This window comes from Chiloscyllium plagiosum, unplaced genomic scaffold, assembly GCF_037043375.1.
Source record: "Chiloscyllium plagiosum isolate Xiang-an unplaced genomic scaffold, Cpla_swu_hap1 HiC_scaffold_42, whole genome shotgun sequence".
Classification (NCBI taxonomy): Eukaryota; Metazoa; Chordata; class Chondrichthyes; order Orectolobiformes; family Hemiscylliidae; genus Chiloscyllium; species Chiloscyllium plagiosum.
The window spans coordinates 40,500,268-40,572,356 of record NW_028270180.1 but is presented as its reverse complement, the minus strand read 5'-3'; the positions used below and the strand labels follow the sequence as shown (position 1 = coordinate 40,572,356).

The window sequence follows — 72,089 nt, the reverse complement described above, 5'->3', positions numbered from 1 at the left end:
ATACAACTTTCAAAACTATCAGATCAAAACTTCTAACATATACGTCTACAACACATCAACATCTAATACAAATGAAAGGATACTGTGACCCCTTGCTCACATAGGGCGCTCATACTACCCAGTAACCCCTTCATGGCTCCTTCCTACTGAAGCTGTGCCCCAAACCCAGACAGCATCATATAACAAGTAAATTAAAAGTGGGCGCTCAACCCATCCTATCCATGCTTTAACCCTCGGTACTCCTGTTAAAGAAAACAAAAAAAGAGAACACACCTCACTTCCCCAAACCATATCCCCATCCCATATCAAGGGAGAGAAATGGAAAGGAAATGATAAAAATAAAAGCAAAGGACACTGGGAGGAGAGAGAGAAGGGAGAAGAGAGAGAAAAAAGATAAAAAGTAGGGCACCCACAAATATATATAAAAAAGATTAACAGTTAAACCGCAGAGAAAAAATAAAGTAAACATTATTATCCATATTATTTGAGCCAGCCAGTCTATTATAAGGTGCCCAGGAAGTCCTTTGCCTTTTATGTTGAGTCAAAATTAAACATGGACCCGCCATGGCTGAAATGTAATACCTTACAGAGTACTGGATATTCAAGTCCCTCAGCCGCCTTTTTAACTCATCAAAGGCCTTCCTTTTGCGAATCACGATTGCAGAAAAGTCTTGGAAAAGTATAATTCGCGATCCGTTGTGTATCAAAGCCTGTGGCTCCTTCCCCAGTGCTCGGGAAGCTTCCAGCACCGTTTCCATATCTCTGCATGTGCTGGTGTCACACTACGACCGGGTGAGGGCGTTGGCGCGTTTAGAGCCTGTGCACTGCGACGGTGGGCCCACTCACCCGAACCCGGCCCGACCCGACTCCCAGCTTCAATAACTGTGGAGCCATTGCTCCACGAAGCTGACCAACTGGCATCCATCTTCCTGTTCCTGCAGCCCAACCAGGCAGATGTTCTTCTGACAGCCTTTTCTCTTCCAATGCCTGTACCTGCTGTTCCAGGGCCTGGACCTGACATGACAAGGATTCCACAGCGATTTCAGAGGCGGCCGTCCGTTGCTCCACCTCCATGATGTGCTGCCTGAGATGCTGGATCTCCTGATCATGCTTCTGCAGCATGACTGAGATCAGTTCAAGCCTGGCCCCGGTCTCCTCCACCGCTGAATCGATCTTCTCTCAGAATTTCACACACTCCAAGGGCAGGCTCTGCTCCACAGCTGAGTCCCTGGGAGTGCTCGCTGAGGTCGATGATGCGGTCGCAGACGTGTCCCTTGCTGCCGGGGAGTGCCCTGCTTGTTGCACACCTCGCAGTCCCCTTTCGTCATTTTTCTAACAACTTTAAACTCACACACAGCAACTCTGGGCGTCAAAATCTAATGATTTCGACCGCAATGGGTAATGAAGGGAGAGAGGGTGTCCCATTTTATCTGGGTTCTGGTGCAGAGCTCAGCAGGAGAGGCCTACGAAATCGCCACCATCTTGAAACCTCCCCCCCTCCCGCACCGTATGCCTTCTTAACAACCCTATCAACTGGGTACCAGCTTTCAGGAATCTATGCATATAGACACAGTGATCTCTCTGCTCATCCTCACGACCATGAATCTTCCCATTAGCCCAGTACTCTTTATTCCTGTTGTTCCTTCTAAAAAGCATCACCTCACACGTTTACACATTAAACTCCATTTGCAACCTCTCAGCCCAGCTGTGCAGCTTATCTATGTCTCTGTGTAACCTGCAACATCTTTCGGCACTATCCACAAATCCAACAAGCTTAGTGTTATTTGCAAATTCACTAAGCCATCCTCCTATGCCATCATCTAGGAAATTTATAAAATTAAAACAACAGTGGCCCCAAATCAGATCCTTGCGGTTCACACCAGTAACTGAACACCAGGATGAAGATTTCCCATGAACCTCCACCCTCTGTCTTCTTTTAATAGCCAATTTCTGATCCAAACCGCTAAATCGCCCACAATCCCATGCCTCTGCATTTTGTGCAAGAGCCTTCCGTGGAGAAACTTACTGAAATTCATATACATCACATCAGCCACTTTACCCTCATCCACCTGTTTGCTGATCTTCTCAAAGGACTCAATAAGGTTTGTGAGGCACAACCTACAGTTCACAACACTGTGCTGACTATCCCTAATCAACTTATTCCTCTCGAGATTTTTATAAGTACTATCTCTTGTAACCTTGCCCAATACTCTACCCACAAACGAAGTAAGGCTCAGTGGTCTATAATTTCCAGGGTTGTATCTACTCCTCTTCTTGAGCAAGGGGACATTTGCTCTCCTCAAGTCTTCTGACACTACCGCCGTTCCTTCGCAGTCATTGGGTCAAAATCCTTAAATCCCCTCCTTACTGGCATAATGGGTCAGCCCACAGCAAGTGGACTGCAGTGATTGAAGAAGGCAGCTCACCACCAACTTCCCAAAGGTAAATCGGGATGGGTGACCAATTCTGGGCAGATAGCGATGTCAAGTCCCACAAATATATTTTAACAAGCTCTTGGACAGATATTGTATGCAGTCAGATGAAGGAAACAGAGTAGAAGGCAGTGACGCCCATGCTCCCAATATTTAAACAGCAAGGTAATGGTTCACCGCTGAAACTCAGTTGGTTAACATGGAGACACATTAGATTAGATTACTTACAGTGTGGAAACAGGCCCTTCGGCACAACAAGTACACACCGACCCACATACCACCCAGACCCATACTCCTACATTTACCCCTGCACCTAACACTACGGACAATTTAGCATGGTCAATTCACCTAACCTGCACATTTTTGGATTGTGGGAGGAAACCGGAACACCCGGAGGAATCCCACGCAGACACGGGGAGAATGTGCAAACTCCACACAGAGAGTCGCCTGAGGCGGGAATTGAACCCGGGTCTCTGGCACTGTGAGGCAGCAGTGCTAACCACTGTGCCACTGTGCCACCGTGCCGTCCATATGAGCAACACTGCCAGAAGCAAGGAGGGAGACAGTAATTGAACAAGTTCACTGGTGCAGTTTGTAATATTCTGCAGAGTGAATATTTGAATTCAGAGTCTCAACAGGAACAATAATGGTAGCAAGAAGTGAAGACTATATGAAAGAACAGTAATGCAGTCATAACTGGTTTATAGAAAAAAAAAATCTGGAGAGTGAGACTTACCAGGAAGACCAACTATAGACAGGAGAGAATAATAAAAGTATTGAATAATATTAAGAGCATAATAGATCCGCAATGATAATGATAACCAATCATAATGTGTAGAAAGAATAGAAAAATCATCGGATAAACTACGATCCATTGTTGGAACATTCCAGTCTAATGTTCTCAGATACTGACTTCTCCTCCCCTTCTCTCTGGAGGTGCTGATCTCTGTTAGTTCTGTCGGTGATGTTCTCAACCATACAATGGAATAACACATTAAACGGAGCTCATTTGCCATTAAAAGATGGAAACTCTCCACTAGGATATTTAGAATCCATGGAGATTGACATTAATCACAGTCACTGAACAAACAGGCTCAATTAACCTTTTCGTTACATCCCTTTGCATATCAAAATAAAAGTGAGCATTTACTCAGTTTCGATGGAATGGACGAGCATTACAGACGGATGGACCATAAATCTTTCAATTTTTAAAATTGTTTCCCTTGTACGTGGGCGTATTGCTGGAACACTGTAGGGTTGTATATGTCCCACCCTGTTTATAAAAGGAGACAGTGATAAAATAACAAAACAGCTACAAAAAATGACTGGTGGGGAAATTTCTCGAGACTTTAACCAAAGGTACGCTACTTATTGCCAAATGACGTTGTGTGAGGCTACTCGTCGGTAAAAGTGCCCATTTCTCAAACCCGTTGATATCTTTGAGACAAAGCATTTGGACGGCTACTCAGGAACGGGGAAAGCAATTCTCTCGCAATGTGCCTGTAACAGAGGGCTAGGCAGAGGCCATTAAGCCCACACTAGCCTATTCCCACATGATGAGGTGGAAAGATGGAATGTTGGTAAGTTTTGTAAAGGGAACTATTCAAAACAGAGAGAATGTTACTGCAGCTGTATGAGGCGTTACTGAGAGTGCACCTGGAGTACACTGAGTTGTTTGTGTTTCTGTAACTGAGAAGGGAGGGGCCTTCATTCGATACAGTTTACCAGCCATTCATAATCCACGGGTTGCTGTGTCATTTAATGTCTCGGATCTATTGAGATAGGAGGAGGCCATTCAGCATCTTGATCCTGTTACAGAGGCACAGGTGATGATCTGACATCTGAATACATGCTGAGGTGACCAGTTGTAGTCAGGGGCAACCATTTAACAGATGCTCTTCATAACATAGGTGGCAATAAGTTGGCATCTTGTGCAAATAATATGACAAAAGGGCTTCTAGGCTGCAAACTGACAATTCTGCTAGAGCCGCAGAAATGGCTTTTATGTTACTGACTGCTAATGGACCAAGGAACTGTCGCATAAAGCAATATCGAGTATTGATTGGTAATTGTCTGAATGTACAATTCGATCATGGCCTGTACCCTTCTATAATTAAAATTATAAAAAAAGTCTTTGTTTTCAGCTTTGTGCACCGTTATACCAAGGAACACGGAAGTGTATAACCTTTGGGTTTTTGCACGCTCTGTACTCGGCCGTATGAAAAATAAAGAGTGCAGTCTTAACAGCCAGACCAATTGCGAGTGTTTATTGATCGATCGCGCAACCGAGAGACATTGTCGGGTTCCAGATCATCATGATGTGACATGATTCTGATTCGGTTTGGACGGATTGCATGCAGTGGTAAAAGAGCCCTCAGTCCTCCACTATTTCGTGTACAGAAATTGGCCGGCCAGACGTCAGTATTTTCTCCATGTGGTTTTCCTCAAATTCAAATGTGTTTGACTCGACCCCTCCCTCTCTATCGTCCAAGTGCAGCCTGAAAAGTTCATGATAAAAATACATCGTGAAATGAAAAAAAAAAGGAGTCGGGGTCCCCAGGAAATTTGTCCAAAAAATTGACACGCCAGACCAGTGTGAACTGGTTCAAGGTGAAAGAGCTATGAAGATATTGCACTGCCTGATTATGCCCTGGTCCCAACTCCAGCTCATATTCTGGCCTCGATACAACCAGACTTTCGATTTTTCGCTGTTGTCGACCTGCAACTTGTTTTTTTCTCTCTCTGTCTATTCATGAAGACACTCAGCACCTATTTGTCTTTACTTTTAATGGATAACAGTTGATGTGGAGTCGACTACCTTGTGGCTTCATACATTCTCCGACCCTTTTCTCTCAGGTCTTACAGAAACAATTGCGTTCTCTCACCCTCACAGGTGGGTCTACATTGATCCAATATGGAGCCGAACTCCTTGTTGCCAGTCTAGATTAAGAATCTGATCACTCCGATGTTGTCCTCCTCCTCAACTATCTGAAACACATCAGTTACTGCTCCACTGCACCCGATGTGGCCTCCTCTATATTGGGGAGACAGGCCGCCTACTTGCGGAACATTTCAGAGAACACCTCTGGGACACCCGACCAACCAACCCAACCACCCCGTGACTCAACACTTCAACTCCCCCTCCCACTCCACCAAGAACATGAAGGTCCTTGGACTCCTCCATCGCCAGACCATAGGAACACGACGGATGTTGGAATAGCGCCTCATCTTCCGCCTGGCAACCCTCCAACCACAAGGGATGAACTCAGATTTCTCCAGTTTCCTCATTTCCCCTCCATCCACCTTGTCTCAGTCCCAACCCTTGAACTCAGCACCACCTTCCTAATCTAGAATCTTCTCCCTGACCTCTCCACCCCCAACCCCACTCCGGCCTATCACCCTCACCTTAACCTCCTTTCACCCTTCGCATTTCCAACGCCCCTCCCCAAGTCCTTCCTCCCTACCTTTTATCTTAGCCTACTTGGCACACTTTCCTCATTCGTGAAGAAGGGCTCATGCCCGAAACGTCGATTCTCCTGCTCCTTGGATGCTGCCTGACCTGCTGCGCTTTTCCAGCAACACATTTTCAAGCTGAACTTTTTGACCTGATGCGTTCCTGCCTCTTCAGGACGAGCCTCCGTTTTCTTTTAGATTACCTCCCTTCTGTGTGGAAAGAGACCTTTTGGCCCAACAATCCACACTGAAACTCCGGAGAGTAACCCACCCAGATCTATTTCCCTTTGACTAATGATCCTAACACTATGGGCAATTTAGAATGGCCAATTCACCTGACCTGCACAACTTTGGACTGTGGGAGGAAACAGTCCCACAGGCAACCCACGCAAACACGGGGAGAATGTGCAAAATCCACATTGACAGCTGACCAAGGCTGAGATCGAACCTAGAGCCCTAGTTCTGTGAGGCAGCAGTGCAACCACTGAGACTTGTGAACGTTTATACTGACTCCCGATAAACCTTCAATGTTGTGAATGTGTTTGGTCAATTCTGGACAAATACAGGATTGTTGACCTCTTCAGGTTCTCGCATACCACTGGCCAATCCCCTGTCGTCATTGGTAACCATGGTGTTGATGAGGCCGCAACAGCAGCTTCTCACGGCCATCTTATGATGATGCCTAACATGATGAGACAAACTGAATGTCCTTACAACAGTGAGTCGACCTCTGACAAACTAGTGCCAACTGTTAAAGATGTGTAAAGATTTCATTGAGTTGCAAAGGTGTCAGCACGATAAATATTTGGTCATTGCTGAAGCTTACCCACTTCCAACGCTACTGTTAAAACGGTTGTAAATATTTTACACAAGGAGATTATTACCCGTTTTGTTTTTTTGCGTTTGTCTACCTTCTGACAATGGTCCTCATTTTATTGGAGATATTAATGAGGAATGATGCTCTCAGTTTGGGATCCACCACCAACGTCATTTTGCTTATTCCCCTCAGGCTGCAGTTTTCGTGGAGCATCTTGACCAGAGTCAGAAAACTAAACTTACCAAATGGACTCCTGAGACAGGTTTTTCCTGGGTTAGGTTAGTGCTTCTGGTATTGTTCCATCTATGATGCACTCCTGTTGGGAAAGCTCGCTTGTCCCCAGGCGAAATCATCCAAGGTCGAACTGTCTGCTCACTATGGATTGATGCATCCTCCTCTATTCCTTTCAAACACATGACTTGAGGATATGCTCTCATGTGTTCTTTCTTTGACCAAAATTTTGTGAGGTCTTCATTCCAAGGACTGTGCTGCTCATGACAAAATGCACTCCCTCGAAAATGTTCCAACTGTTGACCCAGGCTCTTTCATTCTCATCAAGAATTGGACAAGTCACAGCCTCTAACCTCAATGGTAAGGGCCCTTCCAGATTCTCCTCACCAGCCTGACTGCATTCCGCCTGGGTTCACCTCCATTCTTCCAAGGTCATTAGATGAGCCCCTTCTGGGGGTGGGGGTGGGGTGTGATGATGGGGAACTGGGAGAGGAACCGGAATCAGTTGGTAACAAACCAGACTACTATGATATAGCTGCATGTTTCGAATCGTAATTCTTCTTCTGTTTTACATATCCTAATCCTTGATCTAGAACGACCATTATGAAGATCGAACTTACCCTGTTATGTGGACTCGTTGTCGCCAGCATTAGTGCTGAAGAAGGGGCTGCTTACCTGTGTGATCCTGAGCAACCAGAAACTGTGTACCGTTATGCCAAAAAGATGTCCTAATGTGCCCCGAGAGACTGATTCCTTCGATGAATGGAATGTTACCAAGAATGACTACCACAATGGTTAACTGCACCAAGAAGATCGGACAGTTCAGTTACGGAACAAGTCTCAATGGTCTTTACCCTGTCAAGGTCTTTTGTGCCAGTGTGTTTCCAGTTGTCCTTTCGGTGTTCCTGGTAAGCCTTGCCTCTACTCAAAGAGGCCCAAATCAGCACGTCGCAAAAGAGAAAGGGGGAGATGTCGTCCTTCACTAACAATTTGTTTTTTCAAAGTCATCATAAAATATTCAGCCAGCATTAAGTGGTCTGTTACGCCCTCACATCAGCAAAGGACTCTTTGACCCCTTTCCCCATCCTGAATCCCAACTACGGTTTATGGAATACCTGTATGGCGTTTACAGGATATAATGTTTCCTTTGATTATTACTTATCCCCACCTGCCAACCTGTGGAATTCCTCTAATACAACTGTACAGGATGGGGATGCACTTACGTGAATGTGACTATGTTTATTCAATGTGCCTTGGTCCAATGCACTAACCGCTACTACTTCCCTGTGGCGCATCGCATCTAATGCATATGCCTTCTGGAGGTGTGTGTCTCTGTTATTGCGATTATTCAGGGTCTTTGTGCTATTGGTAATGTTAGCCACCTTCACTATGAGACGCTGATTGGCACCTCCATCTTCTCAATTGTGGGATGGAAGGAATTAGTCATGGACAATAATCACATCTCTTACTGAAAAACCCACCACTTTTTATTGAATAGCTTTCTGCCCGTGGTGTCTTTCAAATCCCCTATGAAAGTTTTAAAGAAAAGACCTACTGTTTTCCATTGTCCCACGACCTCTGGAAGTTGATCTACTTAAGAAATACAGTTGATCAAAGAGTATAATACTGAATCCCTGAGCATCCAGCAATTTTATATCAGCCATCAGCCAATTGTGCATACATGACCTAGCTTAAATCGTCTTCTTTCATGACTAATTTCAGCTGCGTGTACTGTGAAGAACGGGAAATCTAATTTGTTCAGGGACAGTTGCAGAAAATAAGTTTGCTCCAGTTTGTGTACAAATGATCCTTGATTAAGATTTCAAAGACGTGAAAAGATATTGCTGGAGAGCTGTTGTTTACATTGTTCCGTGGCTTCCTTTCACAAGCATATGACAGCAGTGCAACAAACGCCTTTGTAGACCAGACCACAGCAATCGCACTGAATTTGCATCTCTAATGCTTGCTTTGTTCCTACAGATTGAAGCTCTTATTTAACTAGAACAACAGAAAGCATCCAAATAAAACCCGAAAGAACTGCGAATGCTATAAATCAGAAAGAAAAACAGAGTTGCTGGAAAAGCCATTGCTTTAAAACATCCAGATCTCTTCAGTAAAATGTTTCCCCTTCATCAGTCCGGTCCTGTACGTTTTACCTCCCATTGACCTCTCTGGTCTATACTGCAAGAAAAAATTCCATCTCTCTGACATTCTCTGCCTCTCCCCTTACCTGTGCTCTGACCTCTTGCAAACCAGTTATGTAGGTTTGCCAAAAAAATCACCAACTCATGCAGTCATCCTTCTGCAGTGTGAGCAGTTTTTAAAAAGCAGCTGAATAAGCGCTCCAATACTGAATTCAGATCCATCAGCCATTCCAGCAGCTGGCACACAATTGTATATGCAGACAAATGCTGATTTCAGTGACTAAACGTGCCTGTTCAATTGCAAGCCTGGTAAACCTGACAGCCTAAATGGCGATGGAAATGGAAAACCGTGCCTTCCAAGTCTAAGGCGGTCTCGAAAAAGTATGGTTGATACGGTATGTGACCATGATTTTGCTTCAATCAGAGTACAGGAAAGTGAAAGTAAGTTGCAGGTGGGCAGGCAGTTCCGGTAAGGTAACATACAGACCACTCATGAAAACACAGCAGTGTAGAGATTATATCGATCACACACTGCCTCTCCAATATCTACATTATTCTTCGGGTCAGATGTTTTTTTTTTTCAAAACAGTTTTAGGAGAGGATATCTCGGAATCTTGAATTCAAAATTGCTTGCAAATTTGGTTTACTTATCCCTGATCATTTTAGTCTCTTAAAATGAATTTATTCAAGAATTACGTATCCCATCACACTCCCACCCTTATCATCAGCTATAGTGTCCATCAAAACTGTGAAAGGGGTTGAAGAATAAAATCAGTATTGATTGCAGTATCCGTCTGGGTTGTAAGAAGTTTAAAACAAAAACCAGGTGAACTCAAGAGTCTTCTTGAGAGAATCCAAGGCTACAGAATCCAGAGTCTTCAGCCATTCAAGCAGCTGGCACTCAATAGTAGCTGGAGGCAAATGCTACCGTAAGGACTTAATTTATCTTGCCTGAACAGTTATAGGCATGGCAAGGTTGATAATACAAACTGCATAGGATATGGAAAATGCAGTTCTCCAGGATTGTTTGCAATAACTAGAAAATATGTTTGATCTTTTGTGTAATTCGTACTTCATTTGATATTATATTCTCCAAGGCAATTACTGGAGAACAGGCATTTCCTGTGAAGTTATATAGATATTTCGTTCTGCATGCAGGAACCATGTAGCAGGCCCTAGTTACCATTGTAAGCTTAACCCACAAAATATGTATTACATCCAGAAGTTGGAAGATGGTGTTCTGTCTTACACAAGACTTTTGCCGTCATAATTTTATGAATTCTGGTTGAAGCCTTGCTGGTTGAACTGAGAGCTGGATTATAACGCGATGGTTGGCAGTGACAAGGGTGGCATGGTACTGATAGTAGCTAATACAGAAGTTGCTGCCTGGTCACAAATCATCATGATCCCAGGAGCTAACAGCAATAACATAGTGAAGGCAGAGCAGTGACCTTTCCTTTGCTGCCATTAGTGGTGGGTATTGCTGACCCTGTACTAAAGAGATTTGCAGACCAAAGCCCACTGTGGGAGTTGAGGAGCTCTATTGTTCACAACATAGACAGACATGAGCGGCTCTGAATTGGTGCCTTCATTTACCTACCACTGACAAGATAATATAATGGTGCAGAAGGGAGTTGGGCTTTGCTCCTGAACTCCCCTCCACTTGGCCTGACTCATGAGAATCTTGGCAAGAGCTAGCTGACATGGACAATTCAGCCCTGTATGTCGAGACAGTACCAAAGGTCTTCATTGGAGACATTGGAAAATTGGTTGCCTTGTCTCCATTTGGGCCTGGAGCTCTTTAGTTGAGATATTTTGAGACGTTGCAACAAGTATAAAGTATTGAAGAAATGAATTTGTTGCATCGTGTCTCCCTTTCTTTGCTACCACACTCCAGCCTCATTATCTTGTCTTGCAAACAGCCAATGAGGGTTTTGGGGTAATAAATCGCCATCTACTGTAATTGTGTCTTGAACTACTTTTACAAAACTAGCTGTCAATGGCTTGAAATACTTACTCAACTTTTCAGGTTTATAATGATGATTTTATTGTGGATGTAGATGTACGCTTAAAATGACTGAATAGCACTTTTCCGACTATTTGCAGATCACCTGACACTCCAAAGTACAAAGTCGATGAAAAACTGTGCAGTCCAAAATCTATCATGAAAAAAGTAAGTTGAAAACAATATGTGATTAATGTTTTGCTTCATTCAGAGTACACAAAATAGAAAGGAAATTACTTTCCAGGGCCTTTTCAGGAAAAATCACACAGCAGCGCAGGGAACACCACTCCAGGCAAGATCATTTGCATTACTGTCTCTCTGTTATCTGCATTAGAATTAGGGCTTCAGAATTTTGATTCAAAAATATTGTATTAGGAGAGGACATCAAAGACACTTCATTGTAAGTTTGCTTGCAATTTGTTATTGAAGTTTCTAAACTCTGAATATGAATACATTCAAGAACTTGATATCCAATTTCTGTCTCTAATCGTTATCACCAGCAATAAAGGTTTTGAAGAACAAATTCACCATCTATTGGAGTATGAACAGTTTCACTCAAACGGCTGAATGCAGGCTGCAGTCCTGAATACAGAATCTTCAGTCTTTCAAATAGCTGGCACACAATTGTGTGATGGAGGCAAATGCTCATTTAAGTAACTTCGTTTATCTTTTTATGACCAATTGCAGGCATAGTAAGTTTGACAATCTAAACTGCGATGGACAGTTAATTGCCCTTCTATAATTGCCCTAAGCTCTTTATTTGAGCCTTTTCTAGACTATGCTACACGTGTTGAAGAAATGGGTTTGTCACATCCTTCAATTCCATGTTCTAGCCTGACTGTCAGTGGCTTGAAATCCTGACACTCCTATTCAAGTTTCTAAAAATGTTTTTATTCTGAGCATAAATGTTTGCTAAAATTGACTTAATGGCACTTGACCACTTGCAGCTCTGAAAACATCAACCAGCTGAAAGCGCAAGGGAGCTGGTGATTCTGGTTCTCCAGAAACTAAGAAGGTCATTGAAAAATAAGCTGAATACAATGTGTGACTGTCTACTAACAGCTGGCAGATCTGGCTTCATCTGTGGAGTGAAAGAAGAGTTACCGTTTCTAGTTGAATGACTCATGTTCGGAACTTCAGATCTCTCTGAAGAAGGGTCACTTGAATCAAGGTGGACTCTGCTTTCTCTCCACAGATGCTGCAAAATATGTTGAGTTTCTCCAGCAACTTCTGTGTTTCTTTCAGATTGTCAGCTTCCACAGTTTGTTCTTTTACATTAAAGAAATTATTGACTGGCATATAATCTTTGCTCTATTGTTAGCCTTGTAAAAAAACATTTTAGGTGGAAGCTTGCAGTGAATGCTGCAAACCTAATGCTGGGACTGAAACCTGGAGGTTTAGGTGTATGCTAAGGATGGTATATTGCCAGCAGTGACCAATGAAGAGATTCTTCATTAATGAAGGGCCTTTGCCTGAAACGGCGATTATCCTGCTCCTCAGATGCTGTCTGACCTGCTGTGCTTTTCCAGCTCCATTCTAATCTAAAATGAAGAGATTCTTGCCAGGGTTACTCATCAGTTGACAGCGCAGCTTAGTTTCAAGAGTTGCTACTTCAGTAAGAAGGAGGACAGATCAACACATTTCTGAGCCCTACTGTTCATACTGATCATTGCTGAGACTGCAAAGGTGGCCACAATCAGGGAAGTGAGGGAGGCAGGCGTGAGAGATCATGGAGAGTCAAGATGTCAAAGAGAGCTGGTCTATGTCAGCATGGCTTAGCAATGAAAAGGTGCCAGAGTCCCTACCTGCCATTTTCTAAACCTAGCACCTCCCAATTAAAAGCCAGTGAATAATTAAGCATGCATTCACACAAAGTCGTTCAATAATCATTTCCAGCCGTTCAATTTTCAGGCCTTCAGTTGTTCACTTCAAAGCACTGGAATGTGCAATGAGGCTAAACGTATTGAAAACATATTGACTACCTAACTCTCTGCTTCCCTATATTATTACATCGGCGACCTCCCCTCACCCCATGTCTTCAAAAAGAATAGACCATGGTGTCCTGCAAAACTCTGTGAAAGTTGAAAAAAAGTCAACATATATTGCAGTCATAGCTTTTGAAAGTGGCCTTTTTTTAAAAGAATCTAATGTGAAAAGGAATTTCCGGAGAGCAGGGTTTTCTGTAAGATTTTTGCAGGAACTTCCTCTTGAAAAAATCTCCCAGTGCTATAGCAAACACCAGCATTCCAGACCACAGCCCCTCCCAATATTTGCATTATTCCTGGTGAGTCGAGTGATTCCTCTTTTTTAAAAAAAAAATGTTGAATCAGCTTAATAGAGCCTTTTGATCTTCAGGGTTATTTCCAAATGTTTGCAAGCTGTTTATAGGTGTAAGTGTTTTGCTTAATTTGTGCTTCACGATGACTTATGACTGGGGACGTTTTGACAGACCAGATTGTCACTAGGATGGGAATCAAAGTTTGCCAGACTTGAGGAAGCAAGTTTGATTTGATCTGATTTTCATGTGGTTTAATTATGCTTCATTTGGAATTCAATAATGTGAAAAGGGAATGTTGAAGAACCATTGATTCCTTCAAAATGTTTTGTGCAACGCGACGAATGCCAGTTCAGACAACAGCAGCTACATTCCAGAGACTGCTAGACTGCCTCCCAAGGAATTTAATATTAGTGACAGAGTTGTCTTAAACAGTAGTAGCACCACCCTAAATGCTGAGACGGGAAATTACTTGCTGATCATTATTGAGATTCTGTTTCTGTCCATTGGAGCTATAGGGAAAATACTCAAGAATTGGGTTCCTCTTCTTCACCCCACCTCATCGCTTCTCTTTGTTTTTCTTTCCTGCTCATCCTCACTTCCCCACCCACCATTCCACACTCCCTCCAAAATCACTGCCATGGTCTCCAGACTTTGGTGACATTTGATGAAATTTGGCTATGGATTGGGACCAGCTCCTGGTCTCCTCGTCTTGTCTATCTCACATACAGTGTCGCCATTGAATGCTTCGCAATTTTTATCATTTAAGTTGACCAGAGGCCATGTGTATCCACGGAGTCAGGCACTTTCCCTAGTAATAGTCATTTGTTTGAATCAAGCTTATAAAGTGCTTTCATAGAGAATTCAACACAGACACCATCACATCCACGCCGTTTCACTGATGTCATCAATTAATAGAATCCTAAATACTGAAGTCATTACACTGCTCTGGATCAGAGATCTGTAATTATTTCTGGGTTTATTATGGTCAGATCTTGCAGTAATCTCCGAATGGATGAAGGAGCAGGAAAGGAAAAGGAATAAAATATTCTTTTCAACAATACAGCCAATACTGACTAATATCACAAGAACCTTCAATGAATTTGAAAAATGAGAAATTACTATATTCGGATTCTGAATCAAACATTGAGTTACAAATGGTGCTTGTAAGGGTTAAATTAGCAATAGTATGTGAAGAGCTTGAGTTTCTTTTTCTAAGATCAGGAAATTAAACTTAAATCCTTGCATTTGGGATGTTTTCCCTCTGTCCAGTGCAGAAAGTCTTTATTTGACCTATTTACTCCCCAATCACCAGCTCCTGCCCTCACAGCCAAAACTCTTGATGTTGACAAGAAGTGTCAAATATTAACTTGGTGATCATGCACATATTTAAAATGATCTAACTGGTACTTTATGATGAGTTGCAGCTGTGAAAATGTTGACACCTCACACTGTGAATTAGGTGGAAACCTAAGTTTGTCAGAAACTAAAGGAAACAAATTGGCAAGTAAGTTTGGTATAATGTCAGATTAAATCTGCTATATTAGGGATCCAATAATGTGAAAGGGAAGGGCTGGCAGTTGTTGTAAGATTATGTCAGGATTGCCTCACGAAGGCATCCCATGTCAGTGTGGTGAACACCAACACAGATGAGGATAATCACAGAAAACAACTGCTTGACTGGTTCAGAAATGGTTGGCTTATTTTGAGAGACCAATCTTGAATCAGCATAAAACATCCAAAGTTTTTCAATGGTCGGTTGAATTTTGCTTTTCTTTCAGTATGAAGGTCTTGCATAGCGCAGAAATGGCTATAAACAAGGGTGACAAATTAAAGAAATGGTTTTCTCTTCTTTTCACTCTGTACTGTCTCTTCCACACCCCAACCCCAGCATTCCCTCAGTGTGGTGTACTATAGACATCCTGTGGAAGTCAAAAGAACCACATACCAACACGACCAAGATGATTCATGATGCATCTTGAAAACAAATAAAGTCTCAGCAACATTTTCCACATCATAGGACAGCATTGCCAATACGCTCCGGGGGATGGGTGGTTAAGGCAGCAATAACTAGTTACATTTGCAAGATTGCAAGACTAGGATACAAGGTACACTGCTTTGTCATTACCCCCTCATTAACTTAACCGTTACAAGGCTAAAATAGGGTGCATTGGAATCTTCACTGCTCACCTGGTGATTGGTTTATTTGCAACAATAGTCTAGAAGCTCAATATGATCAAAGAGAGAGCAGTTTGATTCACTGGTAAAAGAACTAACGTACCTAATTTCCACTCCCTTCACCATCACGAAGCTACGATGTGGGGCTACCTAGCACTTACACTCTACGGAATGGACTACAGAAACTCATTAGACTTACACTGAAAGGACCTTTCCTGTCTATAATCTCTATTTCTGAAGAGATCAACGATCAGCTAAAGGCCTGTTACACCTGATTCTGACTTTGCATGGATATCTCTGTTCTTTTATTTTCACTAGACAAAATAATGCGATTTATTGAAATTGCACAGTCATTGACTAACTTAAGAAAACTACTCGATCAGGCTTGGAATATTGATTCTCAAGTCTGCGATTTTTTTGTTAAATTGCTTTGGATTTAATTTGGAATAAGTTTGCTGATGTTAAATTATTTAATTTTCATCTTTGATGAATTGCAGTTCTGGAAACATTGTCAGTGCAAACAGAGAGGAAAATGTGAATGCAGGTTCTCCTGGATCAAGTGAAGTAATTTGAAAGTAAGTTTAGTTGCATGCATGACTAAGTCGTTATTTCAGAATATGACAAACCATGCGTAAATAACTGGTGAGCTGGTAGTTTGTGCAATGTTATACAACGATCAAAGGTAACAACTCGGAGGCAATGACTTGATCAGCTCTCAAAGAGGAACTTGCCTATGTTCACTCCCAAATCCTTTTACTATGTGATACTGCAAAACATCCACATGCGCGGCACGGTGGCACAGTGGTACAGTGGTTAGCACTGCTGCCTCACAGCACTAGAGACCCGGGTTCAATTCCCGCCTCAGGCGACTGTCTGTGTGGAGTTTGCACGTTCTCCCCGTGTCTGCGTGGGTTTCCTCCGGGTGCTCCGGTTTCCTCCCACAGTCCAAAGATGTGCAGGGTTAGGTGAATTGGCCACGCTAAATTGCCCATAGTGTTAGGTTAAAGGGGTAAATGTAGGGGTATGGGTGGGTTGCGCTTCGGCGGGTCAGTGTGGACTTGTTGGGCCGAAGGGCCTGTTTCCACACTGTAAGTAATCTAATCTAATCTAATCTCCTTTTGAAACTTGTAGATTCCTTTTGAAGACCTCAGTTGAAGCTGCTTCCTCCACTATACCATTAGGCAGAACATTCCAGTTTCAGAACGATGCTGTTTTTTAAAAAAGTATTCATTTCACCATTGATTTATTTTGCTGATCATCTTAAATCAGTGTCCTTTTCTTCTCGTGCCTTTTTAAAATATAATCCGCACAGTATGGAAACAGGCCACTTGGCCCAATAAGTCCACACCAACCCTCCAAAGAGTAACCAATCCAGATGCATTCTCTTACCTTTTTATTCTACTCTATCCAAATCCCACATGATTTTGAACACTTGTAAAATGTCTTATTTATCTTCAGTTCTCCAAAAAGAGCAGCCCAAATTTCTTCAAACTATCCACATAGTTGTCCAGTTACTCAAGTCTGGTACCAATTTTGTGTACCTTTTGTGCACCATCTGAAATCCCTTCCTGAAGCGTGCTGCAAAAATACTAGACATGAGGGAAAAGCAGGACTGTTTATAACCATTTCTTATAATTTCCTTATGTTGCACGCGACGGTCCTATTTATAATGTTCAGAATCCTAATGATATCTTCAATCTGCACTGTCAACTTCATAATTTGTGTGCATACTCACAATATGTATAAAATGCATTAAATATTAGACTGGGTTCATTTAAGGAAGCATTGATCATTGTGTCGAAAGATTTTAGCTTGTGTATAAAATGAACAAGGAACAATCCAGAGACATTTTGAGTTGGAGAAGGGCTGAGTTGAATGGGCCAAGAGGGCATTTTAGCAAAGACAGTTGAGCACAAATATGGGCAATGTTCAGCTTCAGCTGTATAGTACAGCTTAACACTTCCACAAGCAGGAAATGGTGGCAAAAATAATACTCTAATTCCCTGCATGATTTTGCAAAGAATATGGATTATCGTTAACCCCAGTGAGAACCATGCTAAATATAAACAGTTCAGAGGGGAAATGAAGAGTAAGGGAGTCTGGCAGCTAACTTTAAAACGGAATCTAAAAGTCATCATTAGTCATAAACAGTGAAAGAATAAGTGGGGCCAATTATCATAAATCCCCTGTTTAAAATTCACAGGTGCAGGGGCCCAGCTGTGGTATTATGAAGAGGAAGTTCATGTCCAGTTCATGGTGAAAAATAAGTAGTTAAGACTTGGATGAGATGAAGTTTGACAGAATTTTAGAAAGGCTAAAATAAAACAAAATTGCAGATGCTGGAAATCTGAAACAAAAATGAAACTGCTGGAAAATCTCAGCCAGTTTGGCAGCATCTGTGGCGGGAAAGCAGAGTTAATGTTTTTGAGTCCTCTAAACTATTGAGCATCTCCAGCTATTTCTGCTTCATTTAGAAAGGCTGATTGTCATTGAGTGTTGGTAACTGATAACAACTGAATTGGAGACAACTGAGGATACAGGGAAAAGTAACATTTAAGCTGCAGTGGTAATATCCACCACAGCCTTATCCAGTTCAAATAGAGGTATGGAATCAGAGACTGGAGAATCACAACATTTAAAATATTTTTGTGCAAAATTGTCTGGATAAATCCAGCAAACAGATTCATCTTAGTGGTGGTAAAGTTTCTAATGAACTGTAATCTCAGCCTGAAGCAACAATACTGGGAGATCATATGGAGTAACTTTATATGCTGACTAAAAAATCTAATGTGAAACCTGTCTACCTAAATCATCTGATGACGGCTTATAGTTCTGAATCTTCAGATTTCTTGGGTATTTAAGCCGGTTTCGAAACAGAGAAAATCGGAGCAGGAGGAGGCCATGCAATCTTTCGAGCTTGCTCTGCCATTCATCGCGATCATGGCTGATTGTCCAACTCAATAGCCTAATCATGCTTTCTCCCCATAACATTCGATCCCATTTGCCTCAAGTACTATATCAAGCTGCCTCTTTAATTGTAGTTGAAAGCGCTTACTTGAAGTGTCTTAATTTGTCCTTGCGTTCAATTGAAGCTGAGAAACAAACATGGAGTCCAAACTCTGTCCAAATTCTGAGGAAGTTGACAATTTAAGTTCACGAGAAAAGAAAGTGAGAGTCAAAAAGTAAGTTTGATCCAATGTACGACCATGTTAAGCTTCAGCATGTGTTCAGTTTCTTTCTTAACCTGTGCCAACCTTCAAAGGTTAGCTCTATAGGATGTTGCTTGATTGGAACAGCATTTCCTCAATCAATATTATGTTTAGTGAGATTAGTAATTCCCAGGTTATTCCCACATATCTCTCCATGTGATTATACCAACTCTTTCAGGTCATTTCGATTTTCATCTGGAAGGTAACTCAGCAGTTTATCCCAGTTTTCCAGAACTTCCTCATTGTTCAATTTAATTTTGGGAATATCTAATTCACAATCATCTTGATTAGTTTTGAACAAAATACATCTCTTCAAGCCACAGAATGGTCACAGACATAGGTGGAGCAGTAAGCCATTCAGCACCTTAAGCATGCGCTGCTGTTCAAAAAGATGATGGTTGATTATCCAACTCAGTATCCTGTTCCATCATTCTTTGATCTCTTTAGTCCGAAAAAAACACTATTATGTTTTGGACTCAATCAATGTCTATGACAGTGAGTTCCAAAGAGTCACCACTGTCAGGGTGAAGAAAACTTTCCTCATCTCAGTCCAAAATGCCCGAGCCAGTATCCTTAAACCGTGAGCCCTGGTTCTGGACTCCCCAGCCGTGGAGAAGATCCTTCCTGGTTATCTAATTCTGGACGTAATGACTGACATGTGCTGCATCTTGAGATGTTCGCCTGGGTCATGTATGGGGAGGGTTGTTCTCTGTATTGCCACACTTTTACAGTGCAAGTTACCCTCTTGCTGATAACAGGCTGGAAGTAAGGTTTTGTTGCTAAAAAAGAGATAGGACTGAGTGCTCACTGCCCATATTCAAAAGGGAAGAATGACCTACTGAGGAGAGATATTAGAGAACTTTTTGTAGCTTTAACGGTGGACTCTGATAGAAATTACTGACTCCCATAGAACACACTGGGAATCAGCAAAAGTGACCCAAAGTGCTGATTCCTAATTACATATATTGCACTTTCCAAATGACAACAGCCCATTGGTTGAGAGGTTTCCTTTTTTTTAAAATGTTCAGCGATGTATGATACACCTCTGGAGTATGTGGCACAGGAATCCAAGTCTACTAAATCTAATTTAGGAACTTAAGCCTACTGACCAAGGGTTGGGAGACTATCATTCTATCATCAGAGGTCTGTTTTGCATCTCATACAGAATTGATGCAATTGCCGTTAATTGCTTCATTAATCCCTGGGGATGTAAATAATAAGCCACTTGTCAGAGCATTGTGTGTTGCTCAGGTGCCACTGAGTATAATGCTGATCTTTGAGTTGGAGGGTTCACGATCTACCTTCGGGGTTAGAATACACTAATTGATACTGCCACAGCAGTGCATTCCTGAGATAATCCTGCACATCAGACGTGTATGAGGCATTAAACCAAAGCCACTCTGCCCTCTAAAGGGACCCTTATTACTTTGAATTAAAGTGAGATTAAATCTGGTGTCCCGGCCAATATTTATTGCTCAATCCCGATAAGTAGATGATCTGGTCATCATTTTTTCCTGCTTTTCTCATGGTACACAAATTGGATATCACATTTCTGACATGTCACTACATGATCAAAAGTACTTCGGTTGTTGTATAGAACATCTCTGATTGAAAATTGACTTTGTCAGAACCTGCATGTTTTTCACTCTCTTGACTCTCTTTTGTAAGAAAGCACTCCTTTCTAACTTCCACCAAAGGAGAATGAGACAAAACTCAGTGCTGTAACATTTCACTTTATACTAACATCTGGATCAAACTGAAATACCATTCAATGCAAACATAAAACGAACTGAACCAGTTTTAAAGGATTAAACAAATTATATTTTTCACCAAAGGAGTGGATTGAAATATTTCAATAGTGTCAGTACAAGCAAACAGTGGAGTCTGTTGCAATCTATTTTATCTGGTCTAAAGAATAGGCTGAGGAAAAGCATTGCAGGCTCTTCAAATTCGAGAATGAGGAAAGGAGTACCGTGTGGAACAGTGACTAACAGCAGGAAAATTATTCTTCAGATTAGAACAGATGTGTAGTGGAATATACTAAAATGATAGAATGAGAGAAGCTAAAGTGGGATATTGTCAGCTGAATGTTTTATAAGCTTGTTAATATCGGGTCAGTCAGGATCTTATTGAATGGTGGAACAGGCTCGAAGGGCCAAGTGACTTATTCACCTTTACTGTTCATACCTCGAAAAAATTTTGTTAGTTTCTCGAGCGGAGGTATTAAACACATTTTAAACTATTACATGGGCACATGCTGATATTTCCGTCTATGATTCCCTGGGTTTGATAGTATGTAAATGACAGTGGCCCGAAGTGTTCTGCACTTGTTTCAGAGATCTGGAAAGAGATGTTTAGGATACTCTGAGGTGGCATTAAGATGTTATACAAATGCGCAACTTTTCTACTCTGCGAGGGTAGAGAGGATATTGCTCTCGATCAAACCTGTGCATCATTTGACTTCAATCTGCTTTTCTTTGTTGCATTATTGTATGGGGTTTCTTCTCTTCAGTCAATAGCCTGGGCTTTGCCCAAAGTTTAAGGGGCTCTTACTGACATTGGTGAGTTTCTGCATCCCATGAGATAGATTCATTGCAGTCAGTAATGGAAAATATAGCAGATCAAATATAATGTTGTTAATTGTTATTACAGCTTTTAACATGGATAACTATGTGCTGTTCTATGAACCTCAGGATTTAAAAGCCTTTTTAGTGGAGCCACTGCTGATTTAACCAATGCGCCACACTGGCGGACTCACTGATACTGAAACCTCTGTAATCTGGGACAATGATGAAATAGAAACTGACTGGAACTGCAACTCATCAAGAAAACTAGGGATCAGCGAGAGGTTGGGGCCGAAGCTCAGAATACAGAGGCACTGCAAACCCAAACACCCACTGACACAGTCTCTCAAGATGAATTATGATGTGGTTCTGCATTATTCGGTTCTGATCTCTGTGGTTTGTTGGAAAAAAAATGATGTCTGCTAGAAGGCAACTACAAAGCTCTCTTGCGGTAATGTGACACAGAATCAAGTGAAATTTGGAGTTCTCCTTATGGGGCTTCTTTCATCCTTTCCAGTGGCAGCTGAATTTGGTGATCAGGTATCAGTTACTATCAAATTGGATGAAATCTTGATAGTGATTCCTTTATTTACATTTCCCTATCTCTGAGGTTTGCCCCATTTCTTTATTAAAGAGTCAATGGGTGTGAAATCTCTTTAGTGCTGTCCATAGGATAGCCGTGCTCCTGCCACTGTGCAACTTCATATTGATATCTGCCTTTAAAAACAATCTCAATCTATGGTCACATACTGGTGTCGGAACTAACCGGGATTCATAATAGAATGACTAATTCTTCAACTGCTGCAAAACAATATGGGCTAGATTTTCAAACTGTCATTATCACAAAGGTGCTTATGGTGCCACATTCAGTATTCAGAATGACAATTAGGTTTTCTGTTAGTGCAGAATTTATCTCTATTACTTTAAATAATAGTGTGCTGTGTGGATGTGCATGTGGTTTGTTTCTATTTATTTCTGTTCCTCAATGGCTTTTGAAATTGTTGTTGTATAGGATCAAAGGCATAGTAATGTCTCCACAAGGACATCGTTGCTGGTTTTCCTCTGAGGCCAGTGCAGAACTATACCAGTTCATTGTAGGCCTGATACATTATAGTTAAGTTTCACCTCTGCCAGCTGATACAACATGGAAATTTGAGTATTGATGACAATGAAGTTTTTTTTAATTTAAGTCTTTAATATTGTACTTAGCAGGACACTCTCAAGAATTCCAATGGAATGGGAGAAAGCATTTAATCTGTCTGGGTAATGAGTGCTGATTGATAAAGGCATGGAGAGTGGACCAGGTGATGGTTGGCAGTTAACTGCCAATGCTTGTTGTGATTCGACTAAATTGATGATGGCCATTCTCTGCCTCATTTGGCATGACAATACCTTGACCACTTAGGCAACCTGCCAGTTGAAAACATAACAAAGTTCAGTTGTCAACTGTCCATCACCATCTGACCAGTCCATTTTTCCATTGGGAACATCTCAATCAATCATTGTGCACTTTCCAAAGCATCAGAACTGTTTTCTTGTTTGAATATGGGATACTTTTGTTAATGGAGTATCCAATATATAGCTGATATGATTAAAATTGAATCTAGTTTTCGAATTTGAAATGATTTAACCTCCTGACAAGCCCACTTTGTTCATGAAGATCCTCTTTGAATATTGTATCAGTCTGGCTGTTGAAAGACAGCTTTGGAAAGTTGTTTACTTCGGTCAATTTATATTTAATGAATTGCTGAAACGGTGGAAAATGCATTCTATTGCATTTACAAAAATAAGATATCTTGTGAAATCAGGAGATGTGCACAGTGCAAATAAAAATCCCATTTACTGCTAGCCTGGACAAGACTGGTAAACTTAAACTTGTGCTTATAGAGAAAGGACTAGATCTTAACTGGCTCATTATCATCTAATGTATTGAGTTGAAACTTATGTCTATCTCTAAATTCTTCAAGGCCTTGATCCACGTTGTCTCTTCTACCCTTTATATACACACTGTGTTCTTTGGTTCTCTGATTGCTTTATATCTTTTTGTCCATGAGGATGGCCAAGCTCCCTTAAATAGTTGTACTTTACTGATAAACTTCCTCAAATGCCCCCTGGTACTGATTCCCTCTTTGAAAGCCTGCTTAAAAGCCGGTTTTATGTTTTTGGTCATTGGTCCTAACTCTTCTGTTACATGCCAATAAACGTCTCATGTTTGGTATTTGGTGCATCCTTTTCCAGTTTGGAATGTCCGACTCGAATGAATATAGGGTTAAAGACAAGATTCTTGGCAGTGGGGAGGAACAGAGGGAACTGGGTGTGGAATACATAGATCCCTCAAAGTTGCCACCCAACTGGATAGGGTTGTTAAGAAAGCATTTGGTGTTTTGGCTTTCATGAACAGGGGGATCGAGTGTGAGAGCCGCAAGGTTTTGCTGCAGCTCTGCAAGTCCCTGTTGAGACCACAATTGGAATATTCTGGTCGCCCTACTATAAGAAAGCTGTAGAGGCTTTGGAGAGCATGCAAAGAAGATTTATCCAGGATGCTGCCAGGACTGGAGGGCTTGCCTTATGAAGAAAGGTTGAATAAGCTCAGACATTTCTCTCTGGAGAGAAGGAGGAAGAGAGGAGGCCTGATTGAGGTATACAAGATAATGAGAGGAATAGATAAAGTCAATAGTTAGACACTTTTCCCCAAGGCAGGATTGACTGGTACAAGGGGTCATATTTTTAAGGTATTAGGAGAAAGGTATAGAGGAGACGTCAGAGGCAGGTTCTTTACGGAGAGAGTTGTGAATGCATGGAATGCATTGCCAGTGGTGGTGGTGGAATCAGAGTCATTAAGGACTTTTAAGCGACTGCTGGGCATGCACATGTTTAGCAGTGAGTTGAGGGTGTTTAGGTTGTTGTTATATTTTACATTAGGATTAAACCTCAGCACACTGTCGTGGGCGAAAGGGTCTGTTCTGTGCTGTACTTTTCTATGTTCTATGTTAAAGCATCTCATAAATGTGAGTATTTAATGTCCACTTTGGCAGATTTAATTGATTCTAATTGGAATGTATCTGCCAAAGCTTTAGCAAAACTGAATCAGCAAACAGCTTCAAACTGTGCACACATCCATCATATAACATTGCTGCTCCACATTAACTTTTCAAATGCACTGCTCCATTCCAAATAGCGGACCACCGGTTCCCATTCATAGAAATTTGTTTCTGATGGATGGAAGTGGTTGTTTCGGTACTTCTGCCATTTTTATCGAACTCATCTCAAGTTACACTTTAGAATTTGACAGTCAGGTCAAGACTGCTTGTGTTAAGCTTTATCAATTTTGACCAGTTTGCCAGCTCTTCGTGTTCTTGAATATTGGAATGGAATTGGGATCTATCAGCCCTCTAGGGACAGGCTGCAAGGTCATTAGGTGGATAATAATAAGAAAAGGAAGGAGTTTCAGTGGCTGTCATATTTCCACCTCCGTAGTATTTTATTGATCCCAAATTAGGGAAAGGATGGCCACTCAGGTGGTCAATGTAGAGTCTGTTCTCGCCAATGCTGGCAGTTTATTAGCAGTCGGTGGGTCCTCCACTGTGTGGGAGACCTCTTCCTGCATCCTAGAGACACACCTGGAGTATGTCCCTCCTAATGAAGTCCTTATGGCTCATAACAGAGTATCCCATCTGCATACTGGAACAGTCTCCTGTTCATGGTGGTGATCATTACGGGAACTGGAAATCAGAGTAAGTGAGTGAAAGAAGCCGTGAGGGCTAGAGTGTTCACAACATTCCCAGGACCAGGTTGGCAGGTCCTACTGAGACCATTAATAAGTCATTAAGATCCCCCAATTGGTGCATGGACACTGGGTTACTCCCACTCCTAGTAAGAGTACTGTGATTACTGCTGTTTCAGTGCTAGCAAGCAAATAGTGAAGTGTCGCCATGTGATAAAATCGTTTACATTCAGTGCTGAACACTTGAGACTTTTTTGTGAGAAACTTTATAATTCTTCTCGATGTTCTTAATATACTTTTTGTTTCATACAGTGGTGATTTTCTACACAGAATTACAGAGGAAATACAGACCATTTGGCACAATCAGTTCATGCCAGTGCTTATGTTCCACGCAAGGTGTTTCATATCATTCCTCATCTAAATCGCCCATTGTAATTCTCTATTCTCATCCCTTCCAAATGGTCGCCTAGTTTCCTTGAAATACATCTAAATTATTGATTTCAACTATTCCGACTGGTCACATATTCCCCATTCTCATCATTCTTTCAGTGAAGAGGATTCTTCTCAATTCCCTTTTGGATTTCTTGAGGTACCGTGTTATATTGACAGCCTCTAGTTATGTTCTATCCCATAGTGAAATGTTTTCTCTGTACCTTCTCTTTTCAAAACCTTTCATAATTTTAGAACTGTCATCCTTCTTTTCAAGAGAGAAGTGAACAGCGCAACCTTTCTTCCTTGATATGCACAGCCAGAAACTTGGGTATCATTCTTACAAGTCTTCTCTTCACTCTCTCTTATACATTCTATAATATGTCAACTCGAACTGCAGGCAATACTCTTAATTATAGTCAACCAAATTTTTATAGTGACCCTACTTTCAAATCTCTCCCTTTAGAGATAAATCTGAGACCTTTGTTTGCATTTTCTATGGCCTTTGGAACCTGTGGTGAAATTATTAGTGACTGATGTAATTGTCTGAAATCACTTTGTTTGGTTCCCTCACTTGGACGTGCATCTTTGAATAAGTGACCTGCACATTATTCCTACCAAGATATAACACCTTACGTTTATCTGTGTGGATCTTCATTTGCTAATTATTTGAACATACCGTAAATTAATTAATGATCTCTTGCAACTTCATGTAGTCCTCAGAATTGGCTATATATCAACATTCCTTTCCAATTTGGAGTCATTGAATTGCTTTTTTTGTCTTAATTAGATACAATATTAATTTGCAGTTTTACTTTATTTTGTTTTGAATTTTTAGAGAGGTGCACTAATCCACACGTTAACTATTACAACTAAATGTAGAATGACAGATAGATGAAAATTATTACAAACACAGGACTAATTAATAGACTCTATTAACTGCAAGGTCAAAAGAGGGAACTATTTTTTACACGAATGATATGGTGAGATTATCCATAGTGCAATCAGTTTTTGTCCATTTCTTTTTTGTTGCAGTTTATTTCCCCAGGTCTTTCTGTGCTACTTGTATGAAATTGAAATGGCACCCAGCCTCCATTTTTAACCTAAATGATAACAAAAAAACAGCGTTTATATAAAATGTAACATGATTTATGAAGCCATCCCTCTAGGCTTATACATATTCACAGCCATGTAGAGTTATATAGGGAGAGACTGAATAGCAGGGGCTGATTTCTCTGGAGGGTTGGAAGCTGAGGGGTGACTTTATAAAGGTTTATAAAATCATCAGAGGCATGGCTACAGTGAATAGACAAGGTCTTTTCCCTGTGGTGGGTGGAGTCTCATCTAAACCTATACTCGTGAGTATAGGTTTAGAGTAAAAGGGGAACAAGTTGAAAGCACCTAAGTAGTATCTTGTTCATACAGAGGATGGTGTGTATGGAATGAACTGCCACAGGAAGCAATGGAGGCTGGTGCAATTTCAACATTTATAAGGCATCTGAGTATGTATACGAATAGGAAGGGTTTAGAGGGAAATGGGCCAAGTACTGGCAAATGCGACTAGATTATTTTAGGATATCTGGTCAGCATGGGCAAGTGAGACTGAAAGATCTGTTTCCAAGTTGTACATCTCTATGACTCTATGATCTACCCCTTTGCTCTTAATGTACTAGTCGAATCTCTTTGGATTATCTTTAATATTATCTCCCAAGGTTATCTCATTTTCCTTTCTTGCCCTCCTCATTTTCCTCTTTAGAATGTCCCTGCACCTCTTGTACTCTTCGAGATTCACTTGATCTCATTTATCTATATCTAATATATGATTCATTCTGAATCTGAACCAGAGCCTCAATATCTTTATTCCTCTAGTGTTCCCTCCTCTTACCAGCCTTATCTTCACACTAAGAGGAACATCTCGCCTCCGAACTCTCGTTATCTCACTTCTGAAAGATTCACTCTTGCCTGCCGTCCCTTGAGCTGCAAACAGTCTACTCCAACCAACGCTTGAAAGTTTTTGTCTCATACTATCAAAATTTGCCCTAGTCCAATTAAGAACTTTAACTTATATATAATGCCAATCCTTTCCATAGATATTTTACAACTAATCGAATTATGACCCCAGCCCCAGAAAGCTCCCCTACTAACCATTTAGTCACTTGCCCTGCCTTATATCACAAGAGTAGGTCAGGTTTGCTCCTTCTGTGGTAGTTACATCTGCATATTAATGAAGAAAATTGACTTTAGCATTTACCAAATTCCTCACCATCCAAGCTCTTAAGATCATGGCTGTCCCACTTTATGTTTGGAAGGTTAAAATTTGCTATTATTACAATCCTATTATTCTAACATATAAATAAGATCTCTCGACATATTTGTTACTCAATTTCACTCTGACTACTGGGGGGACTATTACAATCGCATCAAAGTAATCATGCTCTTCTTATTTATGAGTTCTTTCCACATAGCTTCACTAGACCATCCCCCAGAAATACCTTGTGTTAGAACAGCAGTAATGTTTCACCACAAGAAAAAATGACTCCAATCTCCTGCTAGCTCTTCCTACTTCTGCCGTCCCTTTGATGATGGGAGGGGCTTTGAACATAAATTATTCGATTTACTAGTGATGGTTAGTAGCTGAAAATAAAGATACTATGGGTGATTTGGTGATGGGAAATAAAAGGTTACATTGTGTGGAAAGAAAATTCTGAATATAAACAAGAATTCTAAAAAACTAACTCCATTCTGTCTGCCCAGGTTTGCCTACACCGCTGTACCTCCAGAGTACTTTCCTTTTATTTTGATGAGTTCAAGTTAATCTCAGCCGCTGTTTTGTACTTGTCAAACATTTGTTAACGGGTGTTTGCCGTTTCAGAATGTAGATTGCCTTATTTTGTACGTTCTCAGAGTTCAGTGTTTGGAGTCCTTGTTGATTCAACCTCTGCTTTGGTCTATAATGCAAAACTACAGAAAAATATTAATAGTAATTTAAAATAAAATGTTAGGATATTGGAAGAACAGCTAAGAGCTTCAAGGCTTGACAGAGGGGTTGTAGGAAAGGACATGGAAAGCAGCAGGGTTTCCAGAACTTCTAATCTCTGCCTTCCCTGATTGAAATCAACCTGTGATTTATACGTTTTGAGGATTGTTATTCATTAATATCGGTGTGTCAGATAGATCTCAGTCTCAGGGAGATGAGACGTGCTTCTTTGTTTTGTGATGAACTCAGGGGAAGATACAATAGTAAGGGTGTAAACCCAAAGGTGTGAAGGATTCTCCTTGTATATGTGCACAAATCAGGGAATGTACCAGGACACGTGGACAGAAGAGCAAATAAATCCTACTTCATCAAGAACGCTGTAGAGAACAAACACAAAGCAATTATGTTAAACTAAAATAAAGCAGTCTCTTGTCTCACCTGGAATATTGCATCTATTTTCAGGTGCCACGTTTTTGAAAAAATGCGAAGTTGGTGCGTGACTGATTCAAAATACTATTCCCGGGATGATACACCTCACTGACTCTGAGAAATTGGGACTGTTTTCCTCTGCTGATAGTTTCCAGATTCTGTGAACAGTTGCTGTGCTTGGTTCTCAATTCCGTCTTGCGTCCTAATTTGTAAGATTACATGACCCTTGTGCATAAGAGGAAATGTTCTCTAATCATTCTGCCTCTGGAGTGTTCCATCAGGCATATCGTGTGAAAGATGTATTTACATTAGTGGGCTGCATGGTAGCGCAGCATTAAACTAAATGACTGGATGAAACACAACCAAACAAAACAAGTGAAAGTATTTGGCTGGGAAAATAATTGGATGGAGGAAAATGTATTATTACTGACTGGCCTTGAAGAAAGCATTAAGCAAACTCAAGGTTCGTGAATATTCATTCGAGATTTATTAACCATTTCAGAAAGCATTTTTATCTAAAAAGTTGATGTAAAAGCTAACAGAAGTGAATATAATGGCTGGATGCCACATTGAGATGAGAACACATGCGATGTGAAGTGGGAATTTTCTGTACATCAGTAACAGTCACAAGAAAGGGAATACAAAGGCTCAGCAGAAAGTGTAGGCAACCATTCTGAGTAAGGAACAAATAAAAACAAAACAAATGTGCTTCAAACAACTGGGAAGCTACAACTTTTTTCAACTACAACCATCTCAAAGATATCAATGTAAAAACGAAAATCCATCAATAATTGTCTCAGTTACACGCTGATAAACTGATGTAATCTCACTGTTAGAGTCAGCAACAGGACAGATTGTAGATTGGGAATTCAGAGACCTTGATAAGCAGATCAGGAAAATCAAAGGGCTCCACAACTCATTTACTTAACTTGGAAAAGAGAGATAAAGCAATGACGCAGATATCTATGATCAGGGACTTTCAGATTTAATGTTTATTCAAAGGCACACTTAGAGATTTCACAAAACATATTGGGCTGCTTGGCGTGAGAAAGATGTGATTATTCTCACCTTCACCAGAGTGACGGCAGCGCTGTAGAAAATACTCAGCAAGAACAAGGTGATGAACGTGGAAGCAGTTGTCCAGATGTTGCTGTTATCATCCTCATAGTCTTCAAGCCAAGTGCGATCTATTGAATATAAAGCCGAGAGAACGCATTGAAATTGTTTATTGATCCAGATCGATCTATATGCCTCCAAGTCATGTAACTAGAGACCATTACATCTTCATAAAGCAGTCAGGTGTTTCTCAAGTGTGACTCTTATCTGTATCTCTTAGTACATTATTGACTCTCAGCAAGAAATTACAAATACTAACTGCACATGTTCTTTCTTCATTGTCCATGTCAGAACGATTTAAATTATTTTTCATTTCATCTATTATTTTAGGATAATATTACTTGAGGAATGCTTACTACGAATGATTATTTTAATTATATCATTATATTTTAAATATAGGCTGTGACAGCACTTTAGTTGAAAATTGTTGGACATCACTGAATAAAAGTTCTAATGTGATTCTCATCTTTATGTATTGGTGACCAATTGCTTGGTAAATCATGAATATAAGTGACATCGCAGTCAGGACATTGCTTCATATTTTTGTTTGTAGGATCTGTATATTTAGGAATGAGTTTTTGTACACGTGTCCCTTAATTTATTTGATTTACTGCTTGGTGTGTTTGGTTTTCCTTTAATGTTTGTGTATGTGGTTATGAGAGTCTCTTACTTCACTATTGCCCATGTTGGAGTCTGTGCCTGAATAAACATATTCCTGTTCCTTTACTGCTGGTGTGCTCATTTGTTTGTGCCCCTTAATTTTGGTCTTTTCCCAGTGTGTAAGCATCATCATGCTAATATGCCACTTCGTTGCTGCCTATGCTTATCTTGTAAAGTCTTTGTGAGTGTTCACTTTTCATTAGTGCTATCTAAAATGTGTGCTTATGTGTCTGTTTCAGGTCCTACCTAAACTAGGTTATTTTCATGTTTATGCTTAATAAATGTTAGCATGCAATGTTATGTTTTGATGGATGTTTATATTTATATGATGTTTTATGCTTGTGTGGCAATCTTTCTCAAACCATCTCCTGATATTGTTTGTGTTATTGTTTATGGATGCTTGCTGACGCTTGTGCCCATTATCTTTATTTAATAAACGCCCCTCTATTTGTTCATCTATGCACTTGTGTGTCTGCATGTGAGACTCTGAATTTGTGTGTGCGTGTGATATGGTATACATGCTGATCAATGTGTTTTAAAAATAACTAATTAAGCTGCCTCTTGTCATCGTATGTTTGTGATTCTGAAAATGGGAAAATAATGATATTAATATTTATCTCCGTGCACTTACATGCCTGCGTGAGTTGAAATGTGGGAGGACATTTTTCAAAATTTGTATCTCTGTGTTCATGCATGTATGTCTGTATGCATTGTGCTGTATGAATGTATATGTATTCATGCCCATTTGTGTCTTACCGTGTGTCTATGTTTCTCATAGTTATGTGTGAGTACCCCTGTTCATTTGTGCAAATGAATTTCATTCGGTGTATGTGAGTTTTTGTATGAGCATAGGTGAGTGTTCAAGTACCACTTGTATGTGTGGCTCTGTGCGAGCATGCATGTGTGACATCTTATCTATTTGCACATTTGAGTGTGCACATAAATATGTGTCTTTAGGTGAGAGCCCGTATATGTGTCATTGCGTGTGTATTTGCGATCATCTCTCTGTATCTGTTCTTATACCAGACTGCAATTTTTATTATTCTGATTTATTGTTCTAATTTTACTGGATTGCCCATAATTAGATTTGACATTGGTGTTGTAGGAAACATTTCCCATCGTCGTGGAGAGATAAGCATTTTATGAGCAACTCTTCTTTTGCAGTGATAGAATTTCTGTCTCTGAGAGAAAAGGCGTGCGTTCAAATCCCCACTGCCCCAGAGATAACATTTCTGAATATGTTTATTAGAAAATGTCTACTTGTGTTCTGTATGTGAAACAAAATGATATCAGGTATTCGAATAGCAGAATTGATCCCATGTGCTCCAGAAAACTGAGACAAAACTATGGAATTCAAACCGAGACGATGCAAACACCAGTTTTGGATTATGGGAATCAATGTTAATCATTTGTTTACAGAGCCAAGCGTGTCCAACATGTTTCAAACGTATTATTTTGCATGGAAGTGTTTAATCTTTGGACAGTAAGCAAGAAGCTGACTGTTCCTGTTAGTAACTGGGTTACATTACAGAGGACATCTGCCATGAAAACTCTGCGCAGGGAGCAAGAGGACAGGCCATTCATTATTCCCCTCCCCTCTGCTCCACGACAACTTATCTGTCAATTCTCTTTGGTGTACAAGTGAAGATACATTCTGTCAACTCATGCGCTGGTGCAAGATCCCTGGAATTTCCCCAGAAATAAACGTTACATTCAAACTGTTCTGCACTCTTTACGATTGGTATGTTCCAATCAAATTTAATTTTAAAGTGTCTTAAATTTACATTTCCAATTGGTGCAATGTGGCAGTTTAAAACTGACATGAATTTTGTAAGAATGTCCAATCGGGGGAATCAAGAACACCAAGTTCAAAACTTGTGCTCGACCCTTGACATAAAAAGGACATTGTCCGATTTTGTCACAGAGGCATTTAGGATGGATAAGGTACTTGGCGGAATCCTGCAATGAGTGAGCTTTACTCTGTCTCTGACCCAGGGTGTATCTGAGCAGAGAACATTAACTGCACAAGACACTCGTCCTAGAACTGTTAATAATCCACTTTAACTATACAGATGCAATGTAAGTCAGAGTGAGAAACAACTAATTCAGTATTTCACTCACAACTGGAGGAAAAAAAACTTTCTTACTTTTGTTGAATTATTAAATGCAACTTTGAGATTGTTATTGACATGAATTAACAGTGTCCATCAGTGCAAGTGAAATTTTATGAAAATTGGTTTACCGCTGGATTTGTCGACTGTTCTGTTGATGATCTTCAATGGAATCGCTTCATGTCCCACCACACAGGAGTAAGAAGCAGCGCTGGCCCACTCTTCCGCTGTAATGGATAACAGGCTGTACATGAAGAAGGAGGTGTTGTCACTCTCCGCCATCACCTCGGTGCTCTTGTAGATACTGGGATTCACTGGCTTGTCATTGTTTGTCCACTTGACGAAGATCTCTCGGGGGGAGATACCTCTCACTAAACAGGTGAGTGAGAGAAACCTCTGAGCGAAGATTTCTTCTGTTGGGGGCAGGAGGACCGACTCTGATGGCTCCAGCGGATTAATCACTGCAGAATATTTGAGACAAATATAAATCAACCAAAAAATCCTGAACCAATATCACAATTTCACTAAATATTAAAATACGTCATGTTTAATTTGGGATTTATTCACTTTCGTTTTCTAAAGGAGCAGTATGGTACACATTCTGTTCAGTAAAAAAAAAGTTTAATGTGAAAGTCGCCTCCATGTTTCCAGCCCACAACAACAGCATTCTGTCCAACTGTCATTGCTGATGGTGACGTCACAACCCAGGCTTCTTCCCACCTTATCTGACTTAATCAGAATACAATATCCTTTGGTCCATCTTTTTCTTAAGCAGCTACCTAGCTATCCTGCCTTCAGATGCATCATTAATGCTCCTAACGGTATTTGTTCATTACCATTCAAAGCCTGTCATTGATGTAACTGGATCTGGATTACACATGGAATGCTTTGTGTTTTAATATCACCGCTCACCTTTCTCCTTGTGGATGGAGTCTCTCAGCGGAGTCGGTAGATTCTGATGGTTACCCAAACATTCAAAAGTAACGCCACTCAGCCAGGCTTCTGTCGAAATGTCTAATTTGCTGATCACGCTGTCGGAATTCTGTCCAGGCTGCTCAGCAATCTCTGATTTCACAGGTTTCTTTTCTTGTGTCCAGGTCACGCTGACTCCAGAAGGAAGATTGGGCACAACGCAGGTTAACGTCACCGTCGCCTCCAGTAAGACTTGTTCTACTGGCGGTGGGAGGATATTAACGGTGTTGGCGTGGCACTCGGTATCTTCTATGAAACAAAATTCAAAGTCAATGAAAAATGCCCCTTTCTGATACAAACAGCCAATCTTCAGATTACTTCGACACAGTGTGAAGACACCACCTTCAAAATGGCAATTCCAACTATTGCTGAAACGATGCTTACCATTGTTGATGTATTTTGATCTGTGAAAGCATTTGTGATTACCTATGACATCCCCTGTGTAATTATTCCGAAAGAACACTGGCTTTGTAACAAGCAAAACCTGTGAAAAAAGTAAAATCATCGAAGATACCATCATGTAACCCATGGAATTATCTTTCTTTCGAAGTTTGACTCTCACTTAAGACCATCTATTGATACTTGTGACAAGAGTAATCTGAATATAATGAGTTCATTTCCATGTTCATAACCCTTAGGTGCAAGTGCTGCTGGTCACACTGACTGCCAAATCACATCCCAAATTTGGACAAATTATAATAAATAATAATTATTCTCTTTGCAGAGTTCTAAAGTGTTACAGGAGCGGTGAACAGCCATGGAAATTCTGTTCATTATATTTAATGTGATCAAAAATACTTTGCATTATTGGTGTGATGTCATCCTCTAATTTATATCTTGTTCCTCATGGGCTGTGTTTGGAGTAGATCTGAAAACAAGACATTGAGTACAGCATTGGATATCAAGAAGGACACCCATCTCCTTAAGTCTTTCCCTCCATTCAGTTAGTTCATAACTGGTCTGTACTTTCACTTTATTTACCAAGCTGCATTTTTAAATTTCTTCATAGAGCAGGGGAGAAATAAAAACAAACAAAAGCGTCTTAAATTAATCTACAAATGCGATGGAAATGTGCACTAATTTTATAGATATCCACTACTCAATGTGTAAACATCACCACCCCAAACCAGGCTAAATCAGCCTGTCTCGAGTTCCTAGTTCATTCATTCCTATTGTAGCATTCTTACCAGAATTTATTCTCCTGCCACATCCACTAATTACAGAGAGCATCTTAAAGAAGCTCAGTGAGATCACGTTTACCCCAGTTCATCAAATGTGATACCCACTTGATCTGTGGTCTGATCCCATAAATGAAGTTAAAGAGCTCAGTACCAGATAGAAATCGATGTCGTACAGTGTCCAGGGCCAACAGGTCATTCCTGAGCAGGGAATGAAGCATTGAACGCATTTTGATTTATTTTCAAGTAAGGGTCCCTGCATATTTTAACCACGTCATTTTGAGACCACAACATCATAAGATAGAGGATCAGAATAAGGCTGTTCGGCCAATCCAGAGTTTAGATCAGAGTGATGCTGGAAAAGCACAGCAGGTCAGGCAGCATCCGACGAGCAGGAAAATCGACCTGTCGGGCTAAAGCCATTCTACTGTCTTCTTCCCGTACTAAACAAGAGCAGGTCTATCTCTGGCTTGAATACACACAATGGCCTTGCCTCCACAGCCCTCTGCAGCAACATGTTTCACAGACTCATCACCCTCTGGCTGAAGAAATCCCTCCCCATCTCAGTTCTAAACGGTGCCCTTTTGACCCTGAGACTGTGCGCTTAGGTTCTAGTCTTACCTACCAGTCAAAACACCTATTGCACGTTCACTCGACCTCAGTCTCTCAGTGTTTTCTATGTTTCAATCAGTTATCTCTCCCAAAGCCCCCCTCCACCCCCACACTTATCCTTGAAGCGGCTACCAGGCAAGGATTCAGCACTGTGAATGCCGCTCCCAGCATGGTGAGGCAACAAACTATTTAACAAAGCTCACTGTCTATATATCCATCTTCAACAGAGAGGAAACATGTTTTTCTGACTTGCCAAAATGTTGAATTATGAGCAATGCTAATGGAACACTCAAAATGAAATGAGATACGCGGCACGTTGAGAAACGAGAAACTGTACCGTGCTGTTTACTACGCCTGATGAATTAGTGTGTTTGATTCACATCACAGTTCAGAGTGATTTGTAGCTCTCTCAGTCTGTGTCTCTTACCCTGGAGTGCGGTGATGTTTTTACTTTGAATGTTCTCTCCAAGGGTGACCTGGCAGGTGTAGACCGCACTGTTGAACCATTCACCATAAGGGACCATCAGCCGACTCGTCACCGAGAAGTTCCCGTTTGCCTCACACACGGGAGACGTGAAGAAGCCAGAATCCAAGGGTCGGCCATTTTTCAACCAACTGACGGAAATTGACTTCGGATGGAACTCGATGATTGAACAGACGACGGTTGCAAACTTGCTGCTTGCGATTTCGTCACTGGAGCTCACAGTTAGGAGAAGAGTTGGTGGGAGAATGTCTGGACCGTTAGGAAACACATCGCATATATTATGCGACGAATTTCATAACAAATACAATCAGTTCTCATATATCAAGGTTTCTTGTGGTTAATGGATACAAGAATCATAATTGTGCAGAGTGCTGGAGAAGCTGGGATCCACACAGAAAGATCAGCAGGACAATGTGAAAGGCTAAACTTAGAGGACACAGCAAGGGAGTCAAGGACGCATGGAAACTATAGGCCGGTAACATCAGAAGGGAGATAGCAACGTTGGATGGTATTCGTTTTCATGACAGAGTCTGATTATAAGGCAGACGAATTACCGGCATAAATGAGGAAATGATGCGGTTGCTATCACGGAGACATATTAAGAACCTGGCAGGAGTGGCTATTCAACATTCCAGGATTTAGTGCCTTCAGGCGAGACAGGGAAAGATGGAAAAGGATGGGGACGGGGATGTGCGGTACAGATTGTTGCTTCTGTCGCAATTCTGACAAGAGTATTTTAGGCTGTAAAGAGAAATGAAATCATGGATACCTCCTCAAACAAAGGCAAATGGACAGTACTTCAAAACCAAAATACAGCAAACATAATACTGGGAGAGCACGACAGACCTTACTATAGGTCCAAAAGACCAAGTGCAAATACATGGGCAAATTTTAGAGACGTGTAAATTAAATAGGGGAATGAGAAAAGAGGTTTTTAACTTCCTCAGCATAGGCTTGGATATTCATTTTGTCAAAAATGTAGAGGGAGCACAATTCTGAAAATGCCCCCAGAAGAATATTTGCACAAAGTATGTGTTTAATACAGAGAATTTTAATCCAGACCTTGCAAGTGAGGGGTGAACCTGAACTTAACTTTAGGGAATGAAGTCGACCCAGTGGGTAAAATATCAATGGTGGAGCACTTTGCAGACAGTGATCGTAAATCAGTTAGATTTCACATTGTACTGCAAAGGAATAGAAATTGGCCCAACGTTCTGAAAAGGGGAAAGACAGTTTTAGTAAGATCAGGTAATGACTCGACCAGAGTGTACTGGAAGCTGACACTTATTGGTAAATCTGAGTCAGAGCAGTGTGACACATTTAAGAAAGAGATAGGAAATTCACAGGGAGGACATTTCCCAGGAAGCCACTGCGTGGGACTAAGAATGCAGCGGGCTCTGGACACCAAAGAGCATGGAGGGGGAGATAAAGAGAAACAAGGGAGGCTTCCGGTCTATACTGAAATCTCAAAACAATAGAAACTAATAGGGAGTATAGAATGTGCAAGGGGGAGTTTGAAAGACAAAGGAATGAGAAGAGAAAAGGGACCATGAGAAAATAATAGCAGTCAAAATAAAGGAATATATTTTTAAAAGTTACAGGCTCATTTATAATAAAAGAATTATTCGGGAAACAGTAATGCCCATTAAGTGTTATTATTGGAGTGGAGCCGGAGGATTAGGTTGTGGTCAAAACGAATGTGTTGTGTCAGTGTTCACTGTAAGAGGGACAATGTGGGGACAGAAATCATTGAGGGGTGTTGTGATGTGCTTTCAGAAATTAGGACACATGACGTGATGTTCTGTGTTGTCTTGCTGAATGAAAAGTGGTTATATTTCCAGGGCAGATGAAAAGTATACCAAGCTGTTGAACGATGCAAAGGATGAAATAGTTGGGTCGCTGACAATAATTTAGAATTCCTGTCTGGCCGCAGCAGTTGTGCCAAGTGAGTGGAGATCAGCCAACGTTGCACTGTTATGCAGGACGAAGGAAGGGATAAATAATGAAACCATAGATCTGTCAAGCTAGTCTCAGTGGTAAGGAAACTATTGAGAAGTGCAATTAGTCTTCATTTGGAAGTTAATTCAACAATTTTCAGCACGGTTTTATTGAGAGGAAGTCATGTGTAACAATTTGATCATAGTTTTCAGAGAGATAACTCGATGTCCAGATGATAGCAATAATCAGAGCCAATGGGACCCGAGTTAATTTGATAGATTAGATCTAGAACTGGCTGAGTGGTGGGAGCAGGGGATAACAGTCGTCGGGTGTCTGCATGACTGGAAATCTATATCTCCTGGTGTTCTGTAGGGATTGGTGTTGATTTCCTTGCTATTTCTCTTACATACCAATGATTGAGACTCAAATTTAGGAGGATTAACTAGTGAATTCATAGATGAAATGAAAGCTGTCATGTTGGTAAGTCATTAGCATAATGGCTTTAGATTGCAGGAGGATATAAAAGGGTTGGTTGTATGTGAAGAGAAAAGTTGCAAATGGAAATTATTCTGGATAAATGTAAGGTGATGTAATTCGGCAGAAGAATCTGTGAGGTATGAAGTTTGGAATGGTGGAACCCTGGAAAGGCCTGAGGATCTTTGGTGCATGTATCCACCGATCCCCTATAGTACTGTGTCGTCTGGATAAAGAGGCTAAGAAAGTGGGAGGATATTTGCTTTTATTAGCCTAGACATTGACAATGAATAGTGGTGAGATGATACGGGAACTTAATAAAACACTGGTTAGGCCATACTGAAGCGTTGTGTGCATGTTATCGAAGGAATGTGATTACACTGAAGGCAGTATTGATGAGATTTGCCAGGATCTTGCCTGGGTTGGAGGGTTTTAGTTATGAAACTAGATTAGATAAACAGGGCTTTTTCTTGAAGCAGAGGAGAATTGGAGAGAAGATTATCATGATGTCTAGAATCATTTTAGCCATAGACAGGGTAAACTGGATGAAAACTTTCCCCTTGATGGAGAGATCAATGCCTCAGGCGCACATTGTGAAGGTAAGGCCAGGAGGTTCCAAGTGGATCTCAGGGGAAAACTAAATCAAACAGAAGGTGGTGTTAGCCTGGAGCTCAGCACCTACAAGTCATGTAGAGACTGAGCCCCTCATAATAAGTATGAAGTATCCTTGCAAGGGCAAGACACACAAGGCAATGGATCATGTGCTGGCACATGAGACTGGAATCGTTAGGTGGCTGTTATTGATAGGCATGAATTGGGTGGATCAAATGGCCTTTTCCCTGTGCTGTATAAGGTGATTCTGTGAAAACTGTTCTAAATAATGCCTTATTCATGTTAATCACAGATGATCTGTTTATCTCTGTTACCTGGACATGGCATAACTTTGCTCTTGTGTGACCCGCTGTGTTGAACCTCATAGTAGGTTTTGCTGGGGCAATCTACCACTGACTCGGGCAGGGTTAACTGGCTTTTCAGGGTGTAGGTTTCCTTCTTGTTTCTCACTGATGGATAAGTCTTCAATCCAGTCTTCATTAGCTCCCCACCTTTCTTCCAAGTTACCTTGGTGACGTCAGGGGAATAATCCATCGCCAAACAACCAAAGATCACAGAACCGGTGTTGTGCTCCTGACAGGAGGAGACCAGGCCATAAAGCGTGGGGGGAGATGGTGTCTCTGCAATAGAATGACCAAGTGAGCATGTTAGTTTCTGTTAATTTGACCTGATCAGTTATTCAATTGTATCCTCAGCTCTAAACATTTGCCAGTATGCTCCCGCTGAAGCCTACAGTATAACTGGAGATTATTTTTGTTTCCTTCCAGTTGCTGATCATGATCATTGGTTCCCTCTTTAGAAACATGCCCTCGACGTTGACCATTACCATATAATTTAGGAAGACGAACATCCTGATCCCACTCCAGTAACTGTTTGAAGATCTCACCAACTGACACTTTCACTGGATTGCTGTGAAGAACAGAGACGTTTCACAAAATACAAACCAAGGAAATGCAGATTCATCGAAATTCTACAGTGTGTACAAACAGGCCATTTGACCCAACAAGTTCACACCTACCCTCTGAAAAGTAACGCATCCAGACCCATTCCCCTACCCTATTATGATACAGTTAACCCTGACTAATGCACCTAAAATCCCAATCACTGAACACAACATTTGCAATTCCCCCAGCTTGCACATCTTTGGACTGTGGGAGGAAACGCACAAAGACATGGGGAGAAAGTGCCAACTCCACACAGTCACCCGAGGCTGGAATGGAACCCGAGTCCCTAGCACTGTGAGGCAGCAACACTAACCACGCAACCAGCGTGCTGCCCCACTCGGTGCCGTGCTGCTGGAAATACCCAACAGCTGGCAGTACCCCCGGAGAGAAATCAGAGTGAACCATAGAACATAGAACATTACAGTGCAATACAGGCCCTTCGGCCCTCGATGTTGCGCTGCCTTGTCATACTAACCTGAAGCTTATCCCACCTACACTATCCCATGTCCGTCCATATGTTTGTCCAATGACAACTTAAATGTACTTAAACTTGGCGAATCTACTACTGTTGCAGGCAAAGCATTCCATACACTTATTACTCAATGAGTAAAGAAACTACCTCTGAAATCTGTCTTATACCTATCTCCCCTCACTTTAAAGTGGTGTCCCCTCGTGTTTGCCATCCCTATACTTGGAAATCAGGTCCAGTGAGCCTTCCTCACTTATCAATGCAAGGTAGAATGTTCTCTCTGGGAGGAAGGTCACTGCAGCAGCAGCACAGGCAGGAGCTGAGCACTGGGACGGGGAGGATGGCTGTCACGGCTGAACTCATGCCAATTGGCTGGAAGTTGAAACATCTAATTTACAATTATCTGAATTCTGGATGCCTCTGAAAAATGGAGGACCATTAAGGTTCAGAGACTTTGGAGTGTTACAGCTGAGTATTTATGTAAATATGATTTGAGAAATGAACAAGTAATCTTTAACTTTAATAACTATCAAACTGACACGCAGTTCACCACCAAACCTCATCTTACAGACTAACCACTGCACTTACTCTGCCTTGACCTAAATTTCCACTCACATTGACAAACCCTATCCTGCTATGCACCCATTCATGCTCGGAACACACAATCCCTATCACACGAAACACATCCAAGGCAATCCATATTGGTAGTGTAGCTGAGCAGAGAGATCTCGGTGTCCATGTACATAGATCCCTAAACGTTGCCAGTCAGTTTGATAGAGTTGTTAAGAAGGCCGAGATTCTGGTGTGGCCGCACTTGGGAGTATTGTGTACTGTTCTGGTCACCACATTATAGAAAAAATGTGGAAGCTTTGGAAGAGTTCAGAGGAGGTTTACCAGGATGTTGTTTGGTATGGCGGGAAGGTTTAATTAGGAAAGGATGAGGGTCTTGTGGCTGTTTTTATTTGAGAGAAGAAGGTTGAGAGGTGACTTAACTGAGACATAAAAGATAAACAGAGGGTGGACAGTGAAAGTCTTTTTCCTTCAATACTGATGGCTAGCAGGAGAGGACATAGATGACAGATGCCAGAGGTTGTTTCTTTACTCAGAGAGTAGTAGGTCCATGGAACGCACTGCCTGCAACAATAGTACACTCACCAACTTTAAGGGCATTTAAAAGGTCATTGGATAAACATATGGATGAAAATGGAATCGTGTAGGATAGATAGGCTTCAGATTGGTTCCACAGGTCGGCGCAATATTGAGGGCAGAAGGGCCTGTACTGCACCGTAATGTTCTATGTTCTATATTCCAGGTGGACATATGATCACAATTCCTTTAACTCATTTACACTCCTGCCGCCCTGCACCTGGCCCATGGTGAATCTGGCCCTGACTGGACCTGGCACCATCATTTTCACAACCTCTGACAAAAGCCCACATGACCTCAGTCCTTGATCACTGACCTCTCATCTTACCCAAGCCAACCTGTGCACATTGCATCCTAGCTCCTTTCACATCTGTGCTTTACAACCCACCATTTTGCCAGACTCCAAGCTTTGCATTTTGACAACACGTCCACCTGTCACTTCATTACAGTGACCTTCCACCCCCGAAACATCCTGGCACTCTGCCCACCTCTACACTAACCAGCCTGGCATCCTGCTCACCTCTCCATAAACCAGCCTGGCAAAGACAGACCTCCTGCATTTCAGCTCAAACTACCCCTCACCTACCAAGCGCAATTCGACCAAAATATCCTGTGACCATTACCATTTACCTTGATACCACCTTGCCAGACAGAGTGCATGCAAGCTTACCCAGCAGCCAGCCAACACTCACAGCCTACCAGCCCAAACTCTCCCACATTCCCTATCTAGCCCCTCACTTGCTCACCACCTTCCAACTTTGAGCCTACTCCACCATAAAGTTAGTGAGTCATAAAATCATACAGGTCAGAAACAGTTCCTTTGGTCCAGCTCATCCATGCTGACCAGAGTTCCCAAGTTAAAGTAATTTCACTTGCCTGTCTTTGGCCCATATCCATTCAGACGTGTCCAGTTCCTGTAGCTATTCAAATGTCTTCTAAATGTTTGATCTATCTCTGCATTTACCACTTCCTCTGGCAGTTCATTCTAATGTTTTGGACAGTTACAACATGAAGCCCTAACTCCTGTACTCAGTGCTCTGGCCAATGAAGGTACATGTGCCAAACACCTTCAACACACTAGGTACTTGAGACAACGCTTTCAATAATGTAAGAGTCTGAACCCTCAGGATCCTCAGTGTTCAACATCACTACCCAGTGCCCTACCATTAACTCTGTAAGACTCTATGAGTCTGGACCCTCAAGGCCCTGTGTTTAACATCACTATCCAGTGCCCTACCATTAACTCTGTAAGTTGTGACCTGATTTGTCTTCTCAAAAAGCAACACATCGTATTCATTTAACTTTAACTCCATCTGCCACACCTCAGCCCATTGGCCCAGCTAATCAAGATCTCATTGTACGTTTAGATAACTTTCACTGCCAATTATACCACCAATGTTTGCGTTACGTGCAAACTTACAAACCATGTCCCATTCAATGTTTTCATGGCTTTCAACCAATATTGTACCCTGTTTGCCTTTCTCCCACATATCCGTAGCATTTTGTAAGGATTGAAGGAATCTATCTCCTTATTGAAATCATTTAATGTTTTGTCCTCAATCAATTTCTGTGGTGGAGAATTCCAAAGGTTCACCATTCTTCTGTTGAACAGTAAACAATCAGGTTCAATGTTATAGGTGTGTTGGGAGGACTGGTGAGCAGTAAGGTTAATGATGATCCCATGAATGGAATAGCCTTCTAGAGGGGCCGAGATGCCTTCTTCAGCTTCCATTTTGCATGCTGACATGTCCCTTCGGCAGCATGTTCCAAAACTGTGATCCTTGAGGATAAGAGCGCACATGCATGTAAATGCTTCACCTGAAAGCTCTCCTCCAAATTAGACTTCAACTTGACTCTCAATTATTTCTTTGCCCGTTTCCTCTTCCTCAATCACAGCCATGGGACTCACTTCCTAACAGCGCTGTGAATGTGCTAATACCACACAAACTTCAGCAATTGAAATAGACTGTTGACAACTGGTTTCTCAAGGCGATATAGAAAGTCGGACACTTCCACACCTGTCCAGAGATTCAAACAACCACTGGAAGAATTGAAAATTAGTTGATGCACTTGTGTGTTTACACAAGATGACATGGTTTCCTTTTGTGTGATTTGACTGTGTTTTCACTGAATGAACAGAGCTATTTCTTAATCATATAATAGGAATGAAGCTTCCCTCATTTTTTAGCAAGGCAATCACACATTATATTTCTTTATTCCAGGGAAGTATAGTGTTACATTAAAGAAATATGATTATTGGGATGTTTCAATTGGAAATTGTCAGAGATTTAAAGTTTACTTTCATGAACAATTAATTCCAGCCTCATTGTGTCACAGTACTCACAGGAATGTCTTTCAGAAATGGTGTCTCCCTTTGTTACGGGCAGTCGAATCAGTAAATCTGGAATAGTTTTTGCTTGTTACTCAAAGGTGTTAAAGTGTTTTAGCCAAAGGGGGGCCTGTGGATTTAGCTCACAGATGCTCCATGATCTAAGTAAGTGGTGGAACAGCTCGAGGGGCTGAGTGCCCTCTTCTTGCTCCTACATTCCTATCATTGTGTCATTCATTAAGCTAGAACTGGCGGTGAACACTTTATATTAAAATATTTTAACAAATTAATTGTTTCACACATGCTTTAAAAAAAACCTTCAGTTGATTATTTGGAACGGGTTAATTGACATTCTCTATCTGAGTGATCAAAATAACTTCCACCCAATTATAGCAGCCACTGCGCTCTGGAGTGTGTTGTTACTTCATCATAGTTTCTTGTGAAACTACAGCTCGAGATCAGGGCGCTCCAATTCAATGATTCTCTAATATTTAATATCTCTGAACATTCGCAATTTGTTCAAATGCATCTTTTCTCTGAAGAACGTGCTTCATCGAACACAACTTTTTTCAATGAAACAACAAACTTTAAATGCTAGAAAACCAAAATAAAGACAGAAATTTCTGAAGAAACTCAGCTGGTCTAGCAGCTCCTGGGGAGAGAAGGCAAGGTTAACCTTTCGCATCCAGAGACCCCCTCCCCCCCTTCACCAAATTGTTTTCATGTTTTTGGCACAAGAGCTCACACCTGTTGAGATAAACAGTGATTACGTTGGCTTGACTCCTGTTGAAAAAAGAATTCTTAGCAGAGATACTGGATGGTCTGAGATAGCAATTGAAGACCAACTGAAAAGCTTTCACCATCTGCTGCAAGTGTTGGATTCAGCGGAACTCCCACCGTACTGAACAATCAAATTCAGCTACAGCACTGGTTTAATATAAAATAAAACAGCCTAAGCATAATCTCATCAAATATGCTTCGAAAATGATTATTCTGGATTAGTTATAAATGATATTGTCATAACAGCAAGTCAAAAGCTGGGATTTCTTTGAGCACTTACTCCATTAACACCATCTAGCGATGCCCAAAAGCTTGTGAACAAATATTGATCTGGAAAAAGCTGCTAACCACCAAACTTCTGTTTAATATCTAAGAGACACAAGTCAGGACAGCGATTGAATAGATTTCATTGGCCTCTGTGAGTGGAATTCCAACAAACACCCAGACATGTCAATCTGCTTTCTTGCACTGAAGTAACCTGATAAGAGATTGTGTTACATACCTCTCTAACAGGTTGTAAGTGAACACAGGCCACCTGGCACAGAATCAGGGACTCTACTACAACATCACAACAGACCTGAACACAATGAGCTTGACACTATCACGGAGAACACAGCCCACATGTTTTGACAGTACATAAACCATGTTAGTTATTATCACCTTCCAACAACCAGGGATTGTTCCAGAATGTTTGTACAATGAAAGTAACATTTCAACATTTATCGAAGAATGCTTTGACAGCAGCTCCAAATTGTTCAAACTCGATGGGAACTACAGAGGAATAAATCTAAGAATTGCATTGCCATCAATTCACTGTCACTGGATTCCAACCTAGAACTCCCTTCCTCTTTCCCCTGTGAATGTTGCTGCTCCAGACGGTCTACTTAGTTTGGAAAAGATTAAAATGTTTTGAAGTGTAATATGACCGTTTCCAGTGACATTAAAAGCTGATAATAGGTTTTCAAATAATAAGATGCAAAAAAATTCTGATTCTACATTGTGCCACGAAACATGTCCTGCATAACTGAGGCACAAAGAAAATATACAGCATATTTCCCTCTGCCTCGCTCAATCAAATATCTCTTGTTGCCAACAACCAATTTCAAAACGCTTGCTATCTGCCTTTTGTTCCTGAAACGTTCGTTCTGATTGGAACAACTTAGTCAGGGCTCTCAATTCTGAGGCACCTAATCGAATATTGTATTTCTGGCAGATAAAAGTGGTTTTGAAGCTCAAGATAAAATTGAACTGTCTGAGATTCAGGTATCCGAACTGGTCAATTTACAAATGGTCAGGACCATTGACAAGTTAGTCAGAGATAGCACTGAAACAAACTGCACAACAGACTTAATCCTAGAGGATACATTGCTCAACTCCTCACGTCAAATATATTCACTGTAATTGAACATTCATCAGAGGAACTAACCAGTGGATTAATGTGAATGAGAATGTGTTCACAATGAACATAAATAACCACTGAGTTAATAAACTTAATAAGTCATTGTATTTAACAAAATTATTGAGGTGGGAAATATCGCCAATTAAAGCACAGATCCGGAGGAAATGGATGATTCTCTAAATTGTTTTTACATATTCTTAAAACGTTCCTTGAACTGTGGAGATTTTGCATGCACTGCATAAAGTCAATACTGCATTCCAGTGTGGAAAGCATTTCTGTTGAAGGAATTAGGGCAAGGTCATTTTTTTGTTAACTGCTTTTAATGAACGAAAATGTTTAAAAAGGTATGAATTGAAAATATGCTTCTGTCTGGAGTTGCCCACTTTAGCGGATGTCTAAGTAAATGTGGGCACTGCTGCCTCACAGATCCAGGTACCCAGGCTCGGTTCCAGCCTCGGGTGACTGCCTATGTGGAGTTTAGACAATCTCCCCTGTGTCTATGTGGGTTTCCTCCCACAATCCAAAGATGTGCATGTCAGGTGAACTGGTCATGCTGTATCGTCCATCGTGTTAGGTGCATTAGTCAGGGGTAAATATAGGGTAGGGGAATGGGTCTGGGTGGGTTACTCTTCAGAGGGTCGGTGTGGACTTGTTGGGCCAAATGGCCCGATACATACTGCAGGAAATCTAATCTAAATGATTGTCACACTTAACTAATGTGAGCAGATTCCTTCCGATCGCGACATTGCAATAAATCGGTCAAGTATATTAATTAAAATAAATATTACTCTATTTTCAGTGTCTGAATAAACCATGTGCTCTGTTATCCTCTAGTTCATGTCTTCTGCAAATTTGTGAACACTGCATCCGTCTGAACACATCGATGTAAAATGAATTCTCTGCGTTTGCAGCAAGCACTCCCATGGTTTTAAGAGTAGCGTTCCTACAGTATAGAAACAGGCCATTTGGCCCAACAATTCCACACTGACCCTCTGAACAATAAGTAGTCCAGCCAGGCTCATTCCCCCTAATTTATATTTACCCCTGACTAATGCACCCTAACCGACACATCCCTGAACACTATGTGCAATTTAGCACAGTCAATCATCTGACCTGCACATCTTTTGGACTGTGGTAGGAAACCAGAGTGCCCGAAAGAAACCCACGCAGACACAGGGAGAATGTGCAAACTCCATACAGGCAGTCACCCGAGGGTGGGATCGAATTTGGGACTCTGGCACTGTGAGGCAGCAGTGCCAACCACTGAGCCACCTTGCTGCCCTGCGAGGTCATGAATGGATTATTTTAATTAATTCGAAATTTGGCCTTGGTCACAGAATTCACTATAGCAGTTGCTTCGAAAGAATGACTCTTCAGTTGATATTTTGTTGTAAAATGTAACTATTTATTTAAAATGCACAGATTGGGAACACCTAAAGCACTGTGCAGATTAAATAATTCAGTTAATGTTTTATTTTATCCAGTAAATCCAGTTTAATCAGGGACATAACAATTAATTAACTCAAGTTACGTGTGAAACTGATCAAAGCAGTGAAACTGACCTGTTCTTCATAGAATTGAGCAGAATTTCCAAATGGTCTTTGCCAATGATCTTTTCCAGCCAGAAAAATATGTATGTAGTGTACAGCGGAATTGAAAGGTGTGCGTTGATCAATTAAAACACAGTCATGGCATTTTTGCTCAAGAGCAAGAACTATTAGAACATTAGACTTTTGGAATTCTATTTATATTTCTCTATGACTTGTAAATTGTTAAAAAAACACACCTTGTGATTGAACTAGGTAGTGGAGTTCTGAATTTGGATTGTAAAGCATGGATTAGATTAATCCTTAATTATTACATTTAAGTAAAAATGGCGCCCGAAGGTATCTGTTTTCCCTTCATTTCTAAAACCTTTGCGATTTGCCTTTCACTTAATATTCGGCTTTATGAAATTTCACCTCGCATGCTGATTGCATTGAATGAGGAACCTGGAGCGGTTCACTGTCACCAACCATGTTAACATTGCAAAAACAATGTAGAAACCAGAAACGGTTTCCCAAATATAACATATTTAATGTTACCCAAGCACAGTCCCTCCTCAACAGATCAATGATTACCAGATCACAACACGGTGTGTTTGCAGCAGAACTAGCTCTGCAAACATTTTCAACAGAACCAAGAACATGATGTAACCTCACAAAAAAAAAACAAATTGAAGTCTAACAAAGCTGCTCAGAATCCAGCAAACTAATGATTAAATTGAATAGAAATAGCAAGTCATAACAGCAGCCTTGTTTGTGAGGGGACTTAACACTTAAAGCTGTAACGTTTCTGGCAACAGTTCAATTTATTTCCAACCTGTACACCCTTCCTGATCATGACAATCTTGTGCAGCGCACAGTAGAGCGGTTGAAGGCATATATTGATTAATCACTTCATGATCAAAACAACATTACTGAATGGACAAATATTACCACATTATAATTTTAAGTTAGTTTCAATTACATAATCTGATCAATTCTGCAGTTTCAGATTTTAGTCCCAAATTTTATTTTGAATGAGGCTACTCAAAACAAAATTCAGTTAGTTTACAATTAGAACTGAGTTTTTTTTTTAAAGTCAATGCATTAAAAACTCGTTTTTTTTTCATTTCTCACACTTCCGGGTTTCTGCCTTAAGTTGTTTTTCAGACCGTTACAAATGGATGTAATGTTTTCAATCAAGCAGAGAAAAATGTGTCATATAGTTTTAACAAATGCAGAAATGATTCATGAAAAACCAAAGAACTTCACAAATATTGGTAATGAAAAGTAATCCAGAGAGTTAATCTCCTCACCAGAGAGAAAATACCGATTACAGAAAGCATGAAAACGCTGATCAATTTCACAAACTGAATAAGATCCAATCAACTCAATTCAACAGAATCAAGGAAAATAAAATCAGAATCCAATCAACTCAGAACAACGGATTTGAATGAAACATAATCAGAATCCAAACAATTCAATTCAACAGAATCAAATAAACAATTTCAAAAACCAATCAACACAATTTAACAAAACCAAGTAAAACCAAAGTCAGAATCCAATCAACACAGTTCAAACCGAACCAACTAAAACAAAGCCAAAATCCAATCAACTCAATTCAACAGAATCAAGTAAAACAAACTCAGAATCTCATCAACAGAATGCAATATAGCACCGCAAGAAAATTTTATGACAGTTTCTAACCTGCTTGTCATCAACAAATTAACAAAATAAATGAGAAAATATAATCAGGGTAAGAACATATATTCACGAAGTGAATAAAGATATTTTAGCATATTTTAATCATGCTTAGTAATGTCTCGAACATCTTTGAATTCTTAGCGTTTGTTGTTGATAATAAAACTCACTGTCAGGGTGTCACTGACATTAAACATTATTTATAGCTGACTGATTAAGAGACATTAGGTGTTTCAAGTAACCCAGCCACACAGAATCCCTATCTGATCAACAAAAGAGATACAACGAGCAACTGACTCCATCATCCCCATTGTAACTATTTGCTGAGCCTTAACTGAAGTCTGTAATCAGTCTGAACAAAAATCAATCCGAACCAAACCAAACTCAGCACAGAATCTGAGTTTCATTTAATTCAGAAATTAGTCACATGAATAGAACGTTTTGAAAAAGTCACTAAGAAAGTTCAAGGGTCTTACCTGAAGTCACTGTCACCATGGTCCCTTGGCCCCAGTCCTCCAGCTATATCACTGTGAGACACATTGTGTCAAATACTATGACAGACTGTAAACGGTAAAATGCAGAGAATTTCTTCACTTCCTAGAAAGCAGTGATTCAGACTCCTTTAAAAATGATTCAGTGTGTTATTCCAGCTTTTACGATCCATTGTATTTTGAAAGCTTGGAATACTTTTCCACGTTTGGTCTGCATTGAACTTGACAATCAACACGAAGAAGGTAGAAAAATTATACACTTGTACAAACTAGCACTACCGGATTGCGTTTAAATTGCATCTCACATTATTTCTCACTCCTGCCATGGTAGAAATCACCAATTTGAGATAAACACTTGTCAGTGGTTTTTGTATGAGGATGTCGCTGTGCACAACACTGTGACCCACTGTAGTATCACAATGATGTAGACCAGTACACTCATTCTCTGTTCTTTACTCGAGGTCTCAATTTTCATTTGAAAGAGCCATTTAGTACTGATCATGTTTAGAATTGATGCCATAGTTGACATAACAATGAGCAGTGATTTCCTGAGCTGTCAGATATATTAAAACGAACATTTTGTCCGAGCATTTAATTGATGGAAGTGTTAGCAGTACATATGACATGCCCAAAACATTGTCCCATTGTGTCACCAGTTTGCTAGTTTAAATGGTACATTTCCTCTTTGATAGTTTTGTAAGAGGCAGCCTGAGGTCTGCTTCAGATCGCAGTTGGTATAATTGCATTTAAAACTCGTATTGACCGTCAGTTTATGATGGAATTGACAAAATGTTCCCTTGAGCTGTTTTTGAACGGGTCCAGCCCTGGTTCCTCCCGCTGTGTTCTCTTGCACAGTAATAGATGGCGGTGTCTTCGATCTTCAGGTTCTCCATGTCCAACGCGAAAATGTTGTTTGAAGTGTCTTCGGACGCAGTAAATCGGCCCTTAATCGCTGGTGCATAGCTATTGTCCGATGAACTATAGTAGTACAGCAGCCACGCCAGACCCTGTCCGGGAACCTGTCGGACCCAGTACATGTAGTAGCTGCCAAGATTGAAGCCGCTGGTTTTACAGGTCAGTTTCAGGCTGCCTGCGGGACGGCCAGTCTCTGCCTCTGGCTGGGTCAAAACAACCTCCGACTGGACACCTTTAAAAAGAAAACAAATAAACCATGAGCATTAATGCTGATGAAATGATGGCTGAGTCTTTTTCATTCCTGCCGTAGACTAACATTGAGACAGTCACAAAAAGAGACTTGAACAAAAAACACTCACATGACAAGAAAGTCAGTAACAAACTGAGAAAAAGTGTCGACACAATCATTCTGATAACTTGTGGGAAGCGGTTCTGCTAAGATCTTTCTAAACAGATCCGACCCAGGAGTGTTGAATTACGGTCTAGTGCCCAGGATTTATATGGCCATCGGAAGGGGCAGGCTGACAGCTTCCGCGTGTTGGTTTCCTGCTGGAGGCTCAGACTGGATCCTGGTATCAGCTTGTCCAGCCCGAACACATGGGATCATGCCTTTACATGAGGTTCTGCTTAAACATGGACACAGACACATCTTGGGATATTGGTTTTGCTGAATAGCTTCTTTGGAAGTAAATTTGAGTAGCTTCAGTTCTGTTTCACATGATAGTTGCATGTATTTTGTTTAAAAAAAAACAAATTCAACTGGAAGTTAGCTCCCTTTATTTCTACCTTCATTCACAAGCAGATAAAACTAAAATTAAAGTTCAAACATATAACTAGCTAATAAAACAGTTGAGCTTTTCTTCCCTGGATACTGCAAGTCTCTGTCGCACTCAAAATAACATGTAATTCATATGAAACATTTCAAAATTCAATTTAGGCAACTGAATACAGAGCGTGTCCAAAGTGATTATATTTAGAATATTCAATTAGAAGTTAACTCCCTTTAATCCTACATTCCACCACAAGCTGATAAAGCTAAAAAGAACTTCAATAATATTATTAGCCAACAAAATGAATGACTTTATTTTTGCTGTCACTCAAAGTCTCTCTCACATTACTAAATAACATATCATTTCTAATCTGCGTTTCTAAATTCAGTTTCGGCAACCTAATATGGAGCATGTCTAAAATGATTATGTTCAGAATGTGAGTGTATGTCACTAAACAGTTTGGACCCGGAGATGAGAAGCACCTCCTTACATTGCAGAATGTCTCTCTTTGCATCTTTTTTTTTCAAATTGCTCCAACACTAAAATGCACAGTAAAGGAAAGCTGTGTGCCTGAGAAACAAAATGTGAGTCCGCAGTGATACATAACACCGAGGTAAACTTTTGAAAGAGCGGCTAATGAACGAGAAGAAGACAGGCCATAAGTTTTTTTTTAAATCCTCAACGTCTAAACCATTGCATGTAACAGTCTGAGTACATCAGGAATGTTTGGTTAAATTAGAGAGTATTACAGTAATAATTACCACGAATGTAGGTTATAAACAGTACATTTCTCTGCTCACTGATAGCACTGACAGGGCAGTTAACTCATAAAAATCAGCAAAAATTCGCTGTTACAGTACACCAGTGTTAACCATGAAAAGGACCCACTCAGTTTTAATGAGATACATGAATCAGAGAATGGTGTAACAAGTGATGTGAGTTTGAACCAATTCAATTTTGTTAATTTATTTTGAGATGATAACAAATGTTACTGCAATGTGGGATTTTGGATCTATTAACTTCATATTCAGGAGCTTTAAAGATACTCAATAAACAGACTGAACCAACCAGAACGTCACTGCATTCAATGTCCTGTTTTCTGATAGTCATACAGTAAATGCTGTATTCAGTGACTTTCCTTTTTAAAGAAGAAATGCCAAGTGAAATGTATCCATTGTGAGTAAATGGGACAATATAGCTTGTTTGGTTGGACTTTACTTTAGTTGATTCATTTTCCCTTTAATCGGCCAGGTACAATAGTTGGCAGCAATTAAACTGACTACAGAAAAGGTCCTTGAGTTCCCAGTTTCATTTACTGGAAGAAGGTGGAGTTTCTGCAGTGGATCAAAGATATTTTGTCTCACTGTTGACCAGTTGGTGGAAAGCCAACTGCAAACCATAACCACTGCCTCCGCAGAAACAAATCGACTCAGCAACAATGCTGGAGAAAAGGTTATTTTCAGTTGTGTAACTTGGAGAACTAGTCACTCCTCTCATTGAAGGAAATATTCGCAGAGTCTCAGACACAACCTAAACATCAACAGTTCATTCAAGGATCACTACAGCACTGTTTAATATTGAGAAAAAATGATAAATAGTCATAGAGTCATGGAGTGATACAGCATGGTTACAGACCCTTCGGTCCAACCAGTCCATGCCAGTCATAATCCCAAACTAAACTAATCCCACCTGTGTGTACTTGGCCCATATCCATCCAAACATTTGATAGTCGTTTACTGATCCAAATGTCTTCTAAAGGTTGTAAGTATCCACCACCAAATCATCCCACACACAAACCATTCTCTGTGTAAAAGGTTGTCTCTGATATCCTGTTTAAAATGTTTCTCCTCTCATTGGAAAAACATGTTCCCTATTGTTGAAATCCCCCACCATAGGGAAAATACACCAATGTCTTAGTCAAAAATTGAAAACAATCCCAGCTCCAAACATTTACAAAATATCACTGTGGATCTTCCTCGAATCCAAAAAAGATTGTCCCCTTTGATCAATGATTTATAAAATTTACTCGCGTATGTACTGTGATAGACGTTTTCAAACAACTTCTTAAGTGCATATGGTTCACATCAATCAGATTAAAGTAACATTTCATGCGCTACCTCACACACAAAAAAAAACAAGTTTGTTGACACGAATTGTTCTGAGGATGTTTACGATGGATTCTTTTATCAAACAAAATCATTTCCAATGTTGTGAGTGCTCATCTATCTTCTGTGCAATGGTCTGAATATTAATTTGTGTCTGTCTGCAGATGAAACTGGCTGATCTGGGTAAAAGTACAGTTTCTGCCTTTCATATTGTGAATGTATATTGCTGACTTTAGTTGAATAAAGTGATGTTGTCCCAGGCATCGTCTGGTGGAGGCAGAGGAATTGATAATAAGTGATGGCATTTTTACAGGAGGTCGGGTGGGAGGAGTGTAGTCCAGGTAGCTGTGGGAGTCAGTGGGATTGTTGTAAATGTTTAGTCGGTCACTGGAGATAGAGGTGGAGAGGTCTAGGAAAGGGAGGGAGGTGTCCGAGATGGTCCCTGTGAAGTTTAGGTCAGGGTGGAAGGTCTTATTAAAGTTGATGAACTGTTCAACCTCCTCGTGGTATCATGAGGTGGCGTTGATACAGTCATCAATGTAGCGGTGGTAAAGGTGGGCAATGATACCAGTATAGCTGTGGAAGATTGACTGCTCCACATATCTGACGAAGAAGTAGGCATAGCTGGGGTTCATGCAGGTGTTCATGGCTACCCCTTTGGTTTGGAGGAAGTGGGAGGATTGAAAGGAAATGTAGTTGAGGTTGAGCATGTACTGCGTGGGTTGGCATGACAGGAAGAAACGGAGGGTTTGTGTGTGCACAGGGCCTGGACATTCTGTTCTCTCTGGGGCTTACAGTTATTATGGAACTGCAAGGGCAATGGCTGAGAACTCGGAGAAACCAATGATTAAGTCTTCTGCTTGAAGCAATTTTTGACCAGAACATTTAAATACCACAAAGCTCACTGTAGGAAATTCCAGGGCTGCAACTTTTAATAATCTTTGAAATTTTGTTAAAAATAGGGATTTTTAGACATAGTTTCTGAAATAATCAAGAAAATAATTAACCATAAGAACAAGCTCTTTCAGAGAGAGAGGATAAGCAAAGTTTGAAACTACACAATGCTGTCTGATATAACACAGTGTCTCTGGGGCTGGTTTATATCAAACAGGGGGAGATTGGTGTCAGTGACTGTGGGGATGGTTTATATCAAACAGGGGGAGATTGGTGTCGGTGACTGTGGGTCTGGTTTATATCAGACAGGGGGAGATTGGTGTCAGTGACTGCGGGGCTGGTTTATATCAGACAGGGGGAGATTGTTGTCAGTGATTGTGGGGCTGGTTTATATCAGACAGAGGGAGATTGCTGTCAGTGTCGGTGTGGCTGTTTTATATCAGACAGGGGGAGATTGGTGTCAGTGACTGCGGGGCTGGTTTATATCAGACAGGGGGAGATTGTGGTCTATGTCTGTTGGGCTGGATTATATCAGATAGAGGGAGATTGGTGTCAGGGACTGTGGGTTGGTTTATATCGGACAGGGGGAGATTGGAGTCAGTGACAGTGGGGCTGGTTTATATCAAACATGGGGAGATTTGTATCAGTGCCTGTGGGTCTGGTTTATATCAGACAAGGGGAGATTGGTGTCAGGGAATGTGGGGCTGGTATATATCAGACAGGGTGAGATTGGAAAAAAACAATGACTGCAGATGCTGGAAACCAGATTCTGGATCAGTGGTGCTGGAAGAGCACAGCAATTCAGGCAGCATTCCCCTGTCAGTGACTGTGGGTTGGTTTATATCAGACAGGTAGAGGTTGGTGTCAGTGTCTGTGGGGTTGGTTTACATCAGACAGGGGAAGATTGGTGTCAGTGTCTGTGGGGCCGGTTTATATCAGACAGGGGAGATTGGTGTCAGTGACTGTGGGGCTGGTTAATATCAGACAGGGGGAGATTGGTGTCAGGGACTGTAGGTTGGTTAATATCAGACAGGGGGAGATTGGTGTCAGTGACAGTGTGGACTGGTTTATATCAGACAGGGTGATATTGGTGTCAGTGTCTGTGGGGCTGGTTTATATCTGACAGGCAGGGATTGGTGTCAGTGACTGTGGGTTGGTTTATATCAGACAAGGGGAGATTGGCGTCAGTGTCTGTGCAGCTGGTTTATATCATACAGGGGGCATTGGTGTCAGTGACTGTGGGGGTAGTTTATATCAGACGGGGGAGACTGGTGTCAGTGACAGTGGGGCTGGTGTATATCAGCCAGGCAGAGATTGGTGTCAGTGACCGTGTCGCTGGATTATATCAGACAGGGGCAGATTGGTGTCAAGGACTGTGGACTGGTTTATATCAGACAGGGTGAAATTGGTGTCAGTGTCTGTGGGGCTGGTTTATATCAGACAGGAGGGGATTGGTAACAGTGATTGTGGGTCTGGTTTATATCAGACAGGGGTAGATTGGTGTCATTGTCTGTGGGGCTGGTTTATATCAGACAGGGGGAGATTGGTGTCAGTGACTGTGGGGCTGGTATATATCAGACAGGGGGAGATTGGTTTCAGTGTGTGTTGGGCTGGTTTATATCAGACAGGGGGAGATTGGTGTCAGTGTCTGTGGGGCTAGGTTATATCAGACAGGGGGAGATTGGTCTCAGTGACTGTGGTGCTGGTTTATATCAGACCGGGGGAGTGTGGTATCACTGACTGTGGGGCTGGTTTATATCAGACAAGGGGGAGATGGGAATCAGGGACTGTGGGGCTGGTATATATCAGACAGGCAGAGATTGGTGTCAGAGTCTGTGGGGCTGATTTATATCAGACAGGGGGAGATTGGTGTCAGTGACTGTGTGGCTGGTTTATATCAGACAGGAGGAGATTGGTGTCAGTGACTGTGTGGATGGATTATATCAGATAGGGGGAAATTGGTGTCAGGGACTGTGGACTGGTTTATATCAGACAGGGTGATATTGGTGTCAGTGTCTGTGGGGCTGGTTTATATCTGACAGGCAGGGATTGGTGTCAGTGACTGTGGGTTGGTTTATATCAGACAAGGGGAGATTGGCGTCAGTGTCTGTGCAGCTGGTTTATATCATACAGGGGGCATTGGTGTCAGTGACTGTGGGGCTGGTTTATATCAGACGGGGGAGACTGGTGTCAGTGACAGTGGGGCTGGTGTATATCAGCCAGGCAGAGATTGGTGTCAGTGACCGTGTCGCTGGATTATATCAGACAGGGGCAGATTGGTGTCAAGGACTGTGGACTGGTTTATATCAGACAGGGTGAAATTGGTGTCAGTGTCTGTGGGGCTGGTTTATATCAGACAGGAGGGGATTGGTAACAGTGATTGTGGGTCTGGTTTATATCAGACAGGGGTAGATTGGTGTCATTGTCTGTGGGGCTGGTTTATATCAGACAGGGGGAGATTGGTGTCAGTGACTGTGGGGCTGGTATATATCAGACAGGGGGAGATTGGTTTCAGTGTGTGTTGGGCTGGTTTATATCAGACAGGGGGAGATTGGTGTCAGTGTCTGTGGGGCTAGGTTATATCAGACAGGGGGAGATTGGTCTCAGTGACTGTGGTGCTGGTTTATATCAGACCGGGGGAGTGTGGTATCACTGACTGTGGGGCTGGTTTATATCAGACAAGGGGGAGATGGGAATCAGGGACTGTGGGGCTGGTATATATCAGACAGGCAGAGATTGGTGTCAGAGTCTGTGGGGCTGATTTATATCAGACAGGGCGAGATTGGTGTCAGAGACTGTGGGTGTCGTTTATATCAGATAGGAGGAGATTGGTGTCAGTGACTGTGGGTCTGGTTTACATCAGACAGTGGGAGATTGGTGTCAGGCACTGTGGGGCTGGTTTATATCAGACAAGGGGAGATTAATGCCAGTGTATGTGGGACAGGTTTATATCTGACAGGAGGAGATTGGTGTCAGTGACTGTGGGGCTGGTTTGTATCAAACAGGGGGAGATTGGTGTCAGTGATTGTGGGTTGGTTAATATCAGACAGGGGGAAATTGGTGTCAGTGACTGTGGGGCTGGTTTATATCAGACAGAGGGAGATTAGTGTCAGTGTCTGTGGGGATGGTTTACATCAGACAGGGGGAGATTGGTGTCAGTGACTGTGGTTCTGGTATATATCAGACAGGGGGAGATTGGTGTCAGTGACTGTGGGTCTGGTTTATATCAGACAGGGGGAGATTGGTGTCAGTGTCTGTGGGGCTGGTTTATATCAGACAGTGGGAGATTGGTGTCAGTGACTGTGGGGCTGGTTTATATCAGACAGGCTGAGATTGGTATATGTCTCGGTGGGGCTGGTTTATATCAGGCAAGGAGAAATTGGTGTCAGTGACTGTGGGGCTGGGTTATATCAGACAGGGGAAGATTGGTATCAGTGACTGTGGGGCTGTTTTCTATCAGACAGGGGGAGATTGTTGTCAGCGTCTGTGGGGCTGGTTTATATCAGACAGGGGGAGATTGGTGTCAGTGACTGTAGTGCTGGTTTATATCAGACAGGTCGAGATTGTGTCTGTCACAGTGGGGCTGGTTTATATCAGAGGAGGGGAAATTGTTGTCAGTGACGGTGGGGCTGGTTTATATCAAACGGGGGAGATTGTGTTCTGTGTTTGTTGGGTTGGATTATATCAGATAGTGGGAGATTGGTGGCAGGGACTGTGGGTTGGTTTACATCAGACAGGGGAAATTGGGGTCACTGACTGTTGGTTGGTTTATATCGGACAGGGGGAGATTGGAGTCAGTGACAGTGGGGCTGGTTTATATCAGACAAGGGGAGACTGGTGTCAGGGACTGTGGGTTGGTTGGAATCGGACAGGGGGAGATTGGAGTCAACGACAGTGGGGCTGGTTTACATCAGACAGAGGGAGATTGGTGTCAGTGTCTGTGGGGATGGTTTATATAAGACAGGGGGAGATTGGTGTCAGTGCCTGTGGGTCTGGTTTATATCAGGCAAGGGGAGATTGGTGTCAGGGACTGTGGGGCTGGTATAAATCAGACAGGGTGAGATTGGTAAAAACAATGACTGCAGATGCTGGAAACCAGATTCTGGATCAGTGGTGCTGGAAGAGCACAGCAATTCAGGCAGCATTCCTGTGTCAGTGACTGTGGGGCTGGTTTATATCAGACAAGGGGAGATTAGCGTCAGTGTCTGTGGAGCTGGTTCATATCATACAGGGGGAGATTGGTGTCAGTGACTGTGGGGCTGGTTTATATCAGACAGGGGGAGATTGTTGTCAATCACATTGGATTGGTTTATATCTGACAGGGGGAGATTGGTGTCAGTGTCTGTGGGGCGGGATTATATCAGACAGGGGGAGATTGGTGTCAGTGACTGTGGGCAGGTTTATATCAGACAGGCTGAGATTGGTATATGTCTCTGTGGGGCTGGCTTATATCTGACAGGGGGAGATTGGTATCAGTGACTATGGGGCTGGTTTACATCAGACAGGGGGAGATTGGTGTCAGTGTCCGTGGGGATGGTTTACATCAGACAGAGGGAGATTGGTGTCAGTGTCTGTGGGGATGGTTTATATCAGACAGGGGGAGATTGGTGTCAGTGACTGTGGGTCTGGTTTATATCAGACAGGGGGAAATTGGTGTCAGTGACTGTGGGGCTAGTTTATATCAGACAAAGGGAGATTGGTGTCAGTGTCTGTTGGGATGGTTTACATCAGATAGGGGGAGATTGGTGTCAGTGACTGTGTGTCTGGTTTATATCAGTCAGGGGGAGATTGGTGTCAGTGTCTGTGGGGCTGGTTTATATCAGACAAGGGGAGATTGGTGTCAGTGACTGTGGGGCTGGTTTATATCAGACAGGCTGAGATTGGTATATGTCTCTGTGGGGCTGGTTTATATCAGACAAGGGGAAATTGCTGTCAGTGACTGTGGGGCTGGTTGATATCACACAGGGGAAGATTGGTATCAGTGACTGTGGGGTTGGTTTATATCATACAGGGGGAGATTGTTGTCAGCGTCTGTGGGGCTGGTTTATATCAGACAGGGGGAGATTGGTATCAGTGTCTCTGGGGCTGGTTTATATCAAACAGGAGGTGATTGGTGTCAGTGACTGTAGTGCTGGTTTATATCAGACAGGTAGAGATTGTGTCTGTCTCAGTAGGGCTGGTTTATATCAGAGAAGGGGAAATTGTTGTCAGTGACGGTGGGGCTGGTTTATATCAAACGGGGGAGGTTGTGTTCTGTGTTTGTTGGGCTGGATTATCTCAGATAGGGGGTGATTGGTGGCAGGGACTGTTGGTTGGTTTATACCAGACAGGGGAAATTGGTGTCACTGACTGTTGGTTGGTTTATATCGGACAGGGGGAGATTGGAGTCAGTGACAGTGGGGCTGGTTTATATCAGACAAGGGGAGACTGGTGTCTGGAACTGTGGGTTGGTTTATATCGGACAGGGGGAGATTCGAGTCAGCGACAGTGGGGCTGGTTTATATCAGACAGGGGGAGATTGGTGTCAGTGCCTGTGGGTCTGGTTTATATCAGACAAAGGGAGATTGGTGTCAGGGACTGTGGGGCTGGTATATATCAGACAGGGCGAGATTGGTAAAAACAATGACTGCAGATGCTGGAAACCAGATTCTGGATCAGTGGTGCTGGAAGAGCACAGCAATTTAGGCAGAATTCCTGTGTCAGTGACTTTGGAGCTGGTTTATATCAGACAGGGGCAGATTGGTGTTAGTGACTGTGGGGGTGGTTTATATCAGACAAGGGGAGATTGGCATCAGTGTCGGTGCAGCTGGTTTATATCATACAGGGGTCATTGGTGTCAGTGACTGTGGGGCTGGTTTATATTAGACGAGGGAGATTGGTATCATTGACTGTGGGGCTGGTTTATATCAAAACAGGGGAAATTGGTGTCAGGGACTGTGGGTCATGTTTTATATGAGACAGGAGGAGATTGGTGTCAGTGTCTGTGGGGCTGTTTTTTATCTGACATGTGGAGATTGGTAACCGTGACTGTGGGGCTGGTTTATATCAGACAGGGGGAGATTGGTGTCAATCACTTTGGATTGGTTTATATCTGACAGGGGGAGATTGGTGTCAGTGTCTGTGTGGCGGGTTTATATCAGACAGGGGGAGATTGGTGTCAGTGACTGTGGGGCAGGTTTATATCGGACAAGCTGAGATTGGTGTCAGTGACTGTGGGTCTGGTTTATATCTGACAGGGGGAGATTGGTGCCAGTGTGTGTGGGGCTGGATTATATCAGACAGGAGGAGTTTGGTGTCAGTGACTGTGGGGCTGGTTTATATCAGACAGCAGAGATCGGTGTCAGTCTCTGTGGTTCTGGTTTATATCAGACAGGGGGAAATTTTTGTCAGTGTCCGAGGGGCTGGTTTCTATCTGTGGTGTAAAATTCCAAGCAGTGGAATGTGGTGAAACGGTTAAAAATTATGTCCCAATACATGTGTGAATCTAACCGGAATGGAGGTGTTGCTTAGTCCCGTGTGAATCTTATTACACACCTCCCCGTGTGAATCTTCTTATCTGTATGTAACCAGAATGGAATGTGTTTTTTAGCCTTGCTCTGCTGTTCACATGAATGTTTACATCTGGAAAAGAGTATATCAGCTGGAAAAGTCTCCAGTTCGGTGAGTCTGCTCCGGGGTTACGTTTAACCGCCGAGCGTGGGTTGTTGGCAACCGCTCTACGATAACTGACGGCTCCCAGTTCCGGTAACATGTAGAGTGAGTATAAGCCAGACCCGTTGGTTGTGGCGACGCTGCGGGGAATAAAATGCTCATATTCTAGCAGACTCGCCTCTTGGTCGTTTGTTCTGTGTCAGACTACTCTCCTACGAACCTGACCTTGAGAATTTTTTAAAACATTTTGGCGCAGCGAGCAGGGTCAATCGCAATTGAGGAGAGATTTTGATACAGAACAATGTTTTGGAAAAAGACTAAGAAACCAGAAGAACAAACTGTGGAGGTCCCGACCGTCCCGGGATGGCATGGATGTGGGCATGTACGTGGCAGTTTGTTTGAGAAATGGTGGGGGGCGACCGGAGGAACCCCAGGGTCGCTGCTGTCCACCCTTGAGAGGATCCCAGTCCTGCCGAAGAACCCCTTGCCTGGGGTACAGCGGAGGATGTGGGCATGTCCAAAAAGCTGAAGCGGAGTTAACAGAATTGAATGGGATTGAACTGAACTGAACTGAGTGGAACTGAAGTGAATCAAATTGAACGGAACAAAATGGAACTGAGCTAAATTGAATTGAAATGGACGGAACTGAATTGAACACAATTGAATTGAACTGAACAGACCTGAACTGAGCTGAATTGAACTACACTGAATTGACTGAACTGAAATTAACTGAAACGAATTGAACTGAATTAAGCATAATGTAACACATGTATTGGGCCAAGCAGTGGAATGTGGTGTAAAATTCCAAGCAGTGGAATGTGGTGAAACGGTTAAAAATTATGTCCCAATACATGTGTGAATCTAACCGGAATGGAGGTGTTGCTTAGTCCCGTGTGAATCTTATTACACACCTCCCCGTGTGAATCTTCTTATCTGTATGTAACCAGAATGGAATGTGTTTTTTAGCCTTGCTCTGCTGTTCACATGAATGTTTACATCTGGAAAAGAGTATATCAGCTGGAAAAGTCTCCAGTTCGGTGAGTCTGCTCCGGGAATACGTTTAACCGCCGAGCGTGGGTTGTTGGCAACCGCTCTACGAGAACTGACGGCTCCCAGTTCCGGTAACATGTAGAGTGAGTATAAGCCAGACCCGGGAGTCTGCTCCGGGGTTACGTTTAACCGCCGAGCGTGGGTTGTTGGCAACCGCTCTACGAGAACTGACGGCTCCCAGTTCCGGTAACATGTAGAGTGAGTATAAGCCAGACCCGTTGGTTGTGGCGACGCTGCGGGGAATAAAATGCTCATATTCTAGCAGACTCGCCTCTTGGTCGTTTGTTCTGTGTCAGACTACTCTCCTACGAACCTGACCTTGAGAATTTTTTAAAACACTATCAGACAGTGGGAGATTGATGTCAGTGACAGTGGGGCTGGTTTATATCAGACTGGGGGAGATTGGTGTTAGTGACTGTGGGGCTGGTTTATATCAGACTGGGGGAGATTGGTGTCAGTGTCTGTGGGGCTGGTTTATATCAGACTGTGGGAGATTGGTGTCTGTGACTGTGGGGCTGGTTTATATCAGACTGGGGGAGATTGGTGTCAGTGTCTGTGGGGCTGGTTTATATCAGACAGGAGGAGATTGGTATCAGTGTCTGTGGGGCTGGTTTATATCAGACTGTGGGAGATTGGTGTCAGTGACTGTGGGGCTGTTTTATATCAGACAGGGGGAGATTGGTGTCAGTGACAGTGGGGCTGTTTTATCCGCCACAGATTCACCTGCACCTCCACCCACATCATCTACTGCATCCGCTGCAGCCGGTGTGGCCTCCTCTATATTGGGGAGACAGGCCGCCTACTTGCGGAGCGATTCAGGGAGCACCTCTGGGCCACCCGGACGAACCAACCCAACCAACCTGTGGCACAGCATTTCAACTCCCCCTCCCACTCCACCGAGGATATGCAGGTCATTGGACTCATCCACCGCCAAACCACAACAACCCGACGGTCGGAGGAGGAGCGTCTTATCTTCCGACTGGGAACCCTCCAACCGCAGGGGATGAACTTGGACTTCTCCAGTTTCTTCATCCCCCCTCCCCCCACCTTGTCTCAGCCGGATCCTTCCAGCCCGGCACCGCCTTCCTGACCTGCAGTCTTCTTCTTGACCTCTCCGCCTCCACCCTACTCCGACCTATCACCCTCACCTTGACCTCTTTCCACCTATCACATTTCCAACTCCCCTCCTCCAAGTCCCTCCTCCCTACCTTTTATCTTCTCCTGCTGAACACTCTCTGCTCATTCCTGAAGAAGGGCCTGTGCCCGAAACGTCGAATCTCCTGTTCCCTGGATGCTGCCTGACCTGCTGTGCTGTTCCAGCAATAAAGTTTCAACTTTGATCTCCAGCATCTGCAGACCTCACTTTCTCCTGTTTTATATCAGACAGGGGGAGATTGGTGTCAGTGTCAGTGGGGCTGGTTTATGTCAGACAGGGGGAGATTGGCGTCAGTGACTGTGGGTCTGGTTTATTTCAGACGGGGGAGATTGTGGTCTGTGTCTGTGGGGCTGGGTTATATCAGACAAGGGGAAATTGGTAAAAACAATGACTGCAGATGTTGGAAACCAGATTCTGGATCAGTGATTCTGGAAGAGCACAGCAATTCAGGCAGCACTCCTGTGTCAGTGACTGTGGGGATGGTTTATATCAGTCATGGGGAGATTCGCGTCAGTGTCTGTGGGGCGGGTTTATATCAGACTGTGGGAGATTGGTGTCAGTGACTGTGGGGCTGGTTTATATCAGACGGGGAGATTGGTGTCAATCAATTTGTTTTGGTTTATATCAGACAGAGGGAGATTGGCGTCAGTGTCTGTGGGGCGGGTTTATATCAGACAAGGGGAGATTGGTGTCAGTGACTGTGGGGCTGGTTTATATCAAATAGGGGGAGATTGGTGTCAGTGACTGTGGGGCTGGTTTATATCAAACAGGGGGAGATTGTTGTCAGTGTCTGTGGGGCTGGTTTATATCAGACAGGGGCAGATTCCTGTCAGTGACAGTGGGGCTGGTTTATATCAGAAAGGGGATATTGGTGTCAGTGTCTGTGGGGCTGGTGTATATCAGACAAGGGGAGATTGGTGTCAGTGACTGTGGGTTGGCTTATATCAGGCAGGCAGAGATCGGTGTCAGTCTCTGTGGGTCTGGTTTATATCAGACAGGGGGAAATTGTTGTCAGTGTCCGAGGGGCTGGTTAATATCAGACAGTGGGAGATTGATGTCAGTGACAGTGGGGCTGGTTTATATCAGACAGGCAGAGATTGGTGTCAGTGTCTGTGGGGCTGGTTCATATCAGACAGAGGGAGATTGGTGTCAGTGTCTGTGGGGCTGGTTTATATCAGACTGGGGGAGATTGGTGTCAGTGACTGTGGGGCTGGTTTATATCAGACAGGGGGAGATTGGCGTCTGTCACTGTGGGTTGGTTTATATCAGGCAGGCAGAGATTGGTGTCAGTGTCTGTGGGGCTGGTGTATATCAGACAAGGGGAGATTGGTGTCAGTGACTGTGGGGCTGGTTTACATCAGACAGGGAGAGATTGGTGTCAGTGACTGTGGGTCTGGTTTATATCAGACAGGCAGAGATTGGTGTCAGTGATTGTCGCTGGAATTGTGTTGCTGGAAGAAGGTCTTATGCCCGAAACGTCGATTCTCCTGTTCCCTGGATGCTGCCTGACCTGCTGCGCTTTTCCAGCAACACATTTCCAGCTCTGATCTCCAGCAACTGCAGACCGCACTTTCTCGTCAGTGACTGTGGGTCTGGTTTATATCAGACAGGGGGAGATTGGTGTCAGTGTGTGTGGGGCAGGTTTATATAAGACAGGAGGAGTTTGGTGTCAGTGAGTGTGGGGCTGGTTATATCAGACAGGCAGAGATTGGTGTCAGTGTCTGTGGGGCTGGTTCATATCAGACAGAGTGAGATTGGTGTCAGTGTCTGTGGGTCTGGTTTATATCAGACAGGGGGAAATTGTTGTCAGTGTCCGAGGGGCTGGTTTATATCAGACAGTGGGAGATTGATGTCAGTGACAGTGGGGCTGGTTTATATCAGACAGGCAGAGATTGGTGTCAGTGTCTGTGGGGCTGGTTCATATCAAACAGAGTGAGATTGGTGTCAGTGTCTGTGGGGCTGGTTTATATCAGACTGGGGGATATTGGTGTCAGTGACTGTGGGGCTGGTTTATATCAGACAGGGGGAAATTGGTGTCAGTGACTGTGGGTTGGTTTATATCAGACAGGGGGAGATTGGTGTCTCTCACTGTGGGTTGGTTTATATCAGACAGGGGGAGATTGGTGTCAGTGACTGTGTGGCTGGTTTATATCAGACAGGAGGAGATTGGTGTCAGTGACTGTGGGGATGGATTATATCAGATAGGTGGAAATTGGTGTCAGGGACTGTGGGTTGGTTTATATCAGACAGGGGGAGATTGGTGTCAGTGACAGTTGGGCTGGTTTATATCAGACAGGGGGAGATTGGTGTCAGTGACTGTGGGGCTGGTTTATATCTTACTGGGGGACATTGGTGTCAGTGTCTGTGGGGCTGGTTAATATCAGACTGGGGGAGATTGGTGTCAGTGACTGTGGGGCAGGTTTATATCAGACTGGGGGAGATTGGTGTCAGTGTCTGTCGGGCTGGTTTATATCAGACAGGGGGAGATTGGCGTCTGTCACTGTGGGGCTGGTTTATATCAGACAGGGGGAGATTGGTGTCAGTGTCTGTGGGGTGGTTTATATCTGACAGGGGAAGATTGGTGTCAGTGTCTGTGGGGCTGGGTTATATCAGACAGGCAGAGATTGGTGTCAGTGTCTGTGGAGATGGGTTGTATCAGACAGGCAGAGATTGGTGTCAGTGACTGTGGGGCTGGTTTATATCAGACAAGGGGAGATTGGTGTCCAGGACTGTGGGTTGGTTTATATCAGACAGGCAGAGATTGGTGTCAGTGTCTGTGGTGCTGGTTTATATCAGACAGAAGAAGATTTGTGTCAGTGTCTGTGGGGCTGGTTTATATCAGACAGAAGGAGATTGGTGTCAGTGTCTGTGGAGCTGTTTTATATCAGAAAGGGGGAGATTGGTGTCAGTGACTGTGGGGCTGTTTTATATCAGACAGGGGGAGATTGGTGTCAGTGTCAGTGGGGCTGGTTTATATCAGACAGAAGAAGATTGGTGTCAGTGACTGTGGGGCTGGTTTATATCAGACAAGGTGAGATTGGTGTCAATCACTTTGTTTTGGTTTATATCAGACAGGGGGAGATTGGCGTCAGTGTCTGTGGGGCGGGTTTATATCAGACAAGGGGAGATTGGTGTCAGTGACTGTGGAGCTGGTTTATATCAAACGGGGGAGATTTGTGTCAGTGACTGTGGGGTTGGTTTATATCAAACAGGGGGAGATTGGTGTCAGTGTCTGTGGGGCTGGTTTATATCAGACAGGGGCAGATTCGTGTCAGTGACTGTGGGGCTGGTTTATATCAGAAAGGGGGAGATTGGTGTCAATCACTTTGGATTGGTTTATATCTGACAGGGGGAGATTGGTGTCAGTGTCTGTGGGACTGGTTTATATCAGACAGAAGGAGATTGGTGTCAGTGTCTGTGGAGCTGTTTTATATCAGAAAGGGGGAGATTGGTGTCAGTGACTGTGGGGCTGTTTTATATCAGACAGGGGGAGATTGGTGTCAGTGTCAGTGGGGCTGGTTTATATCAGACAGAAGAAGATTGGTGTCAGTGACTGTGGGGCTGGTTTATATCAGACAAGGGGAGATTGGTGTCAATCACTTTGTTTTGGTTTATATCAGACAGAGGGAGATTGGCGTCAGTGTCTGTGGGGCGGGTTTATATCAGACAAGGGGAGATTGGTGTCAGTGACTGTGGAGCTGGTTTATATCAAACGGGGGAGATTTGTGTCAGTGACTGTGGGGTTGGTTTATATCAAACAGGGGGAGATTGGTGTCAGTGTCTGTGGGGCTGGTTTATATCAGACAGGGGCAGATTCGTGTCAGTGACTGTGGGGCTGGTTTTTCTCAGAAAGGGGGAGATTGGTGTCAGTGTGTGTGGGGCTGGGTTACATCAGACAGGGGGAGATTGGTGTCAGTGACTGTGGGTCTGGTTTATATCAGACAGGCAGAGATTGGTGTCAGTGACTGTGGCTGGAAATGTGTTGCTGGAAAAGCGCAGCAGGTCAGGCAGCATCCAGGGAACAGGAGAATCGAAGTTTCGGGCATAAGCCCTTCTTCAGGGCTTATGCCCGAAACGTCGATTCTCCTGTTCCCTGGATGCTGCCTGACCTGCTGCGCTTTTCCAGCAACACATTTCCAGCTCTGATCTCCAGCATCTGCAGACTTCACTTTCTCGTCAGTGACTGTGGGTCTGGTTTATATCAGACAGGGGAGATTGGTGTCGGTGTGTGTGGGGCTGGTTTATATCAGACAAGAGGAGTTAAATGTCAGTGACTGTGGGGCTGGTTTATATCAGACAGCAGAGAACGGTGTCAGTCTCTGTGGGTCTGGTTCATATCAGACAGGGGAGATTGTTGTCAGTGTCTGTGGGGCTGTTTTATATCAGACTGGGGGAGATTGGTGTCAGTGACTGTGGGGCTGGTTTATATCAGACAGGGGGAGATTGGCGTCTGTCACTGTGGGTTGGTTTATATCGGACTGGGGGAGATTGGTGTCAGTGACTGTGGGGCTGATTTATATCAGACAGGGGGAGACTGGTGTCAGTGACTGTGTGGCTGGTTTATATCAGACAGGAGGAGATTGGTGTCAGTGACTGTGGGGATGGATTATATCAGATAGGGGGAAATTGGTGTCAGGGACTGTGGGTTTGTTGATATCAGACAGGGGGAGATTGGTGTCAGTGACTGTGGGGCTGGTTTATATCAGACAAGGGGAGATTGGTGTCAGTGTCTGTGGGTCTGGTTTATATCAGACAGCGGGAGATTGGTCTCAGTGACAGTGGGGCTGGTTTACATCAGACAGGGGGAGATTGGTGTCTGTCTCTGTGGGGCTGGTTTATATCAGACAGGGGGAGATTGGTGTCAGTGACTGTGCGGCTATTTTATATCAGACAGGGGGAGATTGGTGTCAGTGACTGTGGGGCTGCTTTATATCAGACACTGGGAGATTGGTGTCAGTGACTGTGCGTCTGGTGAATATCAGACAGGGGGAGGTTGGTGTTAGTGACTGTGGGGATGTATTATATCAGACAGAGTGGGATTGGTGTCTTGACTGTGTGTTGGTTTATATCAGACAGGCAGAGTTTGGTGTCTGTCTCTGTGGGGCTGGTTTATATCAGGCAGGTGGAGATTAGCATCTGTGATTGTGGGGCTGGGTTATATCGGACAGGGAGAGATTGGTGTCAGTGACTGTGGGGATGGATTATATCAGATTGGGGGAGATTGGTGTCTGTGACTGTGTGGCTGGTTCATATCAGACAGGGGGAGATTGATGTCAATGACCATAGGGCTGGTTTATATCAGACAGGAGGGGATTAGTGTCAGTGACTGTGGGGCTGGATTATATCAGACAGGAGGAGATTGGTGTCATTGACTGTGGGGATGGATTATATCAGATAGGGGGAGATTGATGTCAGTGACTGTGGAGCTGGTTTATATCAGACAAGGGGAGATTGGTGTCAGTGTAATTGGGGCTGGTTTATATCAGACAGGGGGAGATTGGTGTCAATGTCTGTGGGGCTGGATTATATCAGACAGGGGGAGATTGGTGTCAGTGACTGTGGGGCTGGATTAAATCAGACAGGGGATATTGGTGTCAGTGTCTGTGGGGCTGGTTTATATCAGACAGGGTGAGATTGGTGTCAGTGTCTGTGGGGCTGGTTTATATCAGACAGGGTGAGATTGGTGTCAGTGACTGTGGGGCTGGTTTATATCAGACAGGCAGGGATTGGTGTCAGTGACTGTGGGTTGGATTATATCAGACAGGAGAGGATTGGTGTCAGTGACTGTGGGGCTGGTTTATATCAGGCAGGGGGAGATTGGTGTGATTTTCTGTGGGGCTGGTTTATATCTTACAGGAGCAGATTGGTGTCAGTGTGTGTGGGGCTGATTTATATCAGAGAAGGGGAGAGTGGCGTCACTGACTGTGGGGCTGGTTTATATCAGACAGGGGGAGATTGGTGTCCGGGACTGTGGGTTGGTGTATATCAGACAGGGAGAGATTGGTGTCAGTGACTGTGGGTTGGTTTATATCAGATAGGGGAAGATTAGTGTCAGTGACTGTGGGTTGGTTTATATCAGACAGGGGGAGATTGGTGTCAGTGACTATGGGTTGGTTTATATCAAAAAAGGGTAGATTGGTTTCAGTGACAGTGGGGCTAGTTTATAACAGACAGGGGGAGATTGGTGTCAGTGTCTGTGGGTGGTTTATATCAGACAGGGGGAGGTTGGTGTCAGTGACTGTGGGGCTGGGTTATATCGGACAGGGAGAGATTGGTGACAGTGACTGTTGGAATGATTATATCAGATTGGAGAGATTGGTGTCTGTGACTGTGTGGCTGGTTCATATCAGACAGGGGGAGATTGATGTCAGTGACTATGGGGCTGGTTTATATCAGACAGGAGGGGATTAGTGTCAGTGACTGTGGGGCTGGATTATATCAGACAGGAGGAGATTGGTGTCATTGACTGTGGGGATGGATTATATCAGATAGGGGGAGATTGATGTCAGTGACTGTGGAGCTGGTTTATATCAGTCAGGAGGGGATTAGTGTCAGTGACTGTGGGGCTGGATTATATCAGACAGGAGGAGATTGGTGTCATTGACTGTGGGGATGGATTATATCAGATAGGGGGAGATTGATGTCAGTGACTGTGGAGCTGGTTTATATCAGTCAGGAGGGGATTAGTGTCAGTGACTGTGGGGCTGGATTATATCAGACAGGAGGAGATTGGTGTCATTGACTGTGGGGATGGATTATATCAGACAGGGGGAGATTGGTGTCAGTGTCAGTGGGGCTGGTTTATATCAGACAGGGGGAGATTGGTGTCAATGTCTGTGGGGCTGGATTATATCAGACAGGGGGAGATTGGTGTCAGTGACTGTGGGGCTGGTTTATATCAGACAGGGGGAGATTGGTGTTAGGGTCTGTGGGGCTGGATTATATCAGACGGGGGAGATTGGTGTCAGTGTCTGTGGGGCTGGTTTATATCAGACAGGGTGAGATTGGTGTCAGTGTCTGTGGGGCTGGTTTATATCAGACAGGCAGGGATTGGTGTCAGTGACTGTGGGTTGGTTTATATCAGACAGGAGGGGATTGGTGTCAGTGACTGTGGGGCTGGTAAATACAGACAGGGGGAGATTGGTGTCGTTTTCTGCGGGGCTGGTTTATATCTTACAGGAGCAGATTGGTGTCAGTGTGTGTGGGGCAGATTTATATCAGACAAGGGGAGAGTGGCGTCAGTGACTGTGGGGCTGGTTTATATCAGACAGGGGGAGATTGGTGTCAGTGTCTGTGGGGCTGGTTTATATCAGACAGAGGGAGATTGGTGTCAGTGTCTGTGGGGCTGGTTTATATCAGACTGGGGGAGATTGGTGTCAGTGACTGTGGGGCTGGTTTATATCAGACAGGGGGAGATTGGCATCTGTCACTGTGGGGTGGTTTATATCAGACAGGGGAAGATTGGTGTCAGTGACTGTGGGGCTGGTTTATATCAGACAGGGGGAGATTGGTGTCAGTGACTGTGTGGCTGGTTTATATCAGACAGGAGGAGATTGGTGTCAGTGACTGTGTGGATGGATTATATCAGATAGGGGGAAATTGGTGTCAGGGACTGTGGGTTGGTTTTTATCAGACATGGGGAGATTGGTGTCAGTGACTGTGGGGCTGGTTTAAATCAGACAGGGGAGATTGGTGTCAGTGTCTGTAGGGCTGGTTTATATCAGACAGCGGGAGATTGGTCTCAGTGACAGTGGGGCTGGTTTATATCAGACAGGGGGATATTGGTGTCTGTCTCTGTGTGGGCTGGTTTACATCAGACAGGGGGGAGATTGGTGTCACTGTCTGTGGGGCTGGTTTATATCAGACAGGGGGAGATTGGTGTCAGTGACTGTGCGGCTGTTTTATATCAGACAGGGGGAGATTGGTGTCAGTGACTGTGGGGCTGGTTTATATCAGACAGGGGGAGATTGGTGTCAGTGACTGTGGGGCTGCTTTATATCAGACACTGGGAGATTGGTGTCAGTGACTGTGCGTCTGGTGAATATCAGACAGAAGGAGATTGGTGTTAGTGACTGTGGGGATGTATTATATCAGACAGAGTGGGATTGGTGTCTTGACTGTGGGTTGGTTTATATCAGACAGGCAGAGATTGGTGTCAGTGACTGTGGGGCTGGTAAATACAGACAGGGGGAGATTGGTGTCGTTTTCTGTGGGGCTGGTTTATATCTTACAGGAGCAGATTGGTGTCAGTGTGTGTGGGGCTGATTTATATCAGACAAGGGGAGAGTGGCGTCAGTGACTGTCGGGCTGGTTTATATCAGACAGGGGGAGATTGGTGTCAGTGTCTGTGGGGCTGGTTTATATCAGACAGAGGGAGATTGGTGTCAGTGTCTGTGGGGCTGGTTTATATCAGACTGTGGGAGATTAGTGTCAGTGACTGTGGGGCTGGTTTATATCAGACAGGGGGAGATTGGTGTCAGTGACTATGGGTTGGTTTATATCAAAAAAGGGTAGATTGGTTTCAGTGACAGTGGGGCTAGTTTATAACAGACAGGGGGAGATTGGTGTCATTTTCTGTGGGGCTGGTTTATATCTTACAGGAGCAGATTGGTGTCAGTGTGTGTGGGGCTGATTTATATCAGACAAGGGGTGAGTGGCGTCAGTGACTGTGGGGCTGGTTTATATCAGACGGGGGGAGATTGGTGTCCGGGACTGTGGGTTGGTGTATATCAGATAGTGGGA

At 42.8% G+C, this 72,089-nt stretch overlaps 1 long non-coding RNA gene and 1 pseudogene across 2 annotated transcripts; both read right to left on the bottom strand.

Annotated features, from left to right (window-relative positions):
• Positions 1-36,234: 36,234 nt before the first annotated feature.
• Positions 36,235-50,553, bottom strand: LOC148137586 (uncharacterized). Its single transcript, XR_015754102.1, has 3 exons — positions 49,792-50,553; positions 39,532-39,644; positions 36,235-36,249 (listed from the first exon to the last, which is right to left on the bottom strand). It is a non-coding gene; the product is annotated as an uncharacterized LOC148137586 (long non-coding RNA).
• A 23-nt stretch (positions 50,554-50,576) lies between these two features.
• LOC122546418 (Ig heavy chain V region pseudogene) lies at positions 50,577-51,173 on the bottom strand (annotated as a pseudogene). The gene is made up of 2 exons (XR_015754101.1): positions 51,081-51,173; positions 50,577-50,953 (listed from the first exon to the last, which is right to left on the bottom strand). The product of XR_015754101.1 is annotated as an Ig heavy chain V region pseudogene (transcript).
• Between the last annotated feature and the right edge of the window lie 20,916 nt (positions 51,174-72,089).